The sequence below is a fragment of the Capra hircus genome, chromosome 5, assembly GCF_001704415.2.
Source record: "Capra hircus breed San Clemente chromosome 5, ASM170441v1, whole genome shotgun sequence".
Lineage (NCBI taxonomy): Eukaryota > Metazoa > Chordata > Mammalia > Artiodactyla > Bovidae > Capra > Capra hircus.
The window spans coordinates 21,529,200-21,601,288 of NC_030812.1; positions in this window are offsets into that span (position 1 = coordinate 21,529,200).

A 72,089-nucleotide genomic window follows, 5' to 3' on the forward strand; every position below is an offset into this window, starting at 1 on the left:
GTATATATAAGCATATACTTACATATTTATTTATAAAATTAGCTAACCCTCAGTTCAGTTCACATAGTCATGTCCAGTTCTTTGCGACCCCATGAACTGCAGCATGCCAGTCTTCCCTTTCCAATACCAGTTCCCAGAACTTGCTCAAACTTATGTTCATTGAGTTGATGATGCCATCGAATCATCTCATCCTCTGTCATTGCCTCCTCCTGCCTTCAATCTTTCCCAGCATCAGGGTCTTTTCCAATAAGTCAGTTCTTCGCATCAGGTGGCCAGAGCATTGGAGTTTCAGCTTCAATATCAGTCCTTCCAATGAATATTCAGGACTGATTTCCTTTAAGATTGACTGGTTGGATCTCCTTACAGTCCAAGGGACTCTCAAGAGTCTTCTCCAAGACCACAGTTCAAAAGCATCAATTCTTCAGTGCTCAGCTTTCTTTGTGGTCCAACTCTCACATCCATACATGACTACTGGAAAAAACATAGCTTTGACTAGACAGACCTTAGTTGGCAAAGTAATGTCTCTGCTTTTTAATGTGCTGTCTAGGTTGGTCATAGCTTTTCTTCCAAGGAGCAAGCATCTTTTAATTTCATGGCTGCAGCCACCATCTGAAGTGATTTTGGAGCCCAAGAAAATAAAGTCTCTCACTGGTTCTATTGTTTCCCCATCTATTTGCCAACAAGTGATGGGACCAGATGACATGATCTTCATTTTTTGGATGTTGAGTTTTAAGCCAGCTTTTTTACTCTCCTCTTTCACTTTCATCAAAAGGCTCTTTAGTTCCTCTTCACTTTCCGCCATAAGGGTGGTGTCATCTGAGGTTATTGATATTTCTTCTGACAATCTTGATTCCAGCTTGTGCTTCATCCAGCCCAGTATTTTGTATGATGTATTCTGCATGTAAGTTAAATAAGCAGGGTGACAATATACAGCCTTGCTGTACTCTTTTCCCAATTTGGAACCAGTCTCTTTTTCCACGTCCGTCCTAACTGTTGCTTCTTGACCTGCATACAGATTTCTCAGGAGGCAGGTAAGGTGATAATGTCTTTAAGAATTTCCCACATTTTGTTGTGATCTACACAGTCAAGGGCTTTGGCATAGTCAATAAAGCAGAAGTAGATGTTTCTCTGGAACTCTCTTCTTTCTCTGTGATCTGACAGATGTTGGCAATTTGATCTCTGGTTCCTCTGCCTTTTCTAAATCCAGCCTGGACATCTGGATTTCATGGTTCATGTACTGCTGGAACCTCACTTGGAGAATTTTGAGCATTACTTTGCTAGTGTATGAGATGAGTGCAATTGTGCAATAGTGTGAACATTCTTTGGCATTCCCTTTATTTGGCATTGGAATGAAAACTGACCCTTTCCAGTCTTGCGGCCACTGCTGAGTTTCACAGATTTGCTGGCCTATTGGGTGCAGCACTTTTACAGCGTCATCTTTTAGGATTTGAAATAGCTCAACTGGAATTCCATCACCTCTACTAGCTTTGTTCATAGTGATACTTCCCAAGGCCCACTTGACTATAGCCCACCAGGCTGCTCTGCCCATGGGATTCTCCAGGCAAGCGTACTGAAATGGGCAAGCATACTTGCCGTTTCCTACTCCAGGGGACCTTCCTGACCTAGGGATCAAACCCAAGTCTCCTATGTCTCCTACATTACCAGGCAGGTTCTTTCTCTTCAAGGAAATTAGAGATACCAAGGGAACATTTAATGCAAAGATGGGCTCGATAAAGGACAGAAATGGTACAGACCTAGCAGAAGTAGGAGAGATTAAGAAGAGGTGGCAAGAATACACAGAACTATACAGAAAAGATCTTCATGACCCAGATAATCACAAGGTATGATAACTGACCTAGAGCGAGACATGCTGGAATGTGAAGTCAAATGGGCCCTAGGAAGCATCACTATGAACAAATCTAGTGGAGGTGATGGAATTCCAGTTGAGCTATTTCAAATCCTAAAAGATGATGCTGTTAAGGTGTTGAACTCAATATGCCAGCGAATTTGGAAAACTTAGCAGTGGCCATAGGACTGGAAAGGGTCAGTTTTCATTCCAATCCCAAAGAAAGGTAATGCCAAAGAATGTTCAAACTACTGCACAATTGCACTCATCTCACACCCTAGCAAGGTAATGCTCAAATTCTCCAACCCAGGCTCCAACAGTACATGAACCATGAACTTCCAGATGTTCAAGCTGGATTTAGAAAAGGCAGAGAAACCAGAGATCAAATTGCCAACTCTGTTGGATCATAGAAAAAGGAGAGAATTTCAGAAAAACATCTACTTCTGCTTTATTTATTATACCAAAGCCTTTGACTATGTGGATCCAACAAACTGTGGGAAATTCTTAAAGACATTATCACCTTACCTGCCTTCTGAGAAATCTGTATGCAGGTCAAGAAGCAACAGTTAGGACCGAACATGGAACAACAGACTAGTTCCATATTGGGAAAGGAGTACATCAAGGCTATATATTGTCACCCTGCTTCTTTAACTTACATGCAGAGTACATCATACCAGATGCCAGGCTGGATAAAAGACAAGCTGGAATCAAGATTGACAGGAGAAATATCAATAACCTCAGATTGCAGATGATGCCACCCTTAAGTAAAGAGGAACTAAAGAGCCTCTTGATGAAAGTGAAAGAGGAGAGTGAAAAAGCTGGCTTAACTTCAACATTCAAAAAACGAAGATCATGTCATCTGGTCCCATCACTTGTTGGCAAATAGATGGGGGAACAATAGAACCAGTGAGAGACTTTATTTTCTTGGGCTCCAAAATCACTTCAGATGGTGGCTGCAGCCATGAAATTAAAAGATGCTTGCTCCTTGGAAGAAAAGCTATGACCAACCTAGACAGCACATTAAAAAGCAGAGACATTACTTTGCCAACTAAGGTCTGTCTAGTCAAAGCTATGTTTTTTCCAGTAGTCATGTATGGATGTGAGAGTTGGACCATAAAGAAAGCTGAGCACTGAAGAATTGATGCTTTTGAACTGTGGTCTTGGAGAAGACTCTTGAGAGTCCCTTGGACTGTAAGGAGATCCAACCAGTCAATCTTAAAGGAAATCAGTCCTGAATATTCATTGGAAGGACTGATATTGAAGCTGAAACTCCAATACTCTGGCCACCTGATGCGAAGAACTGACTTATTGGAAAAGACCCTGATGCTGGGAAAGATTGAAGGCAGGAGGAGAAGGGGACAACAGAGGATGAGATGATTCGATGGCATCATCAACTCAATGAACATGAGTTTGAGCAAGTTCTGAGAGCTGGTGGTAGACAGGGAAGCCTGGAGTGCTGCAGTCCATGGGGTCACAAAGAGTCAGATATGACTGAGCTACTGAACTGAGCTACTGACTGACCTGGGAAGCTGATCACCATTCAAGTACCAGGGATTCTTTCCAGGACAACCCTTAATGCCTCAGTGCGGAGGGAGCATAGCTTTCACTTGCAGGGTATATTAGGTTTTTCAAAGAAACAGCACCAATGGAATATATCAATATATAGAAAAAGTATATAGGTGTGTAGAGATTTGGCTCACATGATTCAGTAGGCTGAAAAGTCCCGCAATTTGCTTTCTGCAAGCTGGAGGCCAAGGAAAGCCAGTCGTTTCATTCCCATCCAAACCCAAAGGCCTAAGAACTGGAGCCAAGGTGAAATCCCTGTCTGCATCCCACGACCCGAGAACCAGGGGCACTAATGTCCAAGGGCATTAGACAGTGGATGTCCCAGGTCAGGTAAAGAGCACATTTTCCCTTTCTCTGCCTTTTTGCTCTATTCAGGCGCTCAGTGGTTTGGATGATGCCTAACCACCGTGGTGAGGGTGATCTTCTCTACTCAGTCTCCTGATTCATATGCTAATATCTTCCAGAAACACCCTCCAGAAGCACCTAAAGAAAATATTTTATTTTTTAAAAAATATCAAGATATTCTTTAACTGTACTGACAGGAGAATTTCGTGAACAATGGTCAGATCAGTATCAAGGAAAGCAAATAAGGTGATGTTTCACATACTGCAGAGTTTAGAGGCCAATGTTTGCAGATGAAAATGAAGAGAAATCCCCCACAACTGAAGTGCTAAATGATGACTTAGAAATAATGTTGTTCCAGATATCTCAGCATCCTTTAGCCCAATCAAGTTGACACCTAAAATCTTTTATTTTTTAAATGTGAATTTTCACATGGGCTAGAAGTTGCCTGATCAACAGAAAATGTACACACTCATTTCACATAACCAGTAGAATTACTCAGATCTGTCATCCTGAGCTCAAGATTCCTTCATGGTGAAAATTCATCTCTATAGGAACTGTAGGACTGTAATTCATCCCCATAGGAACAATGGATTATATTCATTGGAAAGACTGATGCTAAAGCTGAAGCTCAATACTTGGGTCACCTGATGCGAAGAGCCAACTCATTGGGAAAGACCTTGATGCTGGGAAAGATTGAGGGAAAGAGGAGAAGGGGGTGACAGGATGAGATGGTTGAATGGCATCAGAGACTCAATGAACGTGAACTTGCACAAACTCCGGGAGATAGCAGAGGACAGGGCAGCCTGACCTGCTGCAGTCCATGGGGCCACAGGGAGTCTGACACAACTTAGCAACCGAACAACAAAATAGGAACTAACTGCCTTTGGTCACCTAGGCCCAAGCATAATCAATTTCTCATTGAAACATTCCTCTAGCTTGTAAGGATTCTGGGTTTACTGTGGACAGATGGTCTACAATCTGATTTTTGCTATGATAAAAAAAGTGACATTTCTTGTTTCCACATCATAGAATAGAGCAGCAAGAACATTTATCCACTTTTCCTATGTCTTAAAAGTCCATGCAAGTATAAAAACAAGCCAACATAGCCTAACCCAATGACCAAAATCAGTATTAATTAATTGGTTTTAGTTAATGAATCCTATAGCTATGCCCTTGAGTAGAAAGGCATGGCCAGCTAGGGGCAGGTATGCCTTTGGAAAAAAAGCTTTCCTGATGAAGGCTGGCATGGGTGTTTGTCCACAATGGATGTGACCATGGCATTTTCAGAATTAGTGGCTACAGAGGCCTGGGCAGGGAGTCTGAAGTCAGTCTTCATGTCCAGTCCTGTCACTTCCCGTTTTGGAAGCCCCATCATTCAAACGACACAGTAAGCAAGCAATCCTTCAGGCAGACTCATGTCGTGGTAAGAGGACCAGCTGGAGCAGGTAGCTCTGTTGTGAAAGCTCATCCCCCTCCTGTTTCCAAATGGGTGTGGAATGCCCCACCTTTGAGGCAAGTCAGCAGGTGTCAGAGCAAAGGTGTTGATACAACAATATTGGCACAGCAAAAGCACTGTTTACTATACACATGACGGCTTTTGCACACTCAAGGTGAAACAAAATAAAAGCAGTCAACTAGCCCATGTTATGGCCCTCTAAGAAATACAGAAAAAATCCCACTTCAACTATATAGCATATAGAATTCACAGTATATGAACCCAAGGGGACTACCGTTTAAGATTTAACACCCGCCCCGGCCTTCCATTCCTAGGTGAGTGCTTGCTTCCTTTATGTTTCATTTACGTTTCAGCATTGGTAAACTCTACTTTCATTTATATAAATGCACACTTTACAACAGGATGTTATAGCAGTCTCAAAGGTTCTATTCACCATTATTTGAAATAGATTTATTCCCCTTCAATGACTCTTGCCAGAAAAAAATACTAGTGCTTTTTTCTTTTTTTTTTTTTCCTTCATGAGGCAGGAGCCACTTTGGGGTCGAAGCAGCCAAGTTATTCTCTAATGTGTAAATTACACTTATTTAGTCCTGGGGAGGAAAGTGGCTGGTATGTACATACAGGTCTCACCCTACCAAGGGCTCTTTCATGTGATTTCATGTATATCTCACTAAACCCCATGAGGTACGTCATGTTACGTGTCTCATTTTAATAACGTTCAATCACTAAGAAATGAAAGCACAAGCAAAGTCATGTCCTCATCTGGCAAGTATTGCAGCTGGGGGTTCAGCTCTCCTGTGATGGAAACAAGTGCTCCTTTTAGGACACCACACTGCCTTCTTCCATGTGTGTGTGTGTGCTGAGTCGCTTCAGTCGTGTCTGGCTCCTTCTGACCCCATGGACTGTAGCCTGCTAGGCTCCTCTGTCCCTGGGCTTCTCCAGGCAAGAATACTGGAGTGGGTTGCCACTTTCTCCTCCAGGAGATCCTGCCAGACCAGGGATCGAGCCCGCGTCTCTTGCATCTTCTACACTGGTAGGCGGATTCTTTACTGCTGAGCCACCAGGGAAGCCCTCTTCCATTATAATACCTGTGTTTCCTTGTGCTCCTCTCACTCCCCCAGTCCCCCCGCATCAAATATAGGGTAAACCAGACTATGGAAGTGGTATTTTTAAAGGGCAGGGAGTGCCAAAGAAGAAGCAAAGCCCCTAGATTAAAAAAAAAAAAAAAAGGTAATGAAGTAGAGTTATTGGGAAACCTTGTAAAACAAGAAGGAGAGAGAGAGTCAGGGGGACAAGGGATGAAGAGGAGAGAAAAGGAAAAAACTTGAAATGCTGAGGGCTGGTTTCAATTTATTTTGAAATGAAGGTCAATGAGAACTAATACCATTTCTTCTCTGATCTCTTGTAACTTCCCCACTGGTTGTGTTTTTTGTTATCCTAGTCTTGTACCTACTTGACGGGAGAAAAAAAAGTCCTTTCAAAGATTAAAGAATTTTCCTGTGGCTCTGCTGAGCTGAGAAGCAATTGGAAATTGAATTAGGGGTATAGTGTGTCTGACATCTGGTGAAAGTGAAAGTGAAGTCGCTCAGTTGTGTCCGACTCTTTGCAACCCCATGGACTGTAGCCCACCAGGCTCCTCCATCCATGGGATTTTCCAGGCAAGACTACTGGAGTGGGTTGCAATTTTCTTCTCCAGGAGATCTTCCTGACTCAGGGATTGAACCCAGGTCTCCCGCATTGTAGGCAGACGCTTTAGCGTCAGAGCCACCAAGAAATGAAGACGTCTGGTGGAGGCACCTAAATGGAACAGCAGGCCATGTCCATGGAAAAGGGCAGATTTGATCATCCCAAGACTTTGGGATAAGAAGAAAAGAGTTGCTCTATGTCTCCTTCAATAATACAATGAGTTAGTTGACACTTTCTGAGTATTTCCATGTTCCCAAAACCGTTGTAGGCATATGCTATCTTTTCATTTAATTCTCACAGAATCCCACGTGATATGTACTGTTATTATCCCCATTTTATAGAGAAAGAAACTGAGTCCCAGAGGAATAACTTGCTCACAATTATGTCAGCTTTTTTTTTTTCTGTAGTCTTTTTTTTCTCATCTCATCTCCTATTTTTTCAACCATTTCTTAAAGGAGAAATAGGAATTTACTTACCTTCCTCTTACTCTTTAATCCAATAAAATTTAGCTTTCATCCCTTCCACTTGCCCCCAACAATATACACAGAGGGACCTTTGAGAAACATCGCCTATGACCTCGACTTCCAACTCTAGTGATCTGTTTTTATTCCTCATCCTGTTTCACTTCTCTGAAGCATTTCATAATGTTGCTACTCCTACTTCCTTTAAATGCACAGGAGCCTCTGCTTGGCTTTGCTCCCGTTCCACTGGCCACTTGCTTTCAATGCTCTTTTCACATTTTTGGACAGTTTCTGGTTCTGTCCTTCACCTCCTCTCTTCTAGTTACAAGTGGGTCTCAGTAAGACATTAGATGTGGGAACAGGAGGACATCAAAATCATCAGGGGGATTTTTTAAATTATTCATTCCCTCTTCCAAGATCCTGGGTGGTCTGATACATCCCACATTCTGTTGGGGAGTGGAGGCAGGGAGATGTATGTCACCCCTCTGGAAATGCCACTGAATTTAACCAAGTAGACATTTGGAAAAAAGAGCTCATCTTTCTTCCTTTCCTCCCCCCGCAAAAAAAGTTACACCTCCCTCACTCCCACCTCCAAAATAGATACTACCAAGAATCATGTTTGCTTTCCTTTCCCTCAGTTTTAAAAATCTTTTACTTGTGCATGTTGAAAATAATGGAAAGAGGGAAGTAGAGATGGAGAAAAGAAAGGATGGCCCCGGCAGTGTGTTTCTGCACAACAACATTAGGGTAAATATATAAAGGGAGCTGTAGCCCTGCAATCCACATCTGTTCATCACAGAGAAGTGGGCTGAGACATGTAATAAAGTTGGATCAGTCCAGGATGTTCTGGTATGGGGAGGGGCTGGGTTATGCCATCTGTTGAGATGAGAAAGGAGTATTTGAAATTTCAGCCTTCGTGTGTACAAGCGATTCCCTGCCTTAATTCCCTTCCCTTAAAAATAATGGTAAATCACCTACTTGACTAGTTGTGTGTCAGTGAGCCTAGTTCATTAAATCATCTTCATGAATAGTAAAACTACTCTTTATTGGGCCATGTATTTTGCTAAGAACTCTATGGGTATTATCTCACTTAATCTATCCAACAACTCCATGAAGAAGATACTATAATTTTATTTCTTTTGCAAAGAAGTCAAGAATCTTGCCAGGCGCATTTATCCAGAGAGAAAACTAATTTGAAAAGATGCATGCACCCTGGTGTTCATAGCAGCACTATTTACAACAGCCAAGACATGGGAACAACTTGAAGATCCGTTGACATAAGACTGGATAAAGAGAACATGATACATATATATACTCAGCCATATAAAATAGTGAAGTAATGCTATTTGTAATATGGGTGGACCTAGGGATTACCATACTGAGGTAAGTCAGACAAAGACAAATATCATATTAAATCACTTATATGTGGAATCTGAAATATAACACAAATGAATTTATTTACAAAACAGAAACAGACTCACAGACATAGAAAACAAACTTATAGTTACCAAAGGTGAATGGGGTAGGAATGGATAAAACTAGAAGTTTGAAATTAGCAGGTACAAGGTACTATATGTAAAACAGATAAACAACAAGGTCTGACTGTACCACACAGGGCACTATATTCAGTATCGTTAGTAATCTATAACGGAAAAGAATATGAAATATGTGTGTGTGTGTAACCGAATCTCTTTGCTGTACACCAGAAACAAACACAGCATTGTAAATCAACTATCTTTCGATTTAAAAAATAAAACAAGAATCTTGCCAGGGAAGAGTAGAGCAAGGATTGGAACCCGGGTCAGTTCAGCCTGTTCACTTAAGCAATGTTATTCCACATCTAAATATTATTACCCAATGTCATTAGTCATCCAGGAAATACAAATGAAACCCAGAGTGAGTCGCTAGTACATGCTCATCAGAATGGCTGAAATTAAGACTGGCAACACCAAGTGCTGGAAAGGATGTAGTGCCACTGTAACCCATAAGTTGCTGATGAGCGTATAAAACGCTCTGAGCACTTTGGAAGAAGTTTGGCAGTTTCTAGCAAACTTAAATTTACACTTGCCCTTTGACTCAGCAATCTCACTTCTATATGTTTATCCAAGAAAACTATATGTACACATCAAGATGGGCATATTTAAGAATGTACATAGCGGCTTTTATTTGCAACAGCCCCAAACTGGAAACAGCCTTGGAAGAGATCATAGACCTAGGTAACTTTGCAATTTCAGCCTGGTAAGACCCTGAGCAGAGAACTCAGTTTAACCCACAGAAACCTTGAGACAATAAACATGTGCTGTTTTAAGTCACTAAGTTGGGGGTTATTTGCGATGCAGCAATAGGAAATAAATATCCCCTCCTCTCTCTCCCATTCTTCCCTACTCTTCTCAATGCTTCAGTCACTCTGAACTTTTCCTCAGTTTCTTATTGACTGTGGTTTTGCAAGGAATGCGCACTTTGCCTCTCGATTCTTGTTGAACATCACCCACCCTTCAGCACCCGGATCAACTAGTCCTTTCCTGGAAGCCTTGACTGATTGTCCCGGGCAGACTTCATACCTTTCTGTTCTGTACTCCACCACCCCTTGTGAGCTCCCTCTCTCTCTCTCTGTCTTTCTGTGTCTCCTCCCTCCTTCCCTCTCTCCCCTATCCCCCTGTGTTTCTCTCTTTCTCTCTCTCTCTCATATGCGATTTAACTGAGACCAAGAACTTACATTATTCATATTCATGACACTTAGAACTAGGACAGTGCTTCGAACATAGAAGACACTCAGTACATGGTTGTTGAGTTAATGCACCTATTATTTCCTGTTCAAATGCTTCCAAAGTTTTTTTTTAGTTTAACAAATATTTATTTTGAGGGCTCTTATAGCTGCCATGGACAATAAAAAGATTAGGGGGTCATGTTCCCTGTTTCAAGGAGGAGGCATAAGGTTTGCACACAAACAGTAATTATAAGACGCAGAACATGACCTCTGTCGCCCAAAGAACTGAATCTGCATGGGTTCCGCAGGATGGAAGCGAGCACAGAGTCCATCTCCCAGCCTCATCTGTGCTTTAGGGAGCAACATCTTTCCATCATTATGAAACAGGTTGGAACAAGGAAGGGGAAAAAGGCTGCTCTTATCTCTCAGGTGTAATAGATGGCTGGTGAGTTCTGCTCTCCCCACCACCTGCCGCTCTTCCCCGGGCAGGCTGGAGCAGGACCACTGTGAAAAGGCGTAGCAAAAGAGGCAGGGCACAGAGGGAGAGAGGGAGGGGTGTTGGGCAATGTCAGCTTTGCCCTAAGACACTGTGGACAGCAGGGCCCTGAGAGCGACGCAGAGCCCCAGAGACGTGCAGGATGCACTATGCGGTGCGACTCGAGGGAGCGGGCTCAGCTGCTGCTGGTGTGAAACCCAAGAACATGTCCCCGCAGCTGCTGATGTCAGCATCGCATCATGCGGCCTGCTTGCATTGTGAGTCAGACACCCACATCCTGTTACCTTACAGTCACATTCATTTTATTCTTTGAATGATGTAGCGAAGAGGATATGTCTTTTTTCATTTTTTCCAATAGTCATCTTATTTTTTAGCAGAAAGAATATGCGGGTAAGTTCTGCAGAAATACACCAAATGTGGGCCAGGCTTATTTCCCCCATAAAGCTCCAAAGCCTGTGCCACACGCCAACTGGTAACTCAACAGGCTTAATCATTTGGTATCACTTAAGCACATTCTTCTTCCAAAAACTCTCCTCTAGTTATTCTGTACCATTCAAATAAACTTGCCGAGAATTACAAAGAACATCTGTAATATTAAAATCCACTTAAACTTTAAATGAATTAAAATATTTTAATCCAGTTGTTTCTCTGAGCTTACAAAATGTTGTGAATATAAAGTTGCCATTATGTTTAACTCAACTCCATGTTTTTTAAACCTTAGCCACTGAATTAACTAGGCTCAAATAGTTAGCAGATAATTGGATCAATGTAGGTGCTCATAGTGAGCTCTTTATTTTGAATTGAATTTTTTTAGCTCTGGAGGGGAAGGGAGGATGGAAAAAGAAGTCAAGACTTATTGGAAATAAACTAAGACTGTACTAAAACTTATGCTGGGGGTCATGTTCCATGGGGTTTGGGAGTATTTCCTCTGTTCAAACTTCTTTGAATCACTTATGAGCTAAATTTGATAGTACCCCGGTTACCTGGGGTGAGTGTCACAGAGAAGAATCCACCTTATCAGCCACCTCACTGGGGAACCTTCCAACACTTTCCCCAGTTTCTAATGTACTCATTATAGCAATGATGAAACATGTCTTGGCAAAACATCTCCATGTTCAGAAGTAGAACAGCTCCAATGTTCTTGATTCTATTTTAGATTTGTACTAAAGTTATCTGCCCACCGCAGTCTGACTTTTTTAAACCTCATCTGATTTTTTCAGACTTAGTTTGGTCAGCCATACTAATTTCATAGGATAGAGAAATAATATTGCCTTCCAGAGTTGGAGTTAAGTATTAGTGACTATACTGTATTGCTGCTGCTGCTGCTGCTAAGCCGCTTCAGACGTGTCCGACTCTATGTGACCCCATAGACAGCAGCCCACCAGGCTCCCGTCCCTGGGATTCTCCAGGCAAGAACACTGGAGTGGGGTGCCATCGCCTTCTCCTATACTGTGTTAAGCCATACATTTTCAAACCTGGTTGTCTCATTTATGTTGGTAGATGCTTCTGAGGCTAGCGTTGGTTTTCTCACAAAATGGCACATGAAACACAGCTTATAAAAATATACTCTCATGATTTGGAAGGTATCAAGGAGTCCTTACAAAAGGTTCTACATTTTGCTTCTGTTCCTTCGCTAGTTTTGTCAGTGGACTTTTGTAATGAACCAATGACTGACTAAACTAAATTCCAGAGCCTCAAAGATCATTTGCGATGGGACACAGAACAAATAAAATGGATATTATGCAAACCAGATAATCCTTCACTTTCATAAATTAATCTCACACACAAAAAAATCATCATACTTTATAGTAACATCCCTTTTGGAAGTAGGTATATCAACTGATAAATAAAAACCATTTTTGATTTTCCAATAGAGGGATACTTTTTCACTCATCAAACATTTTAGGTTTGGAATTGATTTTTGTATAGCTGAGTTTGCTTTTCATATCCCTCTGAAAGTTAATAAATAAAAATAACATTATGAAATGTAAACTTTGTAAATCCAGTATGGTTTAATAGACATAAGATCATTATGCTAAAATAGCATTAGATAGCTATTGTACTAAATCAGGTCAACTGTCTAAGAAAAGTAAGTCACAAAAGATTATTCTAATAGCAGGGACTTATTTAGGAATATCATATTTACTTTAAGCTCTTAAAATAAACTAGTATTTATTCAGTTTTCATACTTTAGATTGTTGTACTTACTTTCAGAGGCATATAATGTGTAAAAGAGGTGTTTATTATATTTGTTTAAAAGATATGGTTAGAAATCAGAAGAAATCTGAGTTAAAAACCATCTCCTCCATTTACCCAATGCAAGTTATTAATTACCATTGAGTCTTAGTATCCTCATCTGAAAAAGATCACCAAATTTGTTTCTTAGAGTTGTTTTTGAACGGAAAAAAATAACTTATTTTTGGACATAGACCTATTATGGTACTTAGCATGTATATGTATATATATATATATATATAGAGAGAGAGAGAGAGAGATCATATATGTGTTTGTATTTATTTTACATATGTACTAACTGTAGACTAATTTCTGAATACATTCCCAAGATAAACTGGAATGGATTTACTAAATACTAAATAAATAGCGGAGCCCATTTTATGCCAGTAAACCAGGGAATAAGAAGTATTGTCATGCACTGGAGAAAATAAGATTCAGTTGCTCTTAGCCACTGTGCCATCACCTTGAGAAAGCTCATGGAGCCTCTTCCTGTCCGCCTGGGTCCCCTGACCTACAAAGACGCACCAGGCAAGCATACTCTGGCTCATCTCTCAGCCAGCTCACCCAGACAAAGAGAGGAAGCATCAGTCGCTCAGTCGTGTCTGACTCTTAGAGACCCCATGGACTTAGAGACCCCCAGAGAAACAGAACCAATAGGATGTGTACAAACAGGGAGGTTTTATTTTAAGGAATTGGCTCACGTGATTATGGAAGCTGCAAAACTGAACGCTGCAGGTGGGCGAGCAAGCTGGAGAGCCAGGGGAAAGCCAAGTTGCAGTCCAAGTCAGAGCCTGTCTATTAAGGCCTTGAACTGACTGGATGAGGCCCACTTACTTTATGGAAGGCAATCTGCTTTACTCAGTATCTACTGAATCAAATGTTCATCTCATCTCAAAATGCAGAAACATCTTCACAGAAAGAGCTACAAAAATGTTTGACCAAATATCTGGGTACTGCAGCCTTGTCAAGCTGACACATAAAATTAACCATCACCCATTCCATGGACATCATCCTCAACAGCTAAGATTACAAGCTTCAGAGCCAGGTAGAAATGTATACAAACTTTGACTCTTCAGTTTATCAGTTCTGTGAAAATTCTGCGAATTTTCTAAACCTTATCTGTAAAACAGGAACTGAATGCCTACAGAAAAGGATTGTTAGAATTATTGCAAGAAAAAAGTTAAATCATGATGCAGGTGATGTGTTTAGAACTATACCCAGCATACATTACACATTCAATAATGAGTAGCATCTTTTCCTGGTGAAGACAAAACAAGAAGTTTGGTTAAAAGGAGATGAGATCTGAAGATCTTCTGATGATTCTGTCTTACTTGGCTCCTGGACCAATCACAAATTATAGTTCCTCTAAGTAATGCCTTTTTTGTTGTTGTAAAAATAAAATAAATAAAACACTCCATTTCATACTTTGTAAAATGCACTTCCCTCCCAATCTGTCTTCCTGTACCTTTTCCTTCATGTCTATCTGCTCATTGCTATTCTCTTCTACACATTTTTGTTCCAGAGAATTGCTAGGTGTAGGTCAGTAGATGTCACAGGGATAACAAAGGTAAGGAAAAACTTTCTGCACTTCTCTCCTTGTAAACACAAAAATTAATCATGCTTTCTTTATCAGTAAGGAGGCCAAACAAGTTAACCCTGCACTTGAACTTATTCCCCTCCAAATAAAGTGTTGAGGTGGGAATGTTGATGAATGTATTCAAACAGAAATGTAATAGTGTGACTTTCAAAAGCAGATCACTCTCTTCATTTCCTTACAATTAGACCCACCAGTATGCACACAAACACACAATCACAGTTCACACCAGTGTTACAGAATATCCTAGCAATGGCATGTTTTTACCCAAATGGAGAGTAGCAGTTTCATTTGTGTGCTAATCCTCAAATTATCTTTGCAACAATCCATTCTCTATCCCAACCTACATCGTCAGGAAGGTATGCTGCCGCTGCTGCTAAGTGACTTCAGTCGTCCGACTCTGTGCGACCCCATAGACGGCAGCCCACCAGGCTCCCCCATCCCTGAGATTCTCCAGGCAAGAACACTGGAGTGGGTTGCCATTTCCTTCTCTAATGCATGAAAGTGAAAAGTGAAAGTGAAGTCGCTCAGTCGCATCTGACTCTTAGCAACCCCATGGACTGCATGCAGCCTACCAGGCCCCTCCATCCATGGGATTTTCTGGGTAAGAGTAGTGGAGTGGGGTGCCATTGCCTTCTCCAAGGAAAGTATGAGTGACAGTACAAAATGTTTGACCTCAAACTTTTCCCAAGTTTACTATAATTATATATGAATGTGGACATTGCTCCTAGACCAGGTAGTTCAGAGGAGAAATTATGATTAGCCTTAATAACCAGGTAGTTTAACAACAGCTACTGAGCGTTTAGTATATGCCAGATACTTCTCTAGTAATGTGTGTGATTTAATTTTCATAACAACACTCTGAACAAGGAATTATTATTAGGTTCATAGCACACACGGGAGGGCTTCCCAGGTGGCACTAGTGGTGAAGAACTCACCTGCAACGCAGGAGACATAAGGGATGTGGGTTCGATCCCTGGGTCAGGAAGATCCCCTGGAGGAGGAAATGGCAACTCATTCCAGTATTCTTGCCTGGAGAATCCCATGCACAGAAGAGCCTGGTGGGCTATGGTCCATGGGGTGTACCACAGATGGGGATTCCCAGGTGGCTAAGTGGAAAAGAATCCACCTGCTGGTTTTGATCCCTGGGTCGGAAAGATTCCCTGGAGAAGGACATGGCAACCCACTCCAGTATTCTTGCCTGGAAAATCCCATGAATAGTGGAGCCTGGTGGGCTACAGTCTGAGGGGTCACAAAGAGTTGGACACGACTGAGCGTTCACGCATGCATACCACAGATGAGAAAACTGAAGCTTTTAAAGATAAGGCGCTGGACAAGGTCACAACAGTAGTAGGTGCTAGAAAAAGGCTTCCAGTCAGGCATTCAGGTTGCAGCAGTCCAGGCACCAACTTCCCCCATCTTCAAGGTTAGGACTTGAAGAACCCACTGGCTCATTTTGTAGAAGATGACACTGAGGCGAAGCAAATGCAAAGTTCCCTAAAATACTAGACACATACAAGATGTCTGTCCTACCATCAATGTTTTCTTCTCTAAAGGGAGACAGTAGCTGGGAGAGCAATAGTGAAATTGTTCACTTCAGTGGAATGCCAGACCCAGATAGGGAGATTAGAAGCCTATTATGAACATAGCTTTGGGGCTGATGAAGGAGAGAATGTGAAGCATATAGATAAAAGGACAGAGAACCTTAAAGAGGTGAAGACTAATTTCTCAGTTTCCTTTTTCTCTGCATTATTCTAGAAAGGATAGCTGAAAGCTGGGAAGTTCCGTTTGAGCTTTGGTGTCAAGCCTGAGCCCGGATCCCTGGTGTACGAGGATCGTGAAGCAAGACCTAATCAACTATTTCCACTCCACGCTTAGATTAAAACATGGGCCTTTTTCCCCTCCTTTCTGGATATACTGTTTTGAACTCTTCCAACACTTAATTGCCACAATGAGAAATAATGAGAAAATTAGTAATAAAATGATGCTTTTAAGATTTTCCTGACAAGTTTGAAAAGCAGATCTAGCTGTAGACACTTAGCAGTGATGAACTATTGAACCCTGGGGAGTGACTGGTTGATCCTTGGGAACAAGTTACAATCACCGACAGCTGATGACTTCTAAGGAAGTCATATGGTGACAATTAAGTATTAGCCTTCAGTTCAAATAATTTATTTTATATTTTGGCCAGTTCACTTGGGAAATTTCTGTACCTTACATGTAAGTCAATAAAGCACAGCTCTCAAAAATTTAGAGAAACATATATCAGTTTTATTTGAAAATTGAGAAGATGGGAATTTGACTAACATAACTCCGGGGGTGGGGGGGGAAATAGAAGAAAAAAAATTGAATCACTTATAATGTTAAAAATCCACTCTTTCAATTTTGTTCCAAGTATCACAGTCTGAGGAAGGATAGTTCATTTGTGTTGGGTTATTTATTCATTCGATCTTTAAAATAATTTTAAAGTACTTTCTTTCTCAGTACTATCCCCAGGCATAAGCACAAATCAGAAGAAAATATTAATTAAATTGCATAGTAGTCAATACTGTTACAATTTTACAGCTTAAAATTGTACATGAAAATAGCTTTTTTAAAAATGCTACCATATTAAAAATTCCCATCTTATGGAGAATTCTGATTTTTAAAAGGTACTTTGCATTGGGCCCTGATGACCAGAACCTCGGTTTAAGTCAAACTGACCCAGGGCTATTATCTTACTTCTTTTGACAGAGAAAAATAAGAGCATGATTATCATGGGGAGCATTTCATCCAGAGCAGCCGAGCTGTATTTATTGCCATCCCAGTGGGGAGTCATTCTGCAAAGAGTATTGTTTGCTTCTTTGTAGGCCTGACTCCCTGGGGAAGGAGTTCCACTCGCTCACATCTGTATCTCTCTCAAAAAGACAAAGTCCTATACAAGGTAAAGGCTTAATACCAATGAGAGTAACTACCATTTATTATTAATAAGTACCTACTATGGGTCTGTAGTCCTATTTTCTCCTTTGATCCTCATAACATTTTAGGAATGCATTAGTATCCTCGTTGTACAGATGGAGAAATTGAGACCTCAAGAAATTACGTATCTTGATTAATTAACTCTTACAGTGATCAGGCCTATGGTCATTATTAGTAAAACATGAAATGACTTGATCCTGGAGCGGTATTATATCATAAAAGCTAGAAGCTCATTATTTCACACAGTGGATTATCTTATTCCCTGAAACATTAACATCCATCTGTGATTTTGCATGGGCTTCCCAAGTGGCTCAATGGTAAAGAATCCACCTGCCAATGCAGGATATGGGTTCGATCCTTGGGTTAGGAAGATCCTCTGGAGGAGGGCATGGCAACCCACTCCAATATTCTTGTCTGGAAAATCCCATGGACAGAGCCTGGTGGGCTACAGTCCATGGACTCGCAAAGAATCGTCACATAACTAAGCGACAGCACGCAAACACACACATGCTTTTGCATAAAGTGAAAAACAGCTCTGGCAAACCAAGCAGGAATCCTGACAGTTAACTTTTCCAATATATATTTGGACAAGTTTCCTAGGAATAGTAAACCACAGAACCGTGCTTTGAAAAGCCCATCCATGATGTAAGTAATGACCTGTCTTCCCATTGCAACCTCTGCAGGTATAGGCCGTCACCGTTCGCTGTGTCTAGAAGGGAAATCTCACAGTTGAACAGATTTTTGAATTAGAACAGAACAATAGGCCAGACAGTACGGTGCTGGGGAGGTACTTCCCACAGAACACTAGACATGTAGGTCACTGTCAAACAATGGAATCTGTGCCTACAATATAATTTGGTTGATTAGCGTCCTCGAGCCTCAAACCTCCATGCCTTTCCCTGGAGGTCTGTAAAGGGATGCTATATTTCCCCCCACTTTAATAAAATCTAAAATAAAAAACTTAATTTGAGCATAAGAATGGGAGTCAAGTGATTCCCAATGAACCACATGCCATTTTGAAACAATGCCTTTGCCCAGCTTGACATGAAATGCATGACGTGTCACACATGTTTCTTCTCTAATGAAAAGTGCAACACTATCCACCACGTACTTGGGGCCCTTCCTTTCTTCCGTTTCAAGCTTTTATCTTTTTCGTGTCAACCCTCTCACTTTGCAGTGTTAATCTCTAAAGTCACTGGGTGCTTATTGTTGTTGTTTTTTTTCCATTTAAATAAAGCATTATAAAAGGAAAACATGTTAAAAAACTAAGATCATTGATATTCAAGTACACACACAGAGCAAATGAAAAAGAATTTAATCAAGCCAGGCTGTTTGCTGCAAAGTGTTAGATTGGCTGACAAGAGATTGTTTTATAATTTTACCTTATGCTTTTTATAGATTTTTTTTAAAAAGCATCCTTATCTAATTCTAAAGAATGAGCAATTTGACTTTTTTTGGAAAAACATAACTTACACAAATCTGTTCAAAAGGAATAACTATAGTAACATTTTAAGCTTGCTTCCAGAATATACTTTTTAAATAGTTTTAAAATATTTCATTGAATGTCTTATATTTGAATGTATATTTTAACAGCTCAGTTTCTGAAAAAGAAATGTAATATTTAAATCTTCATCAATAGTTGAGAAATTATTCAGAAATACAGTAAGTACTAGAAGTGCAAAACGAATTGTACCCTTTCCCAACAAATCCTTTCATAGCGTTTAGCAATATATTTGAAAAAAAGGGTGGTATTAATTGTTTGATAGGGCCTCTCTGAATTCTGAGATTCCCATGCTTTTTTCACTTTAATCAAAGTGAAGTTTACCCTGATATAGCACAGATCTCAGGCACCCCTCGACTGTTGCATGGAACAGATGTTTTAGAATTCACATAATGACAGATGGACTTCTTTTATGAAAGCTTCCTAGAATGAGGACTTTGGAAAAACTGGTCATATTTATATTAAAGCTTTTCATTCAGCAGGACAGTATTTGCATTTTTGCATTTATTTCATCTGGCAATTGGAGAAGGCAATGGCACTCCACTCCAGTACTCATGCCTGGAAAATCCCATGGACGGAGGAGCCTGGTAGGCTGCAGTCCATGGAGACACTAGGAGTCGGACATGACTTCGCTTTCACTTTTCACTTTCATACATCGGAGAAGGAAATGGCAATCCACTCCAGTGTTCCTGCCTGGAGAATACCAGGGACAGGGGAGCCTGGTGGGCTGCCATCTATGGGGTCGCACAGAGTCAAACATGACTGAAGTGATTTAGCAGCAGTAGCAGCATCTGGCAATCTCATATTGATTTTTTTTAATCAAATTTCTTTCAACTTAATTATATATTCTATTTTTCTCAAATTACACTCCTAACATTTGGAATGTTGAGTCATCAGGGCTGAATCTAAGAGTTGTTTTTTGTTTTTTTTTTTTTTTAGCTATCATCTCAGATAATAGTCAAACAAAGAAATAGTGTCAATCAGAATCCATCATAAAACAGAGACCTTTGAATAACTGGCACTCCAGCCTCTAAATAAGCCAGAGACAAATGGGTGACCTCTCCTAGGTTAAACCCTAGACGACCCCAGAAGGGTATAATTTGGCACATGTCTCTTGTGTAAAGAAAATAAGATTCATCCTCTCAGAGTTGAAGACTAATGCCAACTCATTCCCTCACCAACCCTGCAACCTGTGAACCAATCCCTCCCAAGTGTCCTGGCCTGGATTGTTGATGAGATTGTTGAGAGTTTGAATATTTTTTGTAATCATCTGCTATTGCTAACGTTTACTTAGCCAGTCCCCGGGTATGGGGTATTTTCAGAGGCACGCTGACTCATTCATGTTCTAAAGTACAATTTAGGACATTGTGCCCATAATCTAAATGCCACCTGGGTCTGTGCTTAGACAAGCTGCATCCCCAGTTCCCATCTTTGATTTTACTGAACCAGAGGAAGGTCAACACATGGCCTTTACAATAGAAAGGTCTGTGCTCAATCTTGTTTGAGAATTGGAATTCAAAATTTTCCAAATTTTACCTAACTTTAATTGCTATTACCCAGTGGACTCAACACATTATTCCCTGATTTTACGTGGTTCCAAGAAGCAAATGCATAACAGGGTGCTCCTGGAACTGTGTGTGTATGTAGAAGGAACTACAGTTGCCAAAGGTTTTCTCTAGTCATACAGGAGCTAATTGCTAAAATCTTCATGTATAGTACCAGTGTCCTTACATTTTGCCTTTTATCAGTCTGGCAAGTGGGCTGTAGATTTGTTTCCTGGTTTCTAGAGTTTTTGCCAAAAAATGTTTATCAATATGCATTTAGTCATGTTTGCATAATATCTGAAGTGCAGAAAATCAACTGCAAAGGAGACAGAACCTTGTTTTGCGCTCTCAAGAGTCTTACATGTGTGTTCTACTTTACATCTACTACATACATGCTAAAGAGTAAAACATTCCATATTGGAATATTCATCCATGATGCCACATTTCAGAGAAGTGACAGTGAAATGCTTTCAGCTTTCATTTTACAGGATGGCATAATATTCTAAATATATATTTATAGATAAACTCATAAAACACCTAGACTCCAGGCTTTGTTAAACTGTTAAAGTATGAAATATATAATCTCAAAATGGCAGAAATCAAATTGCCAAGAGATTCTCTAATTCATTGCTCAGAAGGAAATAGCGCTTTCATTATTAAATGCTTACAAACATAAGGCCTATATCAATTGTTTCATATGCATTAAAGTATATAAACCAAAATAAGTTGCTTTGAAAACTATTACATTTATTTGTTAATCAAAGAGTATTTAGATTTTGGCCTAGAAATTAGAAAATATAAAACAAACTTAGATGTAAGTGGGAAATTTAAATTTAAAAATCTTCAGTAACTGACCATGTTTAATTTTTCTTTTTTATTGATAGTATTTTGGGTTGAATAAAAGAAACTGAGAATTCACTTCAATATCCTCCAAGTATTAAAAATTAGTGTTAGTCACAGTTCAGTTCAGTCGCTCACTCTTGTCCGACACTTTGCAACCCCATGGACTGCAGCCACCTTCCCTGTCCTTCACCAACTTCTGGAGCTTGCTCAAACTTGTGTCCATTGAGTTGCTAATGCCATCCAATTATCTCATCCTCTGTCTTCCCCTTCTCCTCCCGCCTTCAATCTTTCTCAGCATCAGGGTCTTTTCTAATGAGTCAGTTCTCATCAGGTGGCCAAAGTTTTGGAGCTTCAGCTTCAGCATCAGTCCTTCCAATGAATATTCAGGACTGATTTCCTTTAGGAATGACTGATTGGATCTCCTTGCAGTCCAAGGGACTCTCAAGAGTCTTCTCCAACACCACAGTTCAAAAGCATCAATTCTTCAGCACTCAGCTTTCTTTATAGTTCAACTCTCACATCCATACCTCACTGCTAGAAAAAGCATAGCTTTGACTATACAGATCTCTGTTGGCAAAATGATATCTTTGCTTTGTAATACACTGTTTAGGTTTGCCATAGCTTTTCTCCTAAGGAGCAAGCCTCTTTTAATTTCATGGCTGCCGTCACCATCTGCAGTGATTTTGGAGCCCCCCCAAAATAAAATCTTCTACTACTTCCAGTTTTCCCCCATCTATTTCCCATGTAGTGATAGGACCACATACCATGATCTTGGTTTCTGAATGTTGAATCTTAAGCCAGCTTTCACTCTCCTCTTTCACTTTCATCAAGTGGCTCTTTAGCTCCTCTTCACTCTCTGCCATAAGGGTGGTGTCATCTGCATATCTGAGGTTATTGATATTTCTCCCAGAAATCTTGATTCCAGCCTGTGCTTCATTCAATGCAGCATTTCTCATGATGTACTCTGCATATAAGTTAAATAAGCAGGGTGACAATATACAGCCTTGATGTACTCCTTTCCCAATTTGGAAACAGTCCATTGTTCCATGTCCAGTTCTAACTGTTGCTTTGACCTGCATACAGGTGTCTCAGAAGGCAGGTAAAGTCACATGGTATTCCCAACTCTTTAAGTCTGTTGTGATATATACAGTAAAAGGGCTTAGGGTAGTCAATGAAGCAGAAGTAGATGTTTTTCTGGAATTATCTTGCTTTTTCTATGATCCAACAGATGTTGGCAATTTGATCTCTGGTTCCTCTACTTTTTCTAAATAGTTTGAACGTTTTTGGCATTGTCTTTCTTTGGGTTTGGAATGAAAACTGACCTTTTCCAGTCCTGGGGCCACTGCTGTGTTTTCCAAATTTGCTGACATTCTGAGTGCAGCAGTTTAAATGCATCATATTTTAGGATTTGAAATAGCTCAACTGGAATTCCATCTCCTCTGCTAGCTTTTTCATAGTGATGCTTCCTAAAGCCCACTTGATTTCACACTCCAGGATGTCTGTCTCTAGGTAAATGATCATACCCTCATGGCTATCTGGGTCATTAAGATCTTTTTTGTATAGTTCTTCTGTGTATTCTTGATACCTCCTCAATATTGTCTGCTTCTGTTAGGTCCATACGGTTTCTGTCCTTAATTGTGTCCATCTCTGCATGAAGTGTTCCCTCGGCATCTCTAATTTTCTTGAAGAGATCACTAGTCTTTCAGTCAGTCATGTCCAACTTTTAGAGACCCCAAGGACTGTAGCCACCAGGCTTCTCTGTCCACAGAATTCTCCAGGCAAGAGTACTGGAGTGGGTAGCCATTCCCATCTCCAGGGGATCTTCCTGACCCAGGGATAGAACCCAGTTCTCCTACACTGCAAGCAGATTCTTTACTATATGAACCACCAAGGAAGCTGAATATCACCGTACTGTCTGGGATAATTTGCTGTCATTTGGGGTTGACTTGACAGAGCAGTTTACACAGCAACTCAAAAAATAAAATGCAAAGCAATATTTAAGTGTCTGAAATTATTACTGTCTCCATATGTGAGAACAATAAAGCTCCCTCAGTCTTTAACTTTTCCAGATTGCAGATGTCACTTGCCATGGAGACTTTGGCCAAAGGATGGGAGATTACAAAACAGTATAGTGGGTGAGTCATGAGAAACGAAGCAAAGAGCTTATCATCCTTTTCTGGAATATTCTTTTACTGTGAAAGCAGAGAAAGGAAATCTGTACATTGAAAAGCCTTAGTCAGCAAAGAAAGGAATATATGTTAAGGTTCCATTTTCCAGACAAGATTGCTTTGTGTAACTATAGAATCCAGTAACACAGACACAGATATCTCTATGAGTTAATGTGAAAGCAAGCCCTACCATGCTAAGTAGTACAATGTCTTCCTTTTCAGAATTACTTTATAAGAGAAGGTGAAGACAGGTAGTTTCTCCTTCCTGTGACTGATACCCAGTCTGAATTACTTTGGAAGGACCACGAAGCAATGTTAATAATAATTCCAATTTCAACAAATATCCCCTATCTTACAGAATGATTGCTTCTGTTTTATAGCATTTAATCGCAGAAACCCCATGGGATAGTTTGGGTAGGTGTTGCTGTCATCCCTAAAAAAAAGAACCAGAAGTTTGAAGGGCTAAGTAACTCACCCAAGGTCACATGTCACAGCCGTCACTTGGGACTCTGTTCCCGGATCTAAGCCTTCTAAGCTTCCGATGAGCTTCTGCATAAAAGATAAATTCCCTCCCCTCATATATACAACCCAACTGTAGAAAGTTTCTAAAAAATATATTTGTAATATATAAATTACACTAGAAAATTCCTGTATTTTTAAGTTTTTTTCCTCTCAAAAAACTTATCAATCTTTGATGATACCCCCAAGAATTATTGTCAAGGTTGTTCTCAAGTGGGCAATTTATGGAGAGGTATATTAACAAAGTCCATGGGATTTTCCAGGCAATAGTACTGGAGTGGATTGCCATTTCCTTCTCCAGGGGATCTTCCCATCCCAGGGATGGAACCCGGGTCTTCCGCATTGTAGACAGACGCTTTACTGTCTGAGCCACCAGGGAAGTCCATATTAACAAAACAAAATGAAGCTTATGTCTTCTGTCTGTTTTCATTCAAACATTCAAGAATAAGAGTGATATAAATCCCTGAATGGAAATAATGAGAGCAGATGCTGCAAATCTGCTCTGTCCAAAACAGTATCCATTAACCTTATGTGGTTATTAAAACAAATTAATTTTAATAAGTTAAAAGACATAAAAAAAGCAGTCCCTCCATCACACTAACTATATTTCAAGGATTTTGTAGCCACAAGGGACTAGTGACTACTGTTTTGCACACCACAAATATAGAACATTTCTCTCATTGCAAAAAGTCCGGTGGGACAGTGTTGGTCTAAATTGTAGCTATGACGAGTATCAGCCTACTCAAGCAACTCTAACTCAGTGATGCCGTCCTCCAAACTGAATAACATCAAAAGGGTGTATGTGTGTATAAAATGAACCATTCTATTCTCCCAAACAACACTAGGAAAACCAGCAAGTCAGAAATAAATATGGGCTTTTTATGTGGCTTCCCTTTATGTGGGAAGAAACTAAAATCTTTCTCTCGCTATCAGTCAGTTCAGTTCAGTCACTCAGTCGTGTCTGACTTTTTGAGACCCCATGGACTGCAGCATACTAAGCCTCTCTGTCTATCCCAACTCCCGGAGTTTACTCAAACTCATGTCCATTGAGTTGGTGATGCCATCCAACCATCTAATCGTCTATCGTCCCCTTCTCCTCCCACCTTCAATCTTTCCCAGCATCAGGGTTTTTTCAAATGAGTCAGTTCTTTACATCAGGCGGCCAAAGTATTGGAGTTTCAGCTTTAGCATCAGTCCTTCCAATGAATATATAGGACTGATTTCCTTTAGGAAAGACTTGTTGGATCTCCTTGCAGTCCAAGGGACTCTCAAGAGTCTTCTCCAACACCACAGTTCAAAAGCATCAGTTCTTCAGCGCTCAGCTTTCTTTACAGTACAACTCTCACATCCATACATGATTAGTAGAAAAACCATAGCTTTGACTAGACAGATTTTGTTGGCAAAGTAAGGTCTCTGCTTTTTAATATGCTGTCTAGGTTGGTCACAGCTATTCTTTCAAGGAGCAAACGTCTTTTAATTTCATGGTTGCAGCCACAATCTGCAGTGATTTTGGAGCCCCCCAAAATAAAGTCTGCTTCCCCATCTATTCGCCATGAAGTGATGGGACCAGATGCCATGATCTTCATTTTCTGAATGTTGAGCTTTAAGCCAGCTCTTTCACTCTCCTCTTTCACTTTCATCAAGAGGCTCTTTAGTTCTTCTTTGCTTTCTGTCATAAGGGTGGTGTCATCTGCATATCTGAGGTTATTGATATATTCTCCTGACAGTCTTGATTCCAGCTTGTGCTTCATCCAGCCCAGTGTTTCTCATGATGTACTGTGCACATAAGTTAAATAAGCAGGGTGGTGATATACAACGTTGGCATACTCCTTTCCTGATTTGGAACCAGTCTATTGTTCCATGTCCAGTTCTAACTGTTGCTTCCTGATCTGCATACAGATTTCTCAGGAGGCAGGTCAGGTGGTCTGGTATTCCCATTTCTTTCAGAATTTTCCACAGTTTATTGTGATCCACACAGTCAAAGGCTTTGGCATAGTCAATAAAGCAGAAATACATGTTGTTTTTCTGGAACCCTCTTGCTTTTTCGATGATGCAACAGATGTTGGCAATGTTGCTTCCTCTGCCTTTTCTAAATCCAGCTTGAACATCTGTTAATAGCAGTCAACCCTTAAGACCATTTCAGTGATACATTGTATATGTGTGTACACACACACACACACATTTTTACATTAACAGCTTGTGTGATAGAACACCCTGATGCTGAACAGAGAACCTCCAATTTCTGAGGTTTTCTGGAGAGGGAGAACAAATAAGAGGGATTAGCCTTCGGAGATGGGTTGTTTGGGGCATGCACCAGGGAGAAAGATCCTTCTCATGAGAAAGGCTCAGGAAAAAAGCCAGCAGAGTACAAGCAGTATCCAGGGAATATGCTCCATCAGCTCTACCTGGGGTTTCTCTCTAAGGAACCAGATGGTTGCCTTGGCTGGAAGAGTGAAAATAGGCAGAAAGATGAAAACCTCCATAGAAAACACAGAATACTGTTGTTACTGAACTGTCTGTCACAGATGGCCAGGCATTCCTGAACTTTTAAAGTAGGTTAATCTGAAGAGGCAGTAGTTTGGGGAACAGGAAAGAGTTCAGGCCAGAATGTTCCATCTGCCACTTTGTATCTCCCTGGGTTTGGCCACATTTAACCTCTCTGAACCTTAGTTTCAAATCTTATTTGTTCTACTGAAGGCTAACCTCATTAAAAAAAAAAAAAAAGAAAAAAATGGTATAACAGAAAGGAATACAAAGAGCTCACACAATTAGATAATCACCCTATCATTCCATGAATGTGATGACCAGCATAGGCACAGTCTCAAAAGACTTTGTGGTAGAGGAAGTGGTATCTAAGCTAAGTTATTAAGGATGAACAGTGGTTGAAGAAGGAATAGGTAGCTCACAGAGGAAAAAGGGTGAGCACAGAATGGACAAACATATATACAAAAAAAAAAAAAAATTCCTTCTCTGGTACGAAAAAAGAGAGCCATGTATAAAGTAGGAAAACACTTCATGCCTGAACATGTGAAGAATTAAAGAAACTGGGGGAAAAATTGTTTAACAAGGAAAGAAAAAAAAGGAAGAACTGGCGATCCCAAATAAATTCCTTTGACACAGAGAAAAGCCTTTTCTTTCTTTACATTCTGCTTCCACTTTTGGGATTTATTTGCAGCTACACAAGGCATTTAGCAGCTGTGTTCACAGAAACTCCTTCTTTCTGGTGGGACAGGTTGCACCAGTGAATTTCTGATAACAGACAAAACTAGGCAGGCGCGCCTCTTTCAGAGCCCAGCAGCAGCAGCCCCTTCGCCTTCTCCACCCACCCTCCCCCCGCCCCACACACACACACAGCTTCTCACCGCCTCGCCTGTGTGACCCCGTCTCACCTGCACTGTGAATCCCTCTCCCATTGCTCTCAAAATGAAGGCTGAACAATGTTTGACCCCTCTCTCTTATGGCCAGTGCAGATTATTGAGCAAGAAGCTTCTCTTGGATTCCTTTAGATTTCAATGATAATCAGAATCTACACCCTCGCTATTCACCTCCTTCAGACTCCAGATGTCTCATGAGGCTTCATGAGTTTTCGGTGTCTAGACATGTATCATTTGGAACCACAGGGTCCCTGGGTAATGTTCAGAGACTAGCAACTCACTGATTGACCCCTAAAGAGACTCCATGTGAGTCATTGACCCATTTCCCACAGGAAATGTTTTTCTGGAAGCAAAGAATGACACACTCTCATGGAGAGCTGTCCCACTTGGTGATCTCAATTTATTTTTTTATTAACAATAACAACAAACCAAACCAAACAAAACAAAACTGAAAAACACTAACTCATTTCTGACACTATTTGCTGTTGATTATTTGTGACACTTAAACAATCACCTTTAAACTGAGACTTCTTGAGGATGTTAAATTAAAAGGAAGATATTCATATTCTCTCTAGGGTTGTTGGTGGATAGGGAGTGATGGAGAGAGATAGTCTGTATTCATCCTCAGAGCTCTCTTTACTCTCCTCCGTGCCATCCAGAAGCAGGAGAGACAGATCCGCATCACATTCACATTTGGGGATGGAACTTGGGCCACTGGCAAATGTCAGTAAACTTCAGTCTGCAGGCCAAATCCAGTCCATCACCTGTTTTTTGTGGGGGGAGTTTTGTTTTTTTTAATTGTTATAGGACTCTAGCTGCTTTACAATGCTGTGTTAGTTACTACTGTAAAGCAAAGTGAATCATCATACTTACACATATATCCCCTCTTTTTTGGATTTCCTTCCTATTTAGGACACCACAGGGCATTGAATGTACATTCTCATTAGCTGCATATTTTATATACAGGATCAATAGTGTGTATGTGCTAATCCCAATCTCACATCCCACCCACCCCTCCTTTCACCCTTGGTATCCATACATTTAATTCTCTAGGTCTGTGTCTCTATTTCTGCTTTGGAAATAGAATTGTCTCTACCAGGTTTTTTGTTTTGGTTTTTTTTTTTTTTTTTTTTTTCAGACTACACATATATGCATTGATATACAGGATTTGTTTTTCCCTTTCTGACTTACTTCACTCTATGTGACAGTCTCCAGGTCTGTCCACATCTCTACAGATGACTCAGTCTCATCCCTTCTTGTGGCTGAGGAATGTTCCATCTTATATGTGCGCCTCGCCTTCCTTGCCCATTCCCCTGTTGTTTAGCTTGTTTCCATATCCTGGAGATTGTACGCAGTACTGCAGTGGACGCGGTGGTTGGTGCACGTGTCTTCCTGAATTATGGTTTTCTCTGGGGGTCTGTCCAGGAGTGGGATTGCTGGGTCACACAGTAGTTCAATTTTTAGATTTTTAAGGAACTTCCACATTGTTCTCCACTGTGATTGTATCAGTTTACATTCCCACCAACAGGGCAAGAGGGTTCCTTTTTCTCCATACCCTCTCTAGCATTAATTGTTTGCAGATTTTGTAATGATGGCCATTCTGATCAGTATGAAGTGATATCTCATTGTAGTTTTGATTTGTATTTTCTGTCACTTTTTTTTTTTAATAAATACATCATCCCTTGGTGTTTACTAGGAATTGGTTCCACAATGCCCTGAAAGATACCAAACTCCATGAATGCTCAAGTGCCTTATATAAAATGGGAGGATACAGGCATACCTCATTTGGTTGTGATTCTCTTACTGCACTTTGAAGATATTACATTTTCTACAAATTGAAGGTTTGTGGCAACCCTGCATCAAGCAAGTCTATCTGCACCATTTTCCCCACAACTTTGTTCACTGCATGTCTTTCCATCACATTTTGACTTCATTTATTTGTTCAATCTCTCAGTCATGTCTGACTCTTTGTGACCCCATGAACTGCAGCACACCAGGCCTCTCTGTCCTTCAGTAGCTCCCAGAGTTAACTCAAACTCAGGTCCATTGAATCAGTGATACCCTTCAACCATCTCATCCCCTGTCACTCCCTTCTCCTCTTGCCTTCAATCCTTCCCAGGATCAGGGTCTTTTCCAATGATTCGGTTCTTACCATCAGGTGGCCAAAGTATTGGAGCTTCAGCTTCAGCATCAGTCTTTCTAATGAATATTCAGTAATGATTTCCTTTAGGATTCACTGGTTTGCTCTCCTTGCAGTCCAAGAGACTCTTAAGAGTCTTCACCAGCACCATAGCTCAAAAACACTATTAATTCTTCAGCCCAAAACCATCTTTATGGTTCTCACATCTATACATGGACTAGGAAAAAAAATATAGCTTTGACTATACAGACCTTTATCAGGAAAGTGCTTTTTCATACGTTGCCTAGGTTTATCATAGCTTTTCTCCCAAGAAGCAAACATCTTTTAATTTTATGGCTGTAGTCACTGTCCCCAGTGATTTTGAAGCCCAAGAAAATAAGGTTTGTCACTGTTTCCATTGTTTCCCCATCTATTTGCCATGAAATGATGAGACAAGATGCCACAATCTTAGCTTTCTGAATGTTGAGTTTTAAGCCAACTTTTTCACTCTCCTCTTTCACTATCATCAAGAGGCTCTTTAGTTCCTCTTCACTGTCTGCCATAAGGGTGGTATCATCTGGTAGTATCGTAGGGTGGTATCTAAGGTTATTGATATTTCTCCCAGCAATCTTGATCCCAGCTTGTGCTTCATCCAGCCCAGCTTTTTGCATGATGCTCTCTACATGTAAGTTAAATAAGCAGGGTGAGAGTATACCACCTTGACATAATCCTTTCTCAATTTTGAACCAGTCCATTTTTCCATGTCTGATTGTCACTGTTGCTTCTTGACCTGTTTACAGGTTTCTCAGAAGGCAGGTAAGGTGGCATCATATTCCCATCTCTTTAAGAATTTTCCACAGTTTGTTGTAATCCACATAGTCAAAGATTTTAGCATAGCCAATGAAACAGAAGTAGATGTTTTCATGGAGTTCCCTTTCTTTTTCTATGATCCAACAGATGTTGGCAATTTTATCCCTGGTTCCTCTGTCTTTTCTAAATCCAACTTGTACATGTCAAAGCCTAGCTTGAAGGATTTTGAGCATTATCTTGCTAGGATATGAAATGATTGCAATTATGCATTAGTTTAAACATTCTTTGACATTGCCCTTCTTTGGGATTGGAAGGAAAACTGACTTTTTCCAGTCCTGTGGCCACTGCTATATTTTCCAAATTTCCTGGCATATAGAGTGCAGCATTTTAACAGCATCATAATTTGGGTTTGAAATAACTCAGCTGGAATTCAATCTCCTCCACTAGCTTTGTGCATAGTGATGCTTCCTAAGGCTCACTTGACTTCACACTCCAGGATATCTGGCTCTAGGTGAGTGATCACGCCAACGTGGTTATCCAGGTCATTTAGATCTTTTTTTTTTTTTTTACAGCTCTTCTGTGTATTCCTGCCACCTCTTTTTGATATCTTCTGCCTCTGGTCCACACCACTTCTGTCCTTAATTGTGCCCATCTTTGCATGAAATGTTCCCTTTGTATCTCTAATTTTCTCAGTTTTGTGTAACTTAATGAAACTATGAGCCGTGCTGTGTAGGGCCACCCAAGACGGACAGCTCATGGTGGAAAGTTCTGACAAAACATGGTCCACTGGAGAAGGGAATGGAAAAACATTTCAGCATTTGTGCCTTGAGAATCCCATGAACAGTATGAAAAAGCAAGAAGATATGACACTGAAAGAGGACCCTCCCAGGTCAACAGGCATTCAATATGCTACTGGAGAAGAGTGGGGAAATAACTCCTGAAGGAATGAAGAACCTGAGCCATAGAGGAGGCATCAGCCAGTGGTGGGTGTGTCTGCTGGTGAAAGTCAAGTCTAATGCTGTAGAGAACATCATTCCATAGGAACCTGGAATGTTAGGTCTATGAGTCAAGATAAACTGGACATGGTCAAGGGGAGATGGCAAGAGTGAACATCGACATTTTAGAAATCAGTGAACTAAAATGGACGGGAATGGGTAAATTTAGTTCAGATGACCATTTTATCTTCTACTGCGGGCAAGAATCCCTTAGAAGAAATGGAGTAGCCCTCATATAATCAACAAAAGAATCTGAAATGCAGTACTTGGATGCAATCTCAAAAACAACGGAATGATCTCGGTTCATTTTCAAGGCAGACCATTCAGTATCACAGTAATCAGTCTATGCCCCAACCACTAATGATGAATAAACTGAAGTTGAATGGTTCTGTGAAGACCTACAAGACCTTCTAGAACTGACACCAAAAAAAGGTTTCCTTTTCATTATCTGGGACTGGAATGCAAAAGTAGGAAGTCAAGAGATACCTGGAATAACAAGCAAGCTTGGCCTTGGAGTAGAAAATGAGGCAGGGCAAAGGCTAGCAGAGTTCTGCCAAGAGAATGCATTGGTCATAGCAAATATGCTTTCCAACAACACATGGACATCACCAGATGGTCAATACTGAAATCAGATTGGTTATACTCTTTGTAGCCAAAGATGTGGAAAAGCTCTATAAAGTCAGCGAAAAAAAGACCAGGAGCTGGCTGTGGCTCAGATCATGAACTCCTTATTACCAAATTCAGACTTAAATTGAAGAAAGTAGGGAAAACCACTAGCCCATTCAGGTATGACCTAAATCAAATCCCTTATCACTGTACAGTGGAAGTGACCAGTAGATTCAAGGGATTAGATCTGGTAGACAGAATGCCAGAAGAACTATGGATAAAGGTTTGTAACACTGTACAGGAGGTGGTGATCAAAACCATCCCCAAGAAAAAGAAATGCGAAAAGACAAAATGGCTGTCTGGGGAGACCTTACAAATACCTGAAAAGAGAAGAGATGTGAAAGCAAAGGAGAAAAGCAAAGTCATGCATATCTGAATGCATAATTCCAAAGAATAGCAAGGAAAGATAAGAAAGCCTTCTTAAGTGAACATTTTGGTTATTCTCAAAATATTACTCATATTTGCATATCCTCCCAAATACTTTAAATCATCTCCACCTATAATAATACCTAATACAATGTAATTTCTATATAAATAGTTGCAAATACAATGTAAATAGTATGGTAAATAATTGCTAGTGTGAAGCAAATCCAATGTTTGTTTTTGGGACTTTCTGAATTTTTTTTTCTAATATTTTTGGTATGCAGTTGGCTGAATCTACAGATGCAGAACCCATAGATGTAGAGGGCAGGGTACAAAGTTTAATTGCAACACAGCCATACGCATTGGCAAACCACCACCACCAAGATAAAGCAGAGACATACATGGGAAACAATTTGCTCAGTATCTGCCACATTTGAGTTCATCTGACAAATATTGGTGAAGCACTTCCGGGGTGGGAGGCCCTGAGGGTACAACAAGGAACAGAACCCATAGAGTTGATGCATCACAAAGCTCACAATTTTCTAAGGCTTTATTGTCCAACTATTTTTTCTTCTATGTTTGTTAAAGGATACAGACAAGTATTATGACTCAGTAATAGGCATGGGAAAGGGTACCAACTGGAGTTATCAAATTAAATATAGGATGCCCAGTTAAATTCAACAAATATATACTAAGCTGAAATAGCTACTATGAATGAATCCAAGGGCTGTAATATGATCCTCTTTTCCCATTGGGCATCAAGAGAGGGCCAAAATTCAATGCACTTAGGATGTCTTTACCCCATTATCAAGGAGACAGAGGGTAGTGATAGAGGGAGGTGATTGATAGATTGTAGGGCTTCCCTGTTAGCTCAGTTGGCAAAGAATTTTCCTGCAATGCAGGAGAACCTGATTCGATTCCTGGGTCAGGAAGATCCTCTGGAGAAGGGATAAGCTACCAACTCCAGTACTCCTGGGCCTCCCTTGTGGCTCAGCTGGTAAAGAATCTGCCTGCAATGCAGGAGACCTGGGTTTGATCCACAAGGACACAGCCAGTAGATGTATGTGCCAAGCTATTTTTAAAATGATGCTAACAAATATTCCATTTTAAAAAGTACTAGTAAAAAGAGGAAATATTAAAGAAAAAAAAGGAGAGGAAGAGAGAACTCTTTCCTCCTTTCTGGTAGGAGAGAGAAAAGAGAAACTTGTACATAGTGCATAGAGAAAAAAACCCAGTTGAATAATTCATGAGTGTTGAGAAATGTGAGGGGTGCTCATGGGTCCAAGTATATGTCTCATACTGAAAACACCTGGCTTAACAAATCTGGGATTGTAGTCTTGTGATAACAAGAAAAAAGAATTGAGGTGAGAAAATCTCATGGTGGCTGAACTTGTCACATATGTTTAAAACTTAGACCCAGAGTGTTCAGATGGGCAGAAAGGAAACCCTCCGAGCAGCATGACTTTGAGTCTTGCACAGCCAGTCCCTAGAGATAGAGAGCATGCGAAAGGTCATGTGGTATTTACGAATGTATCTCATCAACCTAGTATTTATGTTTAATCAGTGGATAATTTAACTCACACACAGAGATAAGATATAAAACCAAACACAGAAACAGAGTTTGTCGTGGGTATTTTAAAAATCAAACCTAGACTATATTAGCTAAACCTTAAGCAGTCCCTAAATTTAAACCATAAGTAAGAAGTGTCTTGTTTCCAGGTCATCCCTGAAGGATTTTCATCAGGCCTTCAGTTTGCCACAGTAGCAGATTATAGATTTCTCCTCCCAAGCATTTCCCAAGAAAGACTTTCTGATTTGTCACACATGTTCCCATTCATTGGTCCAGTGCCCTGGCAGAACCAGAGATTCTGAACTTGTCCGGAAAAGGTTTCATAATTCATCGTGCATACCACTCGGCTTGGCTCCAAGAGCAGTGGCCTGTTCAAAGTGCATGCTCTCAGACATTCACGGTTGACTAAAGGGACCAGATTTTTGATAAACTAATGTAGGACAAAGGGAAAGAGCCTGATTGCATAGAGCCTGAGGCTGAGACAGAGGAGGGGGAGAGAGAGAGGGTGGGGAGTGAGGCTGCAGCACAAGGAGAATTGGGGCTCCTCTTAATGGGAGTCCTAGGAGACAGCTGTGTGACTGCTCGAGGAAGCTTGCTCCCTGAAGGGGGAGGGGGTGTTGTGCTAGTGAGAAACTTGGAAGGATAAGAGAGAGGAGGACAGGAAGATGGGAAAAGGAGAGCCTGGAGAGAGAGCAAGTGTTCCAGGACAAATCATTTTGGAAAACATGGTGCCTGCCAGCCAGCCAGGAAGTTCATGTTGAGGACCATTTTCTGTACAGGGTAGCCATTCACCTTGGCTTTGACAAGGCTGGAAAAGAGACGATGGAACTGATGCCCGGGGCCCACATCATGCTAATATTCTTTAAAAATGCCCATTTGACTGTAGAGGTAAGACATACTAAAGTTTCTCATTTCTGCTGTGTTGGTAATGACTTCAGCGGTGAGCCATCTGAATTCAAAATTAAGATTTACTTTGTTTGAAATGTTTCACCTTTAGAAAGCTGCAGCAGAATCATAAGAAAAGGAATATGTTTAACTATTGTTGTTAAAGCTAAGTATTCAGTCAGCCTTCTTCTCCTGCTGAATATTCAAATTGGAGAGCCACAGAGGACAAAGAGAAAAATAAATGCATTTCTGATTAGAAAATGCAAATTAATGCCTGCATTCTGCCTAAATTCCTCCGATATATCCTTTCAGTTGTTTTCTTTCATTACCATCTAGCTAGAAAACTTACATCATCTTTTCTGTTGTTGTTGGTAGGTGAGTGGGAGTCGCTTTGTAAATGTTCCTATTTAAAAACCATTACACTGATAATTAAAGAAATGCAAACTGAAGTTGCAAAGTAACAATTCCCCTATCAAAATGGTGAAGATCCAAAACACTGATAATTCTCCAGACTGGTATAGCTGTGACAAAACAGAAACTCCAAACCATCTTGACGGCCTTATCAAATAATATCACAATTTGGAATGACAATTTGGAAATTTACCTACCCTCTAAATAAATCCATTTCTCCCAAGAAATCTACATCACTGGATTTAGTCTACAGAAATATTAATTTACCCAATTGATCATGCATATGAATAATATTCACTACTGAATATTTCATGGGTGCAAAGAACTAGAAATGATTAAAACATTCACCATGAAAGAACTAGTTTATAGCATTATGTTACCCACCACCCCCCCCGACCCCCCGCCCACCACCTTCACCCAAAATTCTGAACAGCATTTAAAGGAATTGTTGCAGGAAGGGGAACCCCTTCCAGGGCCTGAAACTGGGCTTTTGTCTAACACTCGGAGATGAATTGTCTGAGGAGACACATCTGCTGACAAAGCAAGAGATTTTATTGGGAAAGGGCCCCCAGGTGGAGAGCAGTAGGGTAAGGGAACCCAGGAGAACTGCTCTGCCGCATGGCTCACAGTCTCGGGTTTTATGGTGATGGGATTAGTTTCTGAGTGGTCTTTGGCCGATCATTCTAATTCAGAGTCTTTCCTGGTGGTGCACGCATTGCTCAGCCAAGATAGATGCTAGCGAGAGGGATTCTGGGAAGTGGACGGACATGCGGTGTCTCCTTTCGACCTTTCCCAAACTCTTTCGGTTGGTGGTGGCTTATTAGTTCCGTATTCCTTATCAGGATCTCCTGTCATAAAACAACACATGCAAATGGTTAGTTTGGTGCCTGGCCAGGGTGGGCAGTTTCAATCAGTGTGTTTCCCCTAACAGAATGAGCTACAACATGGTTCAGCATATATTACATATCTTTTCAATATATTAGATGGGGGATGGGCAAAGGGAAAAGGCTACAGAATAGCGTAATATGATGATTCTAATCTTATTTTTTAAAGCATTATCAGTGGATAGGTTTCATGAATATTTTACAGAATTGTTAATGCAAAGAAAACATTGGCTAGGATTCACAACAAAATGTAAGCAGTTCCTACTTGTGGAAAGCAGCAGGTTGAGTTTGCAGAGACAGGGGACTCTTAGTTTCTTTTCTTACTCCACCGTGTATTTCCTTTGTATCCATAGGCCTGTGTGATCCCACTATTCACTAATATCAATGAATATACTCAGATATTTCAGTTTACTTCTTTTCTGCAAAATCCCAGAATTTGCAGATTCTCCTAGGTAAGTGTCATCATACCTGAAAAGTGCAACGTTGACCATTCAGCACAAATCTTGCTACTTTCTCTCAGTGATTTTTTACTCCCTGGAATTCATAGAATTGTCTCAGTTCAACTCTCTCATCCCTGCTCCATTCCTTCAGAGACCCCTCTACCATAAGCCCCTCTACCAAAGTCACATGCAAGCTTTTACGGAGTCTCATACAGAAAGCAGGGTGAAATTCCAACCCTCACTTCCAAACTCTCACCATGACAAAACTCTGCAAATTTTATCTCCGGTTGTAAAGGTGGATGATCTACCATTATATAAGAACCACTGCTGGATCATAAAAGAAGTGAGCTAGAAAATGAACATTATCCAGGTGAGTGGTACTCAACCTACACTGCACGATAGAAACACCTGAGGAGCTTTGAAAGCATGGAAACACTTGGGCCATCCCTAGACTAACCAAAACAAAGTCTATTTTGGAAACTTATCTGAAAGATAAAGACACTGAGTAGCGGAGAGGAGGAATGACTTGCCAAAGGTCCCAAAGGTCGTTGAGGTGCCAGTTGGAGGATGTGTTAATAACCAGATTTTATTTGCTTGTCTAGGATGCATGGCAATGAAAAATATAGATACTAGAATTAAGCATAAACTTTTTATTAAAATTAGAAAATCAGAAGATATACTTTTCTACTCTAGGGTATGCACTGCTTAAATATTACCGTTATTGATGACACTAGCTCATGTCAGTCCAATATTAGAAAAATAGATTTTATGTTGCCTGATTGTAAGTAAATAATTTCTCAGAACCTTGTCTCTAGAAGAGTTTAATTGCCCTAATGGTTTGCATCATAACATCAGCCCATCAAACTCATCAATATGAAGTCTCAACAGTAGATGTAAATGCCTTAATAAAAGAATATTATAAGAACCTATATTACTCTTTTTATAGCTCAGCATAAATTAGGTCAGATGTAATTTTTAAAATCATCTCCATATGTTTAAATCTAGAAAACCATCTAAAATTAATCAAATTCCCCCAGGAATTAATGCACAAGTGTTAAGTTTTGAGTTGTTCTGCCAACAAACCCCAGGACATGCCTAGTTATTATGGATATTTTTAAGAAGCCGTTTTTCTCTCAGAAATGTTTGTATCTCAACCCCTTACACAGTGAAGAATTTGAATTCAAGTTCTCATACTAAAAGTAAAAGGACCTCTCCCAGACATCCACACAACTTTGTTGCACAGCTCAGAAATCATAGCTGTTCTGCTTTCCCCTCAAAGAATTTGGGGAACCAGAGTTTACTACTGAAACCAAGAAGTACCCTGTGGGGCTCCTGGGCACAAAAGCCCTTTTGTTCCACATTTCATACAGCAAGACTCAGCCACCCTGACCTTCCCTGAGCTCCCAAGTGCATCTTCAAACAGTTGCTAATCAAGGGAGGAGCAGCCAGGAAACCACCAGAGGCAAGATTAGAGAACAGAGAGACTCCTGGAGATTAGGAGAGGACCACCTGAGAGGAGATTAAGGGAGTGCAGGCTCTGCACACACCCTAGTCCTATCAGCACCTCACCCTTGAACTATTGCTATAAAACTCCTTTCCAGATCCTTCTGGGTTGGGACCCGTAGTTTTTGAAGGCAGGAGCCTACTGTGTCCCCCTTTGTCTGGAAAACAAATGAGGATCATCATTTCTGCTTCATCCAAAATTCTGCCCCCGAAATTCAACTTGGCACCTGTGCAAAGAGGCCGAGCTTTCGGCATCACTATTGACAGTTTTCAGGCAAAATTATACAATTTCTCCTGTAGTAGTCCCAGCCTCAAGAGCTCAGATCCCTGCCTCACGAAGCCTGTGTCACAACCAATACTCTCAGTTGAATAAGAGAGAATCTTTAGAGGAAAGACTCAATAACCCTTTTAGAAACAATTCACTCTTTGGGATACATTTCATCAAATATCTCTTAATCCAAACATGGCTCAAGCTAGGACACAGGGTATAAGGCAAGAAAGGAAGAAAGTTCCATAGTGGAATCATAGCAAACTTATGTCCATAGAAATTGGAAAATTCACTTCTGTGCCTTGTCCCAACAGGTATGAATCAGCCATTCTAAAGATATAGGAATCATGTAAGAATCGAATCGCCAGTCTATGTCCAACGCAGGATACAGCATGCTTGGGGCTGGTGCACGGTGATGACCCAGAGAGATGTTATGGGGAGGGAGGTGGGAGCGGGGGTTCATGTTTGGGAACGCATGTACACCCATGGTGGATTCATGTCAATGTATGGCAAAACCAATACAGTATTGTAAAGTAAAATAAAGTAAAAATAAAAATTAAAATAAAATAAAATAAAGATATGGGAAATGTCTTTGATCTGCCGCTGCTTTTTGTTTGTTTTTTTTTTTCAGAGAAAACATCAATCCTACTGAACTTTTCAAACTTCTCCATGAACAATATAAATAAAGCTAGGTTCCAGCTGTAAGCAGTAAGTCCTCACAGTTTCCTTCTCTTTAAATAAGGACATTTTAGTCACTGCCCTGACAGAAGTCATTATCTTGCTACTGTTTTGTTTTAAAAACTCATTGTTTTGTTTATATTTGTTTTTGCTCATTGTTTTCCCACATGAGCAAATAGTTAACTTAAAAATGAGCTACTATTGGTAGTTAGGGCAGCCTCATTAAAGCCTTCAAACATTAAATTCTCCATTTTTTTTTTCCTTTCCATAATATGATAAATCCTGTGGATCTTTGCCTGGGCTAGACAATGTGGCATTTATCTAATCAAAAACATTTCCCAAGAACTACCTAAAAAAGTTTCTAAATTCCTTAATAATATTATCCTAATCCATCATGTTGCTCGCTATTTGCATAGTCATTTCATTGAATAGTTTATGATAAATGGAAGTGAAAGGATTTTCTTACACCATCATTTTTCACAAGGCCTGCTTTCTGATTAGAACGTGAGAGGCAGTTTCCTTCCAAAACCCCTGAAGTGAGTTTCAACTTTCTAAAGAGATTCGGGGCTGTGCTGGCAGCCCGCTGATCTTATACACTCATCTGTCCTCCTCTGTTAGACTCCTCTCCCACTTCGACTCCGCAGAGACCATCTTCTGGAAAAAATAATCATGAAACCTCCCATTCGAGTCTATGCAGCCAAGAGCACAAGTGCTCAACATTCTGTCACACCCAAAGCTTCTGTGAGTCATTGTACTTCTTCTGTTACCTCTTCCCAAGTACCTTATGACTAATATGGCCTGTCCAAACTTCCCACAGCATATTCATCAATGGCTAAAGAGCATTTTTGTTATGGGCTTAGTTATATTCTCCCCAAATTTGTGTGTTGAAGTCCTATTCCCCAGTACCTCAGAATATGAGTGTGTTTGGAGATAAGGTCTTTAAAGAGGTAATTAAGTTATTCAAGTGGGTCCTAATCCAATGGGCTTCCCAGGTGGCATCAGTGGTAAAGAACCCACCTGCCAATGCAGGAGACATAAGAGTCATGGGTTCAATCCCTGGGTCAGGAAGATCTCCTGGAGGAGGGCATGGCAGTCCACTCCAGTATTCTTGCCTGGAGAATCCCATGGACAGAGGGGCCTGGTGGCCCATGGTCCACAGGGTCACAAAGAGTTGGACAAGACTGAAGTGACTTAGCACACACACATGCCTAATCCAACGTGACTGGTGTCCTAAAAGAAGAGGAGATACAGTAAGACAACAGGCGTGCACAGAAGGAAGACCACAAGAAATCCTAGAGAGGAGTTGGCCGTCTACAAGTCACGCAGAGAGGCCTCAAAGGAAACCCTGCCCAAACCTCCATCTCAGATTGCTCTCCCTCAAAACCAAGAGAAAACACATTTCTGCTGCTGAAGCCTCTGAGTCTGTGGTATTTTGTTCTGGCAGCTCCAACAAACGAATACAAATATTTTTCCCTAATCAAGTTTTAGCACCTATTTGAGGCCAAGGGGAAACATGGGGAAGAGTTAACACTGAAAGAAGGACTGAGCCAATATCAGATATAGTCTTACAGGTATGAAAAGGAATTAGCACTTAATTCTAAGTGGGATTTAGACAGAGGAGGGATATGGAACTCAGCAGTATAGCCAAATTCCTTTGAGAAAACAAGATTTGAGCAATTTTGATAGGCAATGATGTCAGCCAGACATGCAGTGGATTAAAAAAATCTAAATGGGTGGTAAGAACATGAACTCAGGGAACCCAGGTGATCATGAAACTACCTATGTCTTTCCTCTAACAGTAACCCACATCACACCAGTTAGTATTTAGTATGAGAAATTCAGTAAAAGGTTAATGCCTTGATCTGATATAAACAATTCTGCTTCCTCAGTGAATAAAAGCAGCAGCAGCATCCTGACAAATGGCAGCACCTACAACCAAAGCAAGCACGTTTCTTTCTCTTATAAAGCTGACTACTTGCAGAACAAATTATAATTTCTCCACGTCTTACTTACATTTAGAATAACCTAAAAATATTTTCCCTAGAGACAGATATTTATGGACTTGCACCATTATGCTAAATAGATATAGAATTTAGGAAGCTGTAGGTCAGAAGATCTAATTTTCTCTTGTCTTTAGTCATTAGGTGCCATTAACTTTACACCCCTAGTCATTGTGCTTCATAAGTGAAAGTGAAGTCGCTCAGTAGTGTCCGACTCTTTGGGACCCATGGACTGTAGCCCACCAAGCTCCTCCATCCATGGAATTCTCCAGGCAAGAGCACTGGAGTGGGTTGCCATTTCCTTCTCCAGAAGGAAATGTGCTTCGTAAGTGAAAACTAAAAATCATAGTTGCACTGCCTTGTGACTGTTCTTTCTCACATCAAAATTCTCAGGTGGCTATGTGAAACCTTAAATAGGTCATAATAAGGGCCAGAGATTATCATCTGCTTACCAGTGCAGTCTTAGAAGATAGCTCTGAGTTTTATAAATAGAAACTTTTTTTTTTAAGCTCACCTGGCTGACAGTAGTCATAATACGATTGGGATTTCACTTGAAGGTCTGCATAATAGCCAGAATCAAGTCTCCAAAATTTCCTGAGATGTTGTCAAAGTATATTAAATATTGCCCATTGCTTTGCTATTTGGTTGATTGGTTGTGGTTTCGGCTTCTAACTAAAAGTCAGTGAGATAACCTTATCTCACTATGCAAAATGATTAGCACAATGTCTGGTAGACACTCAAAAAAAAGTGTCATGAATAAGTTATTAAATGAATAAATAAATATATCATAGTTAGAATAAGAATGCACCTGGTTAACAAGGAAACAATGTCTTAAAAGGTTGCCAGGAACTCATGCCCATATATTTTCAATGAAGCCATTATTTCAGCTTCATTGTTCTCCACTACCTGGCTTTCTCTGGCCCTCTGTTCCTATGGGCTTCCTAGTGCTCCTGAGTTTAACTCTTTTAACATGTCAACATATTATTATTTATCTATCATTCAGAGATTATTTCTTGTTTCCAGTTCTAAAACTCTGGGATGATATGATTGGTTCAGCTTAAAGCAAGTGCTACCCAGAGTCCAGCTGACCTTCATCAGGACAATGGGTTTGCACATGAAAATCATAGCTCCTGTGTAAAGTATCTACATAAATGAAAGACCAGTTTCCAGAGGAAAAAGAATTGTCTTCAGTTGAGCAGATAACCAAATGACCTCTTCTGATGATTGATTGTGAGGAGTAAAGTTAAATTTTACTGAAAGATAAATAAATGAAAGGACATCAGGACAAGATGCAAAGGAAAGATGAGAAAATGATGATTGAATCAAAATGGAAGAATGAGATTTGGAGTCAATATCACAGAGCAATCATTCCTAATTGAGAATGTCATCTCTCTGCTCATAGTCCTAAATGAACTTTAAATTTTGCCAAAAATGTGTTTTAAATTAATTGTATTTTAGAAATTCTATTATACTTATCTTAGTATGATATATAAGTGATTTGTTGTCAAATGTATATACATAATATATACTTACACGAGCATTCAGTTCAGTTCAGTTCTGTCGCTCAGTTGTGTCCAACTCTTTGCGACCCCATGAATCGCAGCACACCAGGCCTCCTGTCCATCACCAACTCCCAGAGTTCACTCAAGACTCACGTCCATCGAGTCAGTGATGCCATCCAGCCATCTCATCCTCTGTTGTCCCCTTCTCCTCCTGCCCCCAATCCCTCCCAGCATCAGAGTCTTTTCCAATGAGTCAACTCTTCGCATGAGGTGGCCAAAGTATTGGAGTTTCACCTTTAGCATCATTCCTTCCAAAGAACACCCAGGACTGATCTCCTTTAGAATGGACTGGTTGGATCTCCTTGCCGTCCAAGGGACTCTCAAGAGTCTTCTCCAACACCACAGCTCAAAAGCATCAATTCTTTGGTACTCAGCTTTCTTTATGGTCCAACTCTCACATCCATACATGACTACTGGAAAAATCATAGCTTTGACTAGACAGACCTTTGTTGGCAAAGTAATGTCTCTGCTTTTTAATATGCTGTCTAGGTTCAGTTCAGTTCAGTTCATTTCAGTTCAGTCGCTCAGTCGTGTCTGACTCTTTGCGACCCCATGAATTGCAGCATGCCAGGCCTCCCTGTCCATCACCAACTCCCAGAGTTCACTCAGACTCACGTCCATGGAGACCGTGATGCCATCCAGCCATCTCATCCTCGGTTGTCCCCTCCTCCTCCTGCCCCCAATCCCTCCTAGCATCAGAGTCTTTTCCAATGAGTCAACTCTTCACATGAGGTAGCCAAAATACTGGAGTTTCAACTTCAGCATCATTCCCTCCAAAGAAATCCCAGGGCTGATCTTTAGAATGGACTGGTTGGATCTCCTTGCAGTCCAAGGGACTCTCAAGAGTCTTCTCCAACACCACAGCTCAAAAGCATCAATTCTTTGGCGCTAAGCTTTCTTCACAGTCCAACTCTTACATCCATACATGACCACTGGCAAAACCATAGCCTTGACTAGATGGACCTTTGTTGGCAAAGTTATGTCTCTGCTTTTGAATATGCTATCTAGGTTGGTCATAACTTTTCTTCCAAGAAGTAAGCGTCTTTTAATTTCATGGCTGCAGTCACCATCTTCAGTGATTTTGGAGCCCCCCCAAATAAAGTCTGACACTGTTTCCACTCTTGCCCCATCTATTTCCCATGGAGTGATGGGACCAGATGCCATGATCTTCATTTTCTGAATGTTGAGCATTAAGTCAACTGTTTCACTCTCCTCTTTCACTTTCATCAAGAGGCTCTTTAGTTCCTCTTCACCTTCTGCCATAAGGGTGGTGTCATCTGCATATCCGAGGTTATTGATATTTCTCCTGGCAATCTTGATTCCAGCTTGTGTTTCTTCCAGCCCAGAGTTTCTCATGATGTACTCTGCATATAAGTTAAATAAGCAAGGTGACTTAGGTAAGATGAAATCGGCTTATAAATACTTTTACATTTTCTATTCTAGTACATTTATAAATCAAGAGTAGCACAATAATCCACTTCAGAGTACATTTTTGACTTTCCTTAGTTATTGAATGAGAGTAGCTTATATATATGTGTGTATATATATATATATATATATTTTTTTTTCTTTTTTAATCAGCTGAACGTTGGTTGGTTTGTTCTGAAGCAGCTGAGGATCCAAGATGCTCTAGGCTACAGGCTGAAGTTTGGAAAAAATTCAACCTGCTGACTTTTATCCTTTCTTTTGGATAAGATGGTTATGGCTAATTTGGGCCTCTGGCAATAAAACATGAATCTGTCTATCTGCATTATTAATGGATGCTTGATGGGATGAGCTAACAGTGATTTTGGTTTCTTTACAAAGACACTGAGAGGAAATTTACTGAAATGGAAAAAGTCAAATGGGCAGAAATGTGATGATAATAACAATGAACAGTTATAGATTGCTTATGTTGTGTCAGGCATTGTGTTGAGTACTTCAAATGATTCATTTGCTTTAATATGTACAATTAGCCTATGGCATGGATACTATCATTACCCCATTTTAAAGGTTAGAAAATCAAGGCTTAAAGAAGCTGAGTAGCTATGCAAGATTACAGCAGCTAAGAAAAAGGAGGAACTGCAATTTCATCTCAGGTAATATAGCTTAAGAACAATCATTCTCCTATAGATCTTAATGTATAGCTTTACTGCATCCTTCAAGTTGAAAATTAAGTTCCTGGCAAAGCCAACAAATCATGCAAGTCCTGGGGCTAAAATTTCTCTCTCTGGGCTAAACTATTTCTTGATTTTCTTAAGCATGAGATGAGGAGAGGGCTGTAACATAAATGATGCTGAAAAATTGAAAGTGAAGTCGCTCAGTCGTGTCCGACTCTTTGCAATCCCATGGACTGTAGCCTGTCAGGCTCCTCCGTCCATGGGATTTTCCGGGCAAGAGTGCTGGAGAGGACTGCCATTTCTTTCTCCTGGGGATCTTCCCAACCCAGGAATCGAACCCGGGTCTCCCACGTTGCAGGCAGACGTTTTACCGTCTGAGCCACGAGGGAAGCCCGATGCTGAATACAGATACAACTAAAACCACTTTTAAAAATCCCCAGAACAAGGAGAATGGATACATGTGTATGTATGATTGAGTCCCTTTGCTGTCCCCCTGAAACTATCACAATATTGTTCATCAGCTACACTCTGATATAAAATTAAAAGTTTTTTTTTTTAATTTAAGAAAGAATTTAGGGGAGAAAAATCTCCAAAATAAAACAGTTGAAAAAGTTTCATGTGTACTTATTCCTTGGTTAATATAATACACAAACAGCTTTTAGATATTACTTGTACTTCAGCCATTTCCATTTTTCTGAGGCCTGAAGCTGGAATTCTCGTTCCCATATAGGGAGAGAAGCAGCAGGGAGAGGCTGATAGAGGGGTTATGCCAAGACTGGAATTAATTCTACACGGGAAACACCCAGGAACTATTCCACAAGAGGGGGAAACATCTTCCTCTCTTACTCCATAAAGAAGAAGAAAGTTCTGGGTAGGTTGTAAATGCAGATGCAAATTTACTCACAACCTCCAACCATTCGTAATGAAGTCCAACTATGACATCCATCCATGGTGAAATCATAGCAAAACTTTCTTTTGCTTTATTTTATGTTGAAATGGGGCTCCTTATCCTTAACCTATGTATGTACAGGTGTCACTCAGTATCCACAGGGGATTGTTCTAGGAGCCCCCAGGACACCAAAATCCAAGGGTGCTCAAGTCCCTTTTCTGAAATGGCGCAGCATTTGCATATAATCTAGGCACATCCTCCCCCATACCAACAGCCCTCCATAGCTACAGATTTCACATCTGTGGATATGGAAGGATGGCTGTACTCATTGTTCTGTGCCATTTTATAAAAGAGATGGGAACATCTGTGGATTTTGGTGTCCACAGGGGCTAGAACCAACCCCTGAGAGATTCAGATGGATGACTACACTTTAAACCATCTCAAGATTTCTTTTAATTCCTAATACAATGTAAATGATAAATAGTTAACAGTGCACATAAATTTAAGTTTTCCTTTTTGCAACTTTCTGGGATTTTTTAAAAATAGTTTTGATATAAGATTGGTTGGATCTGCAGAGGCAGAACTTGTGGATATAGAAGACCAACATGTAAATGAATATGTAAATGAGTATGAATATGGCTCTGTAGAGATACAGGGGCTTCCCTGGTGGCTCAGCTGGTAAAGAATCTGCCTGCAGTACAGGAGACCTGGGCTCAATCCCTGGGTTGGGAAGATGCCCTGGAGAAGGGAAAGGCTACCCATTCCAGTATTCTGGCCTGGAGAATTCCATGGACTGTATAGCCCATGGGGTCGCAAAGAGTCAGACATGACTGAGTCACTTTCACTCCACTTCACTTCAAAGGTACAGATATATCATTTAAAATGGACAGCCAACAAGGACATATTGTATAGCTAAGGGAACCCTTCCCAATGGTATGTGGCAGCCTAGATGGGAGGGGAGTTTGGGGGAGAATGGATACCTGTATATGTATGGCCGAGTCCCTTTGCTGTCCACCTGAGATTATCACAGCATTGTTAATTGGCTATGCTCCAATACAAAATAAAAAGTTTAAAAATAAAATAAAGTGATACTTTAAAATAAAAATAAAAGGACCAGAATAGTAAAAAAAAAAAAAAGTTTAAAATAAAAAGAAAGATAGTTATATCAAAAATATTCTGAACAAAAAAGGAATTTGCATATTTTTATCATTTCTAAATGAAATAAGCAGATATCTTACTGATAGGATATCTGTGATCTTAATAGTCATACTTTGCTTAAAATAATGGTAATAATGTGTTATTTCACCTATTCTTTTAAGAAGAAAAATATCAGTATATGGGTGTTCCAGGAAATTCAGGCCCATCTTGTTTATTTTCCGTACACTTCCCTCCCACAGGCTTCTAGATTTTCTCCTGGAATATGACTGGGAATACAGAGGAGACAGAACCTCTCCCAAGGTGCACACTGAATATGGGACAAGAGGAACAAGGGCAAAGAGAATTTCAAGGGAAAGAGCAGATGGTTTGGGGTTTAGACGTTAAAAACCAAAATCCTGAAACACAAATTCTTCTAACCCTACCGCAGAAGCCTTCATTATGAATACTCTGTTTGGCTTTAAACCAAAGTAAACAGCATTCATCCTAAGCCTTTTTCAAATGCACATTTTCCCCCCTAGGCTACTGTGCAGATTCAGAATTGGAAAACATAATTAAATTGTATCACATAAACTATTTTTAAGTATTTTATAATGCAAATTTGAAGAGAATTTGAATGGGTTTATTGGCTGTTAACTGGGCTTCCTCAGTGGCTCAGTGGTGAAGAGTCCGCCTGCAACGCAGATAGGGATTCGATCCCTGAGTTGGGAAGATCCCCTAGAGGAGGGCGTGGCAACCCATTCTAGTGTTCTTGCCTGGAGAATCCCACGGACAGAGGAGCCTGGTGGACTCAGTCCATAGGGCTGCAAAGAGTGGGACACGACAGAAGCGACTCAGCATGCATGCAGCGCATTGGCTGCTAGCTATGCTTCTTTGCATCATTTTTTGATGATTGCTTTGGAGTTACAATATACACCTGTAAACTTTTCATAGTCTTCTTCAAGTTAATATTGTGCAGAAATTTTCAACCATATAGGTCCATTCACCCCTTTCCTTGTCCTGTGTATTATAATTGTCATATTCATTACATCTTCATACAGTAAATACCTCATAGACAATATTGCAACTTTTCCTTTAAATAGTCACATATATTTTAAAGAAATTAAAAATAAAATAGTCTTTATGCTTATCTAGACCTTTTCTAATGCACTGACTTGCTTCCTGGGTATCTGAGTTTCTATCTGCTTTTATTTCTCTTAATTCTGAAGAATTTCCTTTAGCCATTTTGGTAGCACAAGTCTGCTTGGTAACTGATTATTTTTATTTTATGTAAGAAGGTCTTTATTTTGTTCTATTTCTTAAAAGCTATTTGTGTTTCTTTTCCTGAATATAGAATTCTGGGTTGAAGTCTCAATCTTCCAATACTCTTAAGTATGTTGTTGCACTGTCTTCTGGCCTTCATAGTTTTTACTAACAAATTAGCAAAAATTGATCATTGTTCCACTATGTATATGTGTCATTTTCCTTTGGCTACTCTCAAGATTTTTTTCTCAACTTTGACTTTCTAGCAGAACGACTCTGATATACATAGGTATAGTTTGATTTGCATTTGCCCTTTCAAGATCACTGAGCTTCTTACATCTGAAAATTTGTCTTTTACCAAACTGATTAATGATTTGGCCATTATTTCTTAAAATATATTTACTGCCTCATTCTTCCTTCTCCTTCAGGAATTCCAATTACATATATGTCATATTATACCCTTTTATACTGTTCCTTGGGCCCTTGGAACTCTATTTTGTATTGTTTTGTTTTATTTCTCAAAACAAATAACATATCTCTCAATGTCAATTTTTACCAATTTATTTCTCTATCATTTTTATTCTGCAATTAGCCTATCCAGTGTATTTTCATTTTAAATTGGAAGTTTTTATTTATAGAATTTACATATGGTTCTCTGGTATATTTTCAATTTCTCTGCTGAGTTTTCTAGTTTTCATTTCTTATGTGTATATTTTCCTTTATTTTATCATGCTTAGTCATAACAGCTGATTTAAGTTCCCTAGTCTGCTAATTCCAACATCTGATTTATTCTTTACATTGGTCTTGGTTGACTGTCTTTTCTCTTGAGATTGACCCATACTTTCCCAAATCTGTGTACTTCAAATTATCTTGAATTGTGTCCTAAACATAGTGAATGATCCAGTAACGATCTTTCTTGTTCTTATTTTAGCAAGCAGTTAATTTTCTTGCTCTCACACTGGAACTTATGTCTTTTGAGTGGCAACTAAAACATCAGTTGTATTCTTTCATCCTCAGTTGGACTGCTCTAAGTCTGCCCCACAAATGTGTAGTTCAGGAGTCAGTCTAAGGTTTGGGTAGAATGTATGCACAGAATCAGGAACCTCTCCTCTCTAGCTCTCTTCTTTCCTGGATTCCCTCTCCCTTCACTTTCCCTACAGCTGTGCTTCCCTTCATCTCTGCCCTCTCATTTTTCAGGCCAGATAGACTGATTTCGCATGTAAAAATGGAACACTTACCCATGTCATTCTATTCATCCAAGGGTCAACTCCTGCCCAGAATTTGCTCAACATTCTCTATTCTCCAGTATAGTAAAAATTATTCTTAAAATTTTGTCCAGAGTTACTATCTATAAGAGGGTTAGATCAGTAAGAGATTACTCAGTCATACCAGAGGCCAAACTCAAGGTTATACAGTATAGAGACTGATTGCTTTTATTATTTCTTTCTTTCTCCTCCTCTTTTTCCCTTAAACGCACGCACACACACACACAACAAATTGCTTTATTTGATTGTAGAAAGAAACTTTAAAGAGCATAGTTTAATGATTTGGTGGGGAGGTGGGCTGTTATTTTAGTTTTTCATCTCTTTTTAATGAAATGGGTAGGTTCTCTTCTTCTCAAATATATAAAGTGAATTTGCTATGAAAATTAATGTGTTTGAAGAGATTGTAATCAAAGAAAAGAAAGCATCACAACAGAGCAGAGTAGGAGTTAACTCCAAATACACTGATGACACATCAGATAACAGAGAAGTGATAAATATGGAAAGTGAACCAAGAAGAGTTTGGCTCCGAGGTGCATTCTCTTGACCAACCACGCTATACTGAGAAGGCATATTAAAACTGAAGATGGGAAAACACCATTTAACATGGAAGAGGAGAGAAAAGCCAGCGAATCTTTTTTTTTTTCCCAAAGACTATCAAGAAATCAGCAAAAAAATTATTTTAGGAAATAATGCTGTTTGTATTACCTAATAACAAAAGCCAGTTTAAAAGCGGGTTTCTGAATTCTAAAACTGAAATCACAAGTTCTTTGCATAGAATTGGGCAAGGATTTTGAATACGGCAGAAAAAGAGCAATGAGATTTATTAAATATATTTAAAGAAGCATTCTTCCTCTGGGGTATCATTTTTATTGCCCTTTATTATGATTTGCTGTTATTGTGGAAAATAAATATTTTGAACATCTATAAAAACTTCAGGAATCTTGATTCCTAAAGACAGTTACAGCAACTTCTTTAGAAATACCTATTAGTTTATCAACAGAAAAGCTCTTTCTGACCAGCTATTTACATGCATGCTCTGCTGTTGAGTCATTGACACATTAAAGACCACATTGATGTAGGTTGACAAAAACAACCTACTGATCAACCTGAACAAGTGTTTGCATTAAATAATAATTTATACTGTGCAAAGCAAAGGTAGGTGCATTCACGGTAGGGTGGCAGATGGAGAGACTAGCAATTTCTTGTTTAGACAGAAAGACCTGACAAGGAAGAGCTCATTAGGGTCTCTGGAGAGTGGCTGACAGCTAAGGAGCTGTCGGCTCTGTCAAAAGACCTTTGAAAATAATTCTTGTTTTCGAATCAGAATTTTCTGAATCACCAGCAGGAAGCCAGAATCACATTGTTTGCTTCCTTGCCTATTTCCTCAGCCTTCAGTACTGGTAGAATTTGCCCACAGCCTTAGCTGCCTTCAAAACTTCTTTACTTTGGTATGCATGCCCACAAACAAACTGGAATTTGTTTTCTCAGAAATCCCTTTATTTATCCTTGCTTCCATTCTGGCTAATTAAGTCAGTGCTTGCTTTGAAATATGTCAGTGTGTGCATAAGAAAGGCACACACACATACAAACACAGAGATTAACCTTGACTTTATGTCTCTAAAAATGAATAAAATGAAGATTATAGGAACACAGTGCTAGATTTGCAAAAAGAGAGCTTATTCAAACAACTAGTGTAAAACCCCAAAATCCCTGCAGACAAATCCAGTGTAGGTTATATACTTTAATGGTCTGCCTCTCATATTTCTTCTGCTTAGGCATAACAGATTTTAATTTTCTATCCCAGAACCAAGATAGAATTCAGGGTACACACATGTCAGACCTCAGTACCACCATTCCTAGACTTCGTGTCTATTCAGCTTGGGTATCTTATCTTCCCACACAGCTTCATCCCTGCCCCTGACACGTGTACTCTTAATATCTATCCCTGGCACATCTACTCTCAATATTACCCCCATAGCAGTGTACTCACAACTCTACTAGCAGCTTTGTATGTCCCAACAGCTTATACTAGCACTCAGCTTGGATAGGAAGAGTCATTTTCATAAATAGGCTTATGTACCATATTAACAGTTATTATAAAAGATAGAAGAATCACTTTACAGTGGTGAGAACTGATGAATGTACATCTCTAGCTCAAGGTTATAAAGCCAATAAGAGACAAAGTCTAGATTCCTACTTGGTTCTGGCTCCCAAATCTTGCTTCGTTTTAGCCACTATACCAGAAGCAAGCCTCTTTATGCTTGGTGGTTGTAGCTTCACTGAAGTTAGAAGATATATGGGGCCTTGCCTCCAAGATTCTGAGTAGTTCAGAAATGCCTCCTTGATAACCCTACCACTGCTGGATGCATTCCTTTAAAGAAACCACAAAACTTCTGGGGCTTTCCTGGTGGCTCAGACAATAAAGAATCTGCCCACAGTGCAGAGACCCAAGTTTGATCCCTAGGTCAGGAAGGTCCCCTGGAGAAGAGGCTGGCAACCCACTCCAGTGTTCTTGCCTAGACAATTACATGGACAGAGGAGCCTGGCGGGCTACAGTCCATGGGGTCACAAAGAGCTGGTCACAACTAAGTGACTACCACGACTACTACCAAACTGTGTCACCTTAATGTGTGGTTTCCTTGATTTTCTTTACTATCTGACTGCTCTGGAGGCATGGTAGTAGTTGAGCTACTGATCAACCTGAAACAGACACAGTCATTTTTCCACTTCATAGACAAAACAACTGAGGCTTAGTAGGAAAATCCTATGGATGGAGGAGCCTGGAAGGCTGCAGTCCATGGGGTCGCTGCGAGTTGGACACGCCTCAGTGACTTCACTTTCACTTTTCACTTTCATGCATTGGAGAAGGAAATGGCAACCTACTCCAGTGTTCTTGCCTGGAGAATCCCAGGGATGGCGGAGCCTGGTGGGCTGCCGTTTATGGGGTCGCACAGAGTCAGACACGACTGAAGTGACTTAGCAGCAGCAGCAGAGTGATGTGCAGCCTAGATCAAAGCTGAGGTCTACTTGTCAACAAAACTACAAATAGAGAACCTCATCTTTATGTTACTCAGAGCTCTGGTTCACACCCAATATATTTGCCAACTTAAATTACCCTAAATAGCTACATTCAGAACAATCTCTTTCCTGTGCCAATTCTTTCATGTCGAGTAGGAAACTCTTATGTGTTTCAACACATTCTGACATCTCTCAAAATCTTTTCTTCACCCCTATATCAGTTAAAATTCCTATAAGGGAAAAAAACACTCAAAGGTTTTAGATTTTTATAGAATGACTTTTTTTTTTTTTTCCAGAAACGTGAGTGTAGCTAAGAGTGCCAAGCTAGATGGAGAAGTGCAACATGAGCATCAGCAGTTCTCCATAATCACCCTCTGAACCTAAAAATGCAGGGGTTAAGAATGCTGTTTGTAGAGCCAGTGAGAGCCAAGGTCTTGGAAGACTGACTGCCCAGTAGGAGCTGTGTCTGTCAAAGCTTGGGACCTCTCTCCCGGTGGTGGTGAAGTAGGGAGACAACAGAAGGAATAAATACTCTGAGCTCTTTCTCTCTGTTGCCCCATTGTCCAATCAAACACTGCGGATCCTGTTGACTAAATCCAATCAGGAGGCAAAGTTAAGGAAATTGGAAACTAGGATGATTCAGGACACAGAATAGGACAGAGAAAAACAGAGCATCAATCCATAGGGGCAAACAGTGAACCACCAGTACACCTCCCATCAAAACTACCCTCGCAGTAGATAGCCTGGGCATTTTCTACTAAAGCTAAACCAATGTATACCCTATGGTCCAGCAATTCCACTCACTCCTTTGTATAAATGTGAGTGAGTGTGTGTGTGTGTGTGTGTGTGTGTGTGTGTGTGTGTGAAAAATGAGTGCCTATGTCCACCAAGCTACATAAAGGTTCATATTTTAAATAATCAAAAACTAGAAACAACCCAAATGTCTACCCACAGTAGAATGGTTAAATTGTAGCATAGTCATAAAAGAGTATACAGCAATGAAAAAGAACAAGCCACTGATAAATACAACATAGTGAATGGATCTCACACATATAATATGAAGCTGAAAAAGCCAGACACCAAAGAGTACATACTGAACAATTCTGTTTCTAAGAAATCCTAAAACAGGCAAAACCAGGCTGTGGCGATAAAAGCCAGAATAGTGTTTACCTTTTGGTGTGTCAGGGAGAGGACACAGAGCTGTGTATTGACGGGAAAGGGAAAGGAAAGCCTCTGGGTGGTGGTTACTTGGCTAGATATACATGTAAAAATTTATTGAGCTGAACACTGAACACTGCTTCACTTCATGCAAGTTAAGTTTCAATTCAAGCAATAATAACGAGCACCACTGCTATTATTACTACTCTCCCATGCATCCAAGTCATTTTGAATTACACTGTCTTCCAGGTGAAAACAGCAAGTGATAGATAACCAGAAAATATTCTCTTCTGGTTTGTAAGCTGGATATATCTCACTGATAACAAAAAAGAACAAATTATCAATAAGCAAACAGAAATTAAAACCCTTTCAACTCCAGAAGACATTTAGGGAGTAAATTCAACTTTCAGAAACAAGACCATGGGTAGAGTTAACATTTTGCAATGGGCAGGCATTGTAACTCCTCACATCATGCCTGGCTAGCTAATGCCTGCATAAACCTGGCTCACAGCTTTGTCCTAAAATGTTACTACGTCACATGGGGTTAAAGCCTCAGAGAACTGTGAGAGATAATCCATTTTCATGAAAAGTGGCCAGAATATTGCATGACTGATTTTCAAACATAATTTATTTTTTTCTCTGGTAAATTGTGTAGAACATAAAATTGAGTGAAATTATACAAACCCCGCCCCCTTGCTTGCTGTTTTCTCATTTTTTGCTAGCTTTGTTTTCAATACAATAGTCATTAATACTTCTAAACAGGAGTTCCAATTGCATGGCATTTTAATATCCTGACCCATAGATAAGAATTTAACAGAGATCTTTGCTATGCTGCTATCTCAATGGTCCTGAGCCTGTGATGAAAAGAAAAACTCACCCTGAGAGCAAATTGTTCCCTGTAAGAGTGGCATTAATGTTTCTAAGCAGCATGGCTCTATTTTGTAAATTGCTTCTACGTGGTACATTACTGGGCAACCAAAGAGAAGTGTATAGAATTGGAACACAAGAAAGGAGACAACTGGAGGTGATACTAGACAGAGGCAAAGATTTTAAGGTTGCCCTCAAGGCCAGACCACTACTTCTGGTGGCTCAGAGGTTAAAGCATCTGCCTGGAATGTGGGAGACCCTGGGTTGGGAAGATCCCCTGGAGAAGGAAATGGCACCCCACTCCAGTACTCTTGCCTAGAGAATCCCATGGAGGGAGGAGCCTGGTAGGCTGCAGTCCATGGGGTCACAAAGAGTCGGACATGACTGAGCGACTTTACTTTACTTTACTTTACTCAAGGCCAGAAGGAGAGTCACGACTGCCATTTTTGTGTAATTTACATAATCCATGAACCCAGGGCCATAGTAGTTTGTAGACACACAATGTACAGTATTTCTCTGATCTGTTCCCTATTTCTCTGATCTGTTCCCACTATATGTGTGAAAACTTCACCCCAAGTCCCTGTCAAATTCATATTGAAGTTCCCAGGAGTCCTCTCTTTGGGGCCCCATGAACAAACTTGCAAGACTACCGTCTGCCCTTCACTATTTTCCTCCCTTCTCCCAGATCAGTCCAGGCCCGTCTCCTGTTGGTCTAGCGCTGTCTTCTACAGTACACACATCTGTGCAGAGTGCACTGCCTTTAGTCAGTGTGGCCCTGTACATCAGTGTTGCTGCTGATGTCTGAGTGCTTGCTCAAGGTCCTAGAGAGATTTCAGCGAAATTAACATTAGGGGGGCTGGAGTTTGTTTGTTTGTTTTTTAGCTTCTTATAAAATATATGACTATTATCAAAAAGTATTATTTATAATTATTCTTAAATAATAATACTAATAAATAAAATAAGGCTCCTGTACCCACAATTTAGTTTGAAAAACAACACTTTTCCATAGCTTTGAAGCTCCCCGTACATTCCTAAACCTCTTCTTTGGCTCCCACATTTGCAATTAAATTTTATCCAAGACAAACTCTTTCAGGTATTGTTGATTTTCAAAGTGAAGGGAGAGTTTTCTGAGGTCCCCCCTCCCCAAAAAAGGTTGCAGAACTAGAGAGGAGCTTCCACTGGAACAACGGAGACTTGGATGTGGCAGCCGGCCTGAAGCCTGGATTCCACAGCACACAGCTGTTGGGACACTGAGCACGGAGCCAGAACACAGGGGATGAAGCCTAATTTAAGCCTAAAACCTTAAGGCTACAATGGTGTCTTCCTGGCTACTTGTGAAAACAGAAGCAGAAATAGAAGTAAACCCTCTTCAGAAGAAAGATGCCTTCATTTCAGTGTATGGACGTCACACGTATTAAAATGAAATAAGTTCAAAATCACAGCACCAAGTACACTAGAAGGCAAAGCTACAAAGACTATTAACAGAAATGTAAACAATAGTTATGAATGCCTCCCCATTCAAAGATTGGAAATACTGGGATTATTAGGTATGAAATTAAAAAAAAAAAACATGTATGAAATGCTTATTGAAATCAAGGACACAAAAATTAAACAGAGAAACAAGAATTATCTGTGTTTTAAACAATCTGAGCCTAGCATTTTTAATCCTTTTTGTGTGTGAGAATATTTTTTTCTGCGGTTCTGATTTCATTGCTCCTTTAGGAACATTCAAGTTTCTATATCTTTATGTGTCAACTTTAATAATTATATTTTTCTGTGATGTGTGCTTCCAAACTTATAAAGTTGCTCACATTTCATTACATTTGTTATCTTTGTTGCATCTTCAGCTACATGTTTTTCATTTCTAATATTGTTTGGGTTTTCCTCTCTTTTCTGCCTCAAACTTGCTGAAGTTTTATTGTATTCATTTTTTCAAAGAATAAAAATTAAGTTTTGCTGGTCCTCTTCAACAAATGTTCCCATTCTATTGTATATGCTTATTCTCTTCCCTCTCTTATTTCTACCCTATACTTTCTTTTGACTTATTCTGTTGCTATTTTCTGAAATTTTCCACTGAATACTGTGCCAGGTACTAGGTTCCAAATTTTACTGTCTGCTTTGTGATGACAGTTCTGCAAACAACAGGCAGTGCACTCTACTGGAAACGCTACTGTTTCCTTCAATAGGAGGAACTAATGGGGACACTGGATGGCAGGAAGGAAAAAGGGATTTGCCTATCCGTGCTTGCTGAATTATCCCATCATGTCACCCTACTTGCCTTTTATCCCAGCAGCAGAAGGATAAAAGTTTACAATAGCAGCTGGACAGTGCCTACCCGTGACGTCAGAACGACACAAGACCTCTTTTGATCTGCTGAAGGACCAGCACAGGTTGGGCAGCATCTGCTCAGAGCAGCCCCTGTTCCTTCCTTTAAGCCCCTAAGATAGCAGCAGCAGCCAGCAAGGTGGCACCCTCCCTTGCAATCTTGAGTCCTAACTTCATAGGCTCCTACCATGAAGCTTCTAGATTCTGATAATCGCAGCCTCTTCTTTTGACCTCTCCACCCCTAAGAGTGAGAGCAGCTGTTTGTAATGATTCCTCCAACTTTTCTCATTTTCCTCTTTCAGTCGCCTAGCCCTTGATTAGCAAATTCCCTCTGTTAAGTTCTTTCTGTTGAAACACGTAAGAGTAATTTGTTTCCCTGAATGAACCCCAAACAATGTTCCATTTATTTATTTTCGTACCTTTTCTTATTCTAAACATTTAAAGATTATACTAGAAATTCTCTGTTGCAACCCCTTCCTTGCTATACCTGTATAGCGGAGGAGAATCTGGGAACTATATCTCCCAGGATAATCTTATCCAAATGTTCTGTATGCAAGTGTGGATTAGAGTTTTCTTCTTTAAGAAAAAGAGAGGCTATTGCTAGAAGCACGGGCATATCAGTTCAGTTCAGTTCAGTCGCTCAGTCATGTCCGACTCTTTGCGACCCCATGAATCAAAGCACTCCAGGCCTCCCTGTCTATCACTAACTCCCGCAGTTCACTCAGACTCACGTCCATCGAGTCAGTGATGCCATCCAGCCATCTCATCCTCTGTCGCCCCCTTCTCCTCCTGCCCCCAATCCCTCCCAGCATCAGAGTCTTTTCCAATGAGTCAACTCTTTGCATGAGATGGCCAAAATACTGGAGTTTCAGCTTTAGCATCATTCCCTCCAAAGAACACCCAGGGCTGATCTCCTTCAGAAGGGACTGGTTGGATCTCCTTGCAGTCCAAGGGACTCTCAAGAGTCTTCTCCAACACCACAGTTCAAAAACATTCACAATAACTTCTGGGTGCACTAGGCTGTTCCTGTGCTTCATCATGCTGAAATAATCAACAGCGGCATCCTGGAGGGTTTTTTGTTTTTTTTTTTTTTAATTATTTGGGGCTTCTGGGAAAGCACCTGAGAATCAACTGTAAGAGGAATCAAATGTAACAGTACATTTGTGGGTTTCTTTTTCTTTTATTAAAATACTCTGGCTCATTATCAGGCCATATTTAGTATTTCTTTGGGCTTCCGTGGTGGTTCAGATGGTAAAGAATTGGCCTGCAATGCAGGAAACTTGAGTTTGATCCCTGAGTCAGGAAGATCCCTTGGAGAAGGGAATGGCTACCCAGTCCAGTATTCTTGCCTGGAGAATTCCATGGACAGAGCAGCCTGGTAGGCTGTAGTCATGGGGTCAAAAAGTCAGACATGACTGAGTGACTAACACACAAGCAAGACAAGCCTATTTCTTTAGGGTCATTTTTGTTTCCCATTTAAATATAACCATATTGAGATAAACTGATTGACATCTCCTATTTTTTCCTCTACTAATTGACTTGTTATTATTGAAAGAAAGAAAGTGAAGTCGCTCAGTCGTGTCCAACTCTTTGCAACCCCGTGGACTGTAGCCTACCAGGCTCCTCCCTCCATGGGATTTTCCAAGCAAGAGTACTAGAGTGGGTTGCCATTTCTTTCTCCAGAGGATCTTCCCAACCCAGGGATCAAACCCAGGTCTTCTGCTTTGTAGGCAGATGCTTTACCCTCTGAGCCACCAGGGAAGTCGTTATTAGTGAAGGGATTTCTAAATGGCTATTGACAAGAAAGTGTACTGAATATATAGGCGTATAAGAATTTAGAAGTCATATTAAATAAAAAATTATGAGCTCGTTTTTTTCAAGATTACACATACAAATTAAAATACACAAATAGGCTCCCCCTGTATGAGCTTATAAATTCTTAAGCAGCAGCTCTAAACTGAAATTGATCAGCAGAATAACCATGGGAAATTTTTAATAGTCAGATGCTTGAGCCTTATTCCTGGAGGCTCTGCCTGAAACTGGCTTCAGGTTTATATATACATGGGGCTTCCCATGTGGCACAGTGGTAAAGAATCCACCTGCAATGCATGAGGCACAGGAGACTCAGGTTTGATCCCTGGGTCAAAAGGATCCCCTGGAGGAGAAAATAGCAACCCATGCCAGTATGCTTCGGAGAAGACAATGGCACCCCACTCCAGTACTCTTGCCTGGAAAATGCCATGGACGGAGGAGCCTGGTAGGCTGCAGTCCATGGGGTTGCAAAGAGTCAGACACGACTGAGCAACTTCCCTTTCACTTTTCACTTTCATGCACTGGAGAAGGAAATGGCAACCCACTCCAGTGTTCTTGCCTGGAGAATCCCAGAGACGGTAGAGCCTGGTGGGCTGCCGTCTATGGGGTCAGACATGACTGAAGCAACTTAGCAGCAGCAGCAGCCAGTATGCTTCCTTGGACAATTCCATGGACAGAGGAGCCTGGCAGGCTACATACAGTTCATGGGGTTGCCAAGAACTAGATATGACTAAGTAACTGAGCACATTATATATATATATATATATATATATATATATATATATATAAAATATAAAAGCTCTTCAGGTGAGTTTGACTGACCATCCTTGTTTTGAAAGCACTACTTTGCCATCAATATTACCTTTAAAATAATCCTGTGATCATGTGTTCTTAAATTTAATCCCAAGTTTTCTCCATCGCTTGTTTTTTTTTTCTTCATTGGCCTCAGTATTGAAGTATATTTCATAAAGTCATTTGTAAACTAATGCTTTAGGAGGTAGGAGATTTAAAAAAAAAAAAAAAGACTTCTACTGTCTGACATCATCTCCCAAAACAAGGATTCCTTATTTTGTACATGATGTCCCTGACTATGTTTATTTCAGAATGAATGATAATGATAGGCTTGTGAAATCAACATGTTGGACTACATATTTTTATTTTATAAATGCAGAATACGTCAGGAATGCCAAGTGGCGATGTCACAATCCTTCTGTTTTCTGCCAACTTATTTGCCTTATGGACTCAAATCTGTTGCTCTTGAAACAGATGGCTCTCCGTACCCTGCAGGTTGTTACATAAGAAGGTGAGGTGCAGTGGGTTGGGTATGTTCAGTTTCCAGGAAGACCAGCACAGTGCATGTGGCAGGGCCCCAGCTTCAGAGCCAGACATGCCTGGACTTAAAGCTTGGCTCTACCTCCTTCTGATCATGTGAACTTCAGCAACTTGGCTTGTTTAGCCTCCACAGCCTATTCTCTACAAGAATGGAGATAATATTTCCTTTGTGTTCTTATGGAAAACTTGAGTAATATATGTATAAAGCAAAGGGTAAATAAAGGATTCACAGTGAAAGATTTGCTTTTTAAGAATTTCTATATTAAAAAAAAAAAGAACAGGATTTCTCCTAAGCTTCCTCCTGAATAGCATTTGTTCTGAATTGAGGAGGTTGCCTGATATGATTTAATGTAATCGCAGGTCAGCAGTTCTTTTGCAGGACTATGTCATGGTGGTTGTTATAACCTGAAGCCCACAGACAAGAAAACGCAGTCTGCGAAAGAATGATGCTTATCTGAGTTGGCTCTCTCAAGGCACTGAAATCATGACTCTGATGATCTGCTTGAGCTCAGCCTTCCAATTATCTATTTTTTAAAAAATCTATGTGTGTGTATGTATGCATTGTGGTTTTGGAGGGAGACATCGTACTTAAAAGAACTCTCCCCCCAAAACTGATGAAACTGCTGAACTGACTGAACAGGGTAAGAGCTGCATAAAAATAATCCAACAATTTGTTTAAATGCACTTACATAAAACAAGGGCTTCCCAGGTGGTGCTAGTGGTAAAGAACCCTGCTGCCAGTGCAGGAGGTGTAAGAGACTCAACTTCCATCCCTGAGTCAGGAAGATCCCCTGCAGGAGCGCATGGCAATCCATTCCAGTATTCTTGCCTTGAGAATCCCATGGACAGAGGGGCCTGGTGACCTATGGTTCATGGGGTCGCGAAGAGTCGGACAAGACTGGAGCACGCGTGCATGCACGTAAAACAGGTGACAAATAATTTGAGTAATTCAGAGTAATTTTTGCTTTTGCTCTAGCAGAGAAATTAATAAAACTATGGTGATAATCAAAGAAATAGTTCAATTAAAAAATGTCTTGTTTCATACGCTACTCAGTATTTTCTGTGCACTGCATCCATGCCCTGCATAAGCAAGGCGATGTTTTATTGAATTAGAGCCTCCGCATTGTTTTCAAATTTTTGTCTTAAGCAATTTCTTTTTATTTTTTGGTGGCCCTGGGTCTTTGTTGCAGCATGCAGGCTTTCTCTAGTTGTGGCGAGCAGGGGCTACTCAGCTGCAGCACGCAGATTTCTCATTGTGGTGTCTTGTTGCAGAACACACGCTCTAGGCACACTGGCTTCCGGAGTTGCAGTTTGCAGGCCTGGTTACTCCACAGCATGTGGAATCTTCCCGGACCAGAGACCAAACCTGTGTCCCCCGCATTGGCATGCAGATTCTTATCCACTGTGCCACCAGGGAAGTTCAGCAAATTTTTAAGGTATTTGTATTAAGTATTTCTTGAGCTATACCTCAAAGCTTTTACTCCATCAGAGTGGCTACAGTCCCCTTTGGGCAGATAAAACCTATTAGCACTTTGCTTCAGCTACATCTTGCCTTCTGGGCTTGGACTTGTCTGGCACTTGACCTCTGATGCCTGTGGAGCCCCAACTGGTACCCATGCATGGTAGAGCTGGAAGATCAGCACCCTACAGAGTAAACCTTGAGTCAGTGCAGGATTGGACACAGTGGGTAAATGCCTGCTCTTCTGCCCCATCCTCCTGACAATTCAGAGAGTGACAGCAAGGCCAAGCCTCTGCAGCCCACAGCCATGACCTGCCCCAAGATGCACCCTTATTTTGGCAGTCCCTTCCGCCCCATTTCATTCTTCCCAGCCTTTACTCATGACTCCCTGAGATGACATTCTCTAGTAAACTACCTTCATGAAAGATAAGTCTCAGACTCTGCTTTCTCATGGGAACCCAGGCAAAGACAGTGTCACTAAGGCCAAACAAATAAAACACAATTGCTTAGTGCCTGCGTTTACAAACCACAGTACAGTGGCTGGCTTTTGCGAGAGCATGACCTGTGTTTCTCTAAGACGACTGGTGTATATTTTCTCCCTCTGCTTTCTGTTCCGCTAAAGTGGTAGAGAAGCTGACGTGCCTCTCTGTTCAGTGGGTACCTGACGCTCCACTTCTACTGGGCTCTAAAACAGGTTCGCCTTTGGGTCGAAGAGTGGAGTCATCACCCTTGCTGTGTAAAACCCCACTGGTATTCTAGTAGAATTAACTCTGAGATTTTCCCGTTTAACCACTTTACCCACAACATCAGGTAGCTTTACCATTTCCCCTCAGACTGAAGGTCCCATAACATCCTCTTTCACCACCCCTGACCCCCAGTAAAACAAGAACATGTTCTGTTAAACTGTACCGAACAGTGTCAACACACACTCAGAAATAGAAAATGATGACACCATGTGGCACATTCTTGGCAAAATTCTTCTCTACCTTCTTTCGCTTTCCTGCTGGAGCACTTCCCAAGACCTGCTCTCCTCCCCATCTGCTTGCAGCCGGGAAGGGTTGTCTGCGCTGTGCTCGTGTGTTTACATGTTACTCTAGGAGTTGTACTTTTCCCTGATGTACCCCTTAGGGGCAGGACAGAAGAATCAATCTGCAGGAAGTCAGAGCCACCCACATTCTGCATATTTAGATCTGGCCTTGAAGAGATGACTACAGATGGGGCTTCTTCCACGCTAAGCTCTATTATCACCCAAAATATCTTCCGTTCTCTAGCGAGCTTCCTTCTTTTAATCAGCCATATGCTTTTGCTGGGTTTGGTTTTGTTTTCACCACAGGCGATTTCCCCCACCCTCCTTCCAAAAGACTGAAGAATTTTCCCCTGATGGTTTTGTTATGTTGCTTCATCTCCCAATATGACCTCTCTTGTTCACTATTCCATTTCTTGCCTCTCGCACACAGTACAGAGAGAAAGTGAACTTCGGAGTCAGACTGGCTTGGGTTCTAATCCATGCTCTTTTAAACTCTTGCCTCTGTGATTCTTAAGCATGTGTTTCTAACTTTTGATCCTAAATGTCTTAACCTGTGACAATAAAGCAATGTTTGTATCACAGAGCCACAGAATTTTGGCAAAAAATAAATAGCATACAAGGTAAATGCTCAGAAAATTACTCTCTTCTCTTTTTGTCACTCTATGTTACCTGAAGATACAGTCAGTTGGCCTTACTGGAGCTGTCTGTTAGAGCTTAGTCTGCTTTTCGCAGCCAAGCATGCTTCCTTTCTCCCAGATTTCATGCTCACTTTGTTTAAGACCACCCTTTGGTCAGTTTACAATGAATGTCTTTGAAACTGTTATTCACTCAGCCATGTCCGATTCTTTGCAACACCATGGACTGTAGCCCGCCTGGCTCCTCTGTCCATAGAATTCTCCAGGCAAGAATACTGGAATTGATAGCCATTCCCTTCTCCATGGGATCTTCCCAACCCAGGGATTGAACCCGAGTCTCCCGCATAGCAGGCAGATTTTTTTGTCTTCTGAGCCACTAGGGAAGCCCCAATGTCTTTGCCATCATGAAAAGTTTTGTATGTTATTGTAGGAGTTGTTCTTTGCTGAGTAACAACAAACTCTTATCACCTCATACAGTTTCTGAGAGTCAGGAAGCCAGGAGTCATCTTAGCTGTCTGATTCTGACTCAGGGTCCTTCCCAAGGCTGGGGCTTCAGGGCATTTCAAGGCTCTATGGAACTGAAAGATACAAAATACAGTATCTACAATAAAACTCGTCTCAGCAACTGTCAACCATGTGATCCCAAATTGTGGTCAATGGGGTGGGTACTTATTGATTCACTCATTGTGGGTTTACATTCTGGCTCTTCTCACCTAGACAAGAAATCCTTAGATTTGGATCAAATGGTTTTTCTAGTTTGGGGACTTAAGGATTTGAAGTTCACAAAGCCTAATTGTAATTTTGCATGGTGAAAGTCTACTCTTGTCTCCATAGGAAAATGACTTGCTGGCAAGCCAGGATTTTTCTCAGGAAATAATTCACATGCGTGCCTTGTAGGTGCAGAGTTCTGCTAGAGTTGAACAGAGGTGGGCTGGGCTTGCAACATATTCAAAGTCAGTTTTAACAGTTTCCTTATCTGGGAAAACCTCAGTAATTCTGATACTGGCTGCTTTCTGTTTGTTCTTCCAAATCTATTCTTCAAGGTTCTGGGCTCTAGAAGACTGACCTGCATGGACTTCATGAGCAGGCTGTCTTGATCACAGGCTTCTCAAGTAAGGTCTGGCCAGTTGGAAGCCCTGGGAGGAGGGTTAAAAGGGCAGGAAGATAGTGAGGTTGGGTTATTCACCCCCAACTCCTTCCCGGAGCAGCATTAGCTATGTCTCAACACCAAAGATGACAGTCTCTGCCAGGAAGTCTTCTCTGAACAGCTCCCCATGCCAGGTTTCTGAAGCTGTGTTCTGCCCCCTGCTCATTTGGGCTTAGAAGTGGTAACTGCGGTCCTATATTTATTAACTCCAGGGTACTTCTTTATCACTAAACCTGCCTACAACTTTGTAAATTGTCTTTTATTAAACTGTTCTCCATACTCAGTTGGAATATGTTACCTGTTTCCTGCCAGGACCCAACTGATAGCTACTGGGAAGTGGCTGGTTTGATTATCTATCTACCTACCTACCTATCTATCTATCTTCTGGTTTTATTGAGATGTAATTGACACACCTCACTGGTTAAGTGTAAGCTGTACAGCATACTGATTTGTCTTACATGTCATGAAATGATCACCACAGTGTTTAGTAAACATCCATCACCTCGTGTAAATAAAAAATTAAGGAAATTGAAAATTTTTTCCTTGTGATGAGAACTCTTCGAACTTACTCTACATCTTCCCTGAATAACATACAGTAGTGTTAAGTATATTTATCATGGTACATTACCTCCTAGTACTACATTATATCCCTAGTACTTATTTATCGTATAACTAGGAGTTTGCCTTTAAAAAAAAATTATTTTGTATTGAGGTATAGCCAGTTAACAATGTTGTGATAATTTGAGATGAACAGAGAAGGGATTCAGCCATACATGTACGTGTATCCATTCTGGGAAATGGTGAAGCACGAGACAGCCTGACCTGCTGCAGTCCATGGGGTCGCAAAGTCGAACAGGACTGAGTGATCAGCAACAATTCTCCCCCAAAGAAAGTCTGTACCTTTTGTGAACTGACTGGTTTAAACAGTTCAGCTTCTCAAGCTTCCTGCAGATATACATTTAAGTGTAAGTATGAAAATGAAAGTCACTCAGTTGTGTCTGACTCTTTGCGACCCCGTGGATTACACAGTCCATGGAATTCTCCAGGCCAGAATACTGGAGTGGGTAGCCTTTCCCTTCTCCAGGGGATCTTCCCAACCCAGGGATCAAACCCAGGTCTCCTGCATTGCAGGCAGATTCTTTACCAGCTGAGCCACAAGGGAAGGCCAGTGTAAGTTATAGTCACCAGGAATTAAAAGTAAGAGGCTACTGGATAACCTAGTTGTTATCTGAATGAAACAGTGACCAGCAGCAGTTTTCATTTTGAGATCTACATGAACAATCAATCCTCCATTGCCAAAGTGACAAGAGGTAAATAATAATTAATTGAGGATCCTATCAATATTAATATCAGTATTAAACCCAGCAAAAGGTTTCATGATTTAAAATAATAGGTAACTTGTATTAAGGGCTATGTGACAAGCATTGCATCAAATGATTTACATTTTTAGATTCTTACAAATTCATTTTTACAAATTTTCAATTCTTTCGGCCCTTACAATTATTCTGTGAGGTACATTATTTTTGCCATTTTGACAGTTGTGGAAACTGAGGCTTAGGGAGGAGAGATAACTTGCCCAGTGCTACATAGGGAGCCACTGATGGAGCTAGTATTCAGACCCACACTATTAGAATCCAGAGTCTACTCGCTTCTCAGTTTCCTCCTTAGTTAATGAGGAAATGATTCAGAAAATATGACAAAGGTATGTCTTTGCTCAAATGGAAAATATTTGCAAATTCCTGTATGGTATAATTAGACTGTTTAAAATTATAAATTATACTACTGCTTGTAAGACTTCTATTTATTCCAAGCCTGTTTGTGGATTTTGTGCAATAAAGGTTGCCAGAGCTATTGTGAACTTTAAGTGTAGCCCACAGATACAAATAATTCTGAATTCACCAAACACACACACACACACAAACACACACAGGAGTCTAACTCAATTTACTCTTGTGCTTAGCAATTCCTCAAATGGGAAGTGGTTAGTCTTGATCTCCTTATAAATCTCCTTATAAATAATGGTTGTGTTTACACACCTGGAAATACTGGATTTTTCCCTAAAGGAGCCATTGTTTTGGAATAGTATAAACAGAGTCAGTGTTAAGGAAGAGGATTTCTTTGTCTAGTGAAGCTTTGAGCATTTAAACAGCTGCTTGGTTTCACTCCAGAGGTGTTTGCATTTCATTGACAGATGGAGTAATTTCCAAATGGTTTTCGATCAGTGTATACTAGACATGTGGTTGAGAATTATCTCTTAAGAGAGAAAAAAAAATGCAATTTAACCATGGTGTCTTACTTATTTATTTATTTTTAAAACATCTGTTATTAAGTAACTACCACGGAAACCACATGTTGGGATATGAAATTCTATGCAGTGGTGTGTATTTAAAGCCATTTGGTAATTTTTATTTGTGTGTTCTTACAATTTTTTTAAAGAAGAAATAATATGTGTACCTGAAGCATGGCTTTTTATCCAAATTTATATCCATGTTACTCTTTACTTTGGCTTTTCTAGGAGGTGTCAAATTTTATTTTAAGTGCTTTATATAGTTCAGTTATTTACATACTTCCAGGGATTTTAAAATAAAACCTGTAAGACATTATTATTGTTATTTTGTATAGCAATGTTCACATAGATTTACCCACATGATAACCATATTTGTTTCTCATTACTTCCTGTCTTCATCTCGAACATTTTCCTTTTAGCTAAAATACATCCTTAAGAATTAGTTGCCTTAGTGAGAGGATTCTGGAGGCAAATTCTCTCTCTCTCTCCTGTTTTTTTTTGTTTGTTTGTTTGTTCTTTAGATTTAAAATGTTTTTATTTCACTTTGATTCATGAAGTACAACAGATGAATGTAGAATAGCAATTTGGGAATTACTTTCTCAGCACATTTCTGATATTACCCACTGTCTCTGACTACCCACTGCAGCTGCTAATAAGCCAGCCATCCCTCATTGCTTTTTAAGCCAGAGTGAACTCTCTTCTGTGTTATCAGAATCCCTTTGGGATGGAAGGAATTTTATAGATGCTGAGAGTGCTACCTGCTGAGAATCCATGGCTGTCAATCTTGCTGGAAATTGCTCTCAACTCAATAGACCCATCCTCAACAAGGTTCATGTCTTGTTTTTGAAGATTTTCACTATCTAAATAGCCCTCTGACCCATGAACCAGGTGACATGAAAGATGGCAGCTTTGACTTAGGGCCAGTATAGGAAATGGCTGTGATACATGTGGTCTTGCCATTTGGGCCATTTGACTCAGTAGACCTTAAGTTATTAGATGTATCAAAGTTAACAAAAGGTGCAGAGGTGGAAGGTTAAAGCAAGCGAAATAGGAGAATCACCTTCAGAATTCTGAAACAAGGCAATGCAATGTGTAGCATGGGTTATGCTGCAGCATATAGTTGCTCAGTCATATCCAACTCCTTGTGACCCCTTGGACAGCAGCCTGCCAGTCTTTTCTGTCCATGGAATTTTCCAGCCAAGAGTATTGGAGTGGGTTGCCATTTTCTCCTCCAGGGGATTTTCCCAACCTAGGGATCGAACCCAAGTCTCTTACATCTCCTACACTGGCAGGTAGCCATTACCGCTAAGCCACTGGGGAAGCCCCCTTTCCAAAACTTGCTAAAGTGTGCTTCTTGGTCTTGGTAAAGACTAAGTGCATGACCATAAAGCAAAAACAACTATGAGTCAAAATTTCCCATTAGGAGCTGGGTTCTGCCCAACACGCCAAATCAGGCAAACCCACAAGAAATGGATCATTTCTGGAAGTGAAATACTAGGATCAAAGCCAAGACATAGCCAGAAATACAAGGAGGTAGAGCCATGTCAACCATCATGATCTCATTAGCTTTCTTCCATTGGCAAGCTTGGTTCACAGATGGCCTATCTCTTGACCTTGAATGTGGGTCGGTATGTGGGAACTGCTGAAAATGGGCTTGGGCCACACTGTATCTCCATCCAGTGATGGTCTGGAAGATAAGGTCTGTGAGGTAAAATTTCCACCATAGGCAGATATTTAGGCAACATACCTGATCTTTATGTGGAAAGAGAAATACCCTAATATTAAATGCACATGGATTCTACAAATAGCTGGTTTGGTCAGAGGCCTGGAAGAAAAAGATATTAAAAGATCAGAGACAAGAAGTTCTGGAATAGGCGTATATGAATAGACTTTAGGGCTTAAAGAGAGAAGGTCTTTGCATTTGCTTTACACATTGCCACAATCACAGAATATCACCTAAGGAAGAGGCACTAAACAATCAAACGGAGAGAATGACTAGGCCAGCTGATGTCAAACAGCCTGTGTCATCTGCTTTCCCAGGGCTAGCACAATGGGTTTGTAAATGGTGGCAGAGAAAGGCTATACATGGACCCACTCACGGGTTTCTACCTACTAAAGTCCAACCTGTAGGCAGCACTGACTAATACTTGTCCACTTACACAAGAACATCTGTCAAGAATACCAACAGTCCACTTAGTGGTAGAATTTGCCTCCATTGGTCTTTGCTATTCTAGAAGGAATATAAATTCATTTTGACTCTACAGCACATATTCCAGGTGTGAGCTTGACTTTTCATCCACAGAGTCTCAGACAGCACTATTATTTGCAGGCATACAAAATTCAAGCCACCCAAATGGGATTCCCTCACAGCATTACATCAGATCAATGAGCCCACTTTATGACAAATACTATGGCACAATGGGCAAATACTGTGAGACCCACTAGCTACAGGCCTGAGAGTATATGAATTCTGAGTGGTCCAGGGGATGAGAGGAGACTTAAGGTCAAAGAAAAAAAGATTTAAGGAGTCTACATCTTGTTACCGCAAGGCATGGGCAAGGCTGTGGATATCAGTAGAAAATTCTGGTACATTCCCAAAGGCTTGGCTATGCAGTTTGGGAAGACATAGCAATAGCAAGTTTCATGTCAAAAGACAAAGCAGAGGTAGCGGGGACCTGAGAAGAATGTGGAGACAAACCACACCTTCCCAGTGTCATGATGCTTATACCTTCCTGGGATGGAAGGAAACAGTGGGGAAAGCCAGGCCCAGAACAACTCTAGAGGGTGGCTTGACCTCTGAATTAATTAGTTGAAATCCCAAATAAAATGAACAAGTTTTAATTACCTGTTACTATTTAAACCAGAGAGATCATATTATTCTTCAGTGGCAAAATTGGGAAATTTTTAACATCAGCAAAAATGGAGGCACCAAAGCTAAGTTGAGCTCATTGGTAGAAAAGGTAAAGTTACATTTCCACACACCTAAGCTGTGACTGTTTCAAAATGCTACACATACACTCTTCCTATATAAGGGTGCCCTGACAACAGCTTTCAGAACTTCCTGGTGAAAGTGAAAGTCACACAGTCATGTCTGACTTTATAACCCCATGGACTATATAGTCCATGGAATTCTCCAGGCAAGAATACTGGAGTGGGTAGTCTTCCCCTTTTCCAGGGGATCTTCCCAACCCAGGGATTGAACCCAGGTCTCCGGCATTGGAGGCAGATTCTTTACCAGCTGAGCCACAAGGGAAGAGAACCAACTGAAAATTAGCCATCATGATCCTTTCCCCTCCCTGCAGGAGAGAAAATTTAATCAAGAAGGAGATAAATTAATCTCATTTTAAAAATATGGACCAGCTTTTTTCCCAGCCATCCAAATGTCATTTAATGATTCATTTATAGGCATAGACACCTTTACAAAACCCTCTTTTTTTCAAAATTTTTATGGAAATATAGTTGTTTCACAATATTGTGTTAGCTCCAGGCACACAACAAAGTGATTCAGTTTTATATATATATATATATATATATAGTATAGTATAGTTATAGTATATATATATATATAGTATAGTTATAGTACATATATATAGTATAGTTCTCTGTGCTATACAGTAGGTTCTTGTTGCTTATCTATTTTATTTATAGTAAGGTATATATTTTAATCCCAAATTTTTAATTTATTCCTCCCCCCCCAAAAAAAACATTAAAATTCTCCAATTCTCATCCTCATACATTACTGATGGGATTGTAAAGTCATTCACCCACTATGTAAGATGGTTTTGTGCTTTTTCAATAAGTTAAACATAGAATTACCATATGATCCAGCAATACCATTCTTATGTATACTCCAAAGAATTGATAACAAATAGGCAAACAAAAGCTTAGCACAAATACCACTGTAGCACCACTAATGATAGCCTAAAGTTGGGACAACCCAAATACCCATCAGCAGAAGAATGGGTAAATAAAATGTGGTGTACCCATACAGTGGAATATTTTTCAACCCCAAAAAGGAATGAAGCATTGATTTATGCTACAACCCAGATGAAACTTGAAAACATGTCAAGTGAAAGAAGCCAGACACAAAAGGCCTCACGGTGGATGATTCCACTTGTTTGAAATGTCCAGAATATTTACACCCAAAGACACAGAAAGTAGATTTACATTTTCCAGGGGAGAAAGGGGAGTGACTTCTAATGAGGAGAGGGTGAGAATGCCCTGGAACTAGACAGTGGTAGGTGATCACATATATCATGGCTACACTTCAGGCCCTGAATTGTGCATTTTAAAATGATTCAGCTGGTAAATTTTATGTTATGTGTATTTTACCACACACACAAAAATAATTCTCCAAAACTCAGTTAACAGAGACTTTCCTTATTCTCCCAAAACCATTTTAGATCCCAAGGAAAGTTTCCTGCAGTTCTAACTGAAGTGGCTCACCAGCTTTTCCTTGTGGGAGGCAACCCAAGACTCTGATTGCGCTGAATAAAGTTGTTCAGCTGTTTTACAAGGAAAACACCTGGCACCAAATCCTGGGCTCTTTACAGAACTGCTCGCTAAGCCTCTTCCCCAGGGTCAATTTGGGGAGAAGCACTAAGAGTCTGAACTTGCTAGGTTCATGGGGAACCACACCCAGCAGCTAATAAGTTGTTCCGAACTCTACATGCCCCATCTTAATAACTAGTTCTCTTCCCAGTTTGTAGGTTCCCATAATCATGTGGCTACTCAAATGAGAACAGCAAAAACCACTAACAATTTGGAGACGAGACAGAGTCCAGAAAAGGAAGCAAAGTCACGAAAATATAAATTTAGCTTGAGGTGTTCCATGAACACAAGGCAGAGACCTAGAATTAGGGCTTGTCCTAAATTTCAAAATTGACAAAATAGTGACTTCTCTGAAAGCAGAGTCAGTTGGGTAAGGATATCTCTCAATATCTCAGGAGAGATAGCTCAAGATATATCAGAAGCTCACAGGAATTGATCAAAGAATTCAAAACTTTCGGATTTCAAAAGAAAAGACTCTTTGATCCATCTGGTGACAACTGGTCAGAACAATGTGCCATAATGTTAATCTGAGAACCAATATTCAGGTTCCAAGAGAAACTATAGCTTCCTTTACCCTCAAAATGATAGTTACAAATGCTAGCCTATAAGAATTTGGCCAGTAGTCAGCAGGAAAAAAAAAATGTATATATATATATATATATATATATATATATGTATGAAGAGGTAGGAAGGAGCCAGATAATGTAAAACCTTGAAGTCTGGGATTTCTTCTAAGTTCAATTAAAAGACATTGCAGATTTAAGCAGGGAAATTGGCATCATATAATTTACATTAACAAGACATCATACTCTGGTTCTGTGGAGGATGGATGGATTGCCAGGAGCAGGAATTGTTGCCAGGACAAAAGTTCAATGATGGTGGCTTGGACCAAGGGGCTAACAGTAGAGATCCAGGGAGGTGAGTGGATTCAGAATATATTTACAAGTAGAATCTATAGGACATGGTGATGGAATAGAATGTGTGGAGGGAAACAGAGAGGAAGGAGTCAAGAATGACTTCTAGATCAAAAGAAAGGCTGTAGCACCTGGATTTTTGGTTGCAATAAGCAAAGCTGTAGGAAATCTATACATTGTATGTATTAAAATATTTTCCTATATAATTCTATTTATATAGCTTTCCTGTGGCTCAGATGGTAAAAAAAAAAAAAAAAAAAAACTGCCTGCAATGCGGGAGACCTGGGTTTGACCCTTGGGTTGGGAAGATCCCCTGGAGAAGGGAATAGCTACCCACTCTAGTATTCTTGCCTGGAGAATTCCACAGACAAAGGAGCTTGGTGGGCTATAGTCTATGGGGTTGCAAAGAGTCAGATACAACTAACATTTTCACTTTCTATTTACAGCAAATATC